The 72,089-nt window shown below is 43.5% G+C and overlaps 1 long non-coding RNA gene across 2 annotated transcripts; it reads left to right on the top strand.

The window, feature by feature from the left end:
- The first annotated feature begins 37,867 nt into the window (after nt 1–37,867).
- Nucleotides 37,868–48,594, top strand: LOC143267177 (uncharacterized). 2 transcript variants are annotated; one of them, XR_013042084.1, is made up of 4 exons: nt 37,868–37,988; nt 44,096–44,185; nt 47,734–47,916; nt 48,306–48,594. It is a non-coding gene; the product is annotated as an uncharacterized LOC143267177 (long non-coding RNA). The 2 variants fall into 2 exon arrangements; XR_013042085.1 differs by lacking the exon at nt 44,096–44,185 and having other exon boundaries at nt 48,306–48,591.
- Nucleotides 48,595–72,089: the final 23,495 nt, after the last annotated feature.

Genomic DNA, 72,089 nt, shown 5'->3' with positions numbered 1-72,089 from the left:
CTCATGCCTGTAGAGCATGCACTTTGCCAAATGAGTTAGCTCCCCAGTCCCACAAATGGATGCTCCCCAGCCCCACAAATGGGTGCTCCCCAGCCCCACAAGTGGGTGCTCCCCAGCTCCACAAATGAGTGCTCTTGAAGGAGCAAGCAAGAGTCAGAGCATCAGCTGGAGATTAATTCTAGTGGCTGCCACCGAGTCAAGACCCTAATGGCACTGTCTCCACTAGACAGTCCTACCCTTTCAGCCCAACCAGCGTTGCTGTCCTGCTCTCTGTGGTCAGTCTCTCCCACCATATTGCCTTTCCACTAAGGTTTCAGATTCAACGTTAGGTGTTTGTAAAGCCAAAGAATTGCAGTCTGCTCTGATGGTGCTCATGACTTCATGGCTGCCTATGAAGCTTCTTTGGGTGATACTGAAAGAGTCTTGACATGTTTGTGCTTGGCCAAGACACACCAAGCTTCCTTTCTAACTTTCCAAAGGAGCAAAACCGATAGTCATCCTCCAAACATCACAGAACCCATCTGTGTGGCGTACAAAGCTCTCCTTCAGTGAAAGCTGTTTGGCAAAAGATTTTTCTTCTTTCTTTTCTTTTCTTTTTTTGTTTTTAACCATTTCCAGAACATTGCCAATCTTAGTCATTTCAAAAGGAGCTCACAAAATAAGAGTTTTTACTCTGATGGCATTAGCATGTAAATTGTGGCTTTTAAGAAAAGTAGATGGTTACATAAGGAGTTGTCTGCATTTCAACCACTTGCACATTGAAAGGAACTCAAGAGGCTGTCAACTGTTTGATGACTTGCTTCAGAATGTCACATACAATCTTGACTATTCCAGAACATGTCATTAGATGGAAACTAGCTTCTAGGTGTTCCTTAATTGTATGCCACAAACCAGCTCAACTCTTTGTAACACGTGGCTCTGCTTAAGTCTCCTCAATAGGATGACATTTGTAGTGTTCAGCAACTTTGAAGGATGTGTCTGTCAAGGATGCCAAGAAATTCAACGTCTGGGAAGATTCAAACTCTTTGGAGCTGAGATGGGCCCACTCTACCATCTCTCCACCTCAAACATCTTGTTTAGAAGCATTTTGAGCATGGGTAAATGGAAAGTGCTCTGTCAGCTTGTTCTAGCCATGCTTCAGTGGAAGAGACTTTCTGTTTGGGAAAATGTGGCTTTTGTGTTCTTTCATCCTGTCACGTTAACAGCGCAAGTTCAAGGCTCAGGTACCATCCCTGAAAAGGGGGCAGAAGGAATGTAAGAGCTGGAGAGGGGAGCTGTATAATGCTGTCTTCTGGACACAACATGGCCATTGCACTCAGCTTACACTCACTACAGCTATAGTTATCTGCATAAGATCTGTACAAAGCCAAGCCAACAAGATCAGTTAATGTTCAACATGTCGGCAATCAGTATGAATTAGACTCAGGCAATATGAATTGGACTCAGGGGAGTTCCCCCATGGAAAGGGAAGCCAGATATGTTGGGTTGTCTTTTGGGAGGTGAAGGGGTAATTTGAGGCGAACAGAGTGAAGACACACTATATACATGTATAAAACTCTCAAGGAATAGATAAAAGATATTCTAAAAAGACAATATAAATGTAAACATATCTACAGGATTCATTAGCCTTTGTTTTTGATGTTTCAACTTAAATTAGATCTGTATATATAAATAATAAACTAAAATAAGTCAAAATAATTCAATTATCAGTTTGAAAGTTTGAAGTTTAAAATTGCTTAATATGCACAGAAGCAAATATTGATGTATGGGTTGATAATGTATATAACAATGGTCCTTTATGGTATAGTGGAACTGAAAATCCCCCATCAGCTTGAGATGTTTGAGTCACATCTTGAGTTGACGGGGACTGAGTGATGTTCTCTGTGACATAGAACATCACTCATGTTTGTGGTGATGGCAGCATGAATAAGCTCACTGTGCTGTCCATCATATCTAACATAAAGCAGTGTGGTTAGAGGAAGCATGGCACTAGACAATCCTCTTACTGGTTTATATCTTGGCTGTGTCGCACATCCTACAGTTAGTGTGAGCACTTTCTACTTATTAAAGCGTTTACTGTGAAAGGGTGTCTCTGTGGCAGCAGTAACTGTGTGTGTCTCCTGTTTGCTAGGTCTCTTGGCTGCATCCAAAGGCCATATACTGGGTTTGCAGTAGGTTCTCGAAGCTTCTATGATCCTCTGTGATCATCCTATGACAAAATTGCTTGACAATGCATTTCTCACACCATGTTCCCATTGTTCGATGATAATATGACCATAAATTTTACATTAGTTAGATGTAGGCTATTAAAGACATAACCTGCAGATAAATCACAGAAGACTTTTAAGTAGATCCAAAATTGTTAATGAGTACACGTTCAGATTGCAAGAAGAGTTGAGAGACCAAGTCATTGCTAAAATTCTGCTGCTGTCACACAGACAGTTGCTTGGCTGTATTTTGGGTAGCTTTCATGGTTTTCTCTAAAAGATAATTTAAAGGTTTTAATTTAAAAGATTATGTGTATGTTTGCATGTGTGTTTGCTTATCTGAATGTGCACCGGATATGTGCAGGTTCCTACAAGAGGCCAGAAAACAGTGTCGGGTCCCAAGAATTTGAATGACAGGTGGTTGTGAATCACCTAATGTGGGGTGCTGGGAAATGATCCCAGTTCTCTGCAAGAGCAAGTGTTTTTTACCATCAAGTCATCTCTCCAGCCCTCCTTTAAAAAGCTACTTTTAAATGCATGGTGCTTTCACAGAATAACGACATACGGATTATACCATTTTTGCTATCTATCACACATTCCCATCACTGCTTGGTAGCCCAGAGAGCACACGAGAAAGGCAGGCAAGGAGAATGCAAATGTGAAATCACTCTTCGTTTCTCTTGCACTGCAGTGCAGTGCACTGGGCCTGCTCTGTCCTCCTGGAGCAATCTGCCAGCAATCATACATTAACTTACAGAAGAGCCCTTGAGCAGTTATCTCAGCCATGAGATAGTTAACTTTGTTTGGTCTGTACTTTTGTGGACTTAGTGACACATCTGTCAACAAGTAATTATAATTAGGAAAAAGTCAAAGTCAGCGTAAGTGGCTGAGTCTCCTGTAAGGAAGGACGTCAGGCACCTTCTTATTTCTTGGCCAGATGGGTGATAGATAGAAAGTCTCTAGGGAGCTGGCCAACTGGTCACATAGGCATGCCTGGAGAGGTGGGACCACGTATTCAATCAGCAAGTGTGGTTGCTCATGTAATTTTTGGAACAGTGATGGGCATAACTGTTTGAGAATACATGCTACAGCTGTAGTGCCAGATGAAAGTAGTTATGATCCCTGTGAGCAGAAATGTTTGCTAGTCTACAGGAACGAGTCTCAGAGGATATGAATCAACTGTTGTGTTTGTGAAAGCAAAGCAATCATATTCCCCAAGCACTGTGAAATAAGGGGTTCTGACTGTACGTTAGCTCACCTGGGAGAGAGACCGAAGTGTATATGTGAGCTTAGTTTTTTTTTGTTTTTTTTTTTTACCCAGGGCTCTAAAAACGCCCTGATGGACACATCTGGGGAAAAGACACACTTTCTTGGTTAACAGCCAATAGGAAAGAAGAGAGTAGAGTGTCCACACATACTGTCCAATATGGAAGTAGAAGCATTTCCAATTTGGAATAGAAATGGAAGCTTCTCCATCAACATATTTTTGAGTAGAGAAATAGCAAATGTGAGCAAACACTTCAGCGCCTCTCAAAGCTCCACCCCCATCTTGATGACACCAACTTAATCATAGATCTACATTATTTTCTTCCTGATATAAGCATTTTTCTAATTATTTTATTTTATGGGTATGGACATTTTGTCTGCATGATGTCTGTGCACTGTGTGTGTGCAGTGCCCACAGAAGTCAGAAGAAGGTGCCGGATGCCTTGAAACAGGAATTCTGGACGGGTGTGGGCCATCATGTGGGTGCTGAGAACTGAACCTGGGTCCTCCACAAGAGCATCAAGTGCTCTCAGCTGATGGGCCATTTCTCCAGCCCCTGCTGTTTCTGCTTTTGAATACACCAACCTTGTTGATCTGAGGACAAAAGCCGTCTCCTCTAATGGCAGTGGCGACAGCTCCAACCTCTTACAAGGATCCTCTCTTTGCCTCACCACACAGCAAGTCTTGCATTTTCCTCTGCAACAAGAATTCTTCAAAAATTGGGGTTTTCTTTTTTCTGTTTTTCACTGTTTAAGAATTTTGCCGGGCGGTGGTAGCATACTCCTTTGATCCCAGCACTCAGGAGGCAGAGCCAGGAGGATCTCTGTGAGTTTGTGGCCAGCCTGGGCTACAGTGAGTTCCAGGAGAGGCACCAAAGCTACACAGAGAAACCCTGTCTCGAAAAACCAAAAAAAAAAAAATTTATAAGTGCATATAATCTGTTTTGATCAAATCTGCTCCACTCGCACCCCTCCAATTCTTCCCCTACTCTGCTCCCGCCTCTTTTCCCTCCCAAATTCATGGAATCTCTCTTTTTATTTTTTATCCACTGAGTACTTCATGAGGTGCATGGGTATGAGACCATCTGCAGGGGCATGGGCAGCCTCTCAAGGGCCACATCCCTAAAGAAAACTGACTCTCCTCAGCTAGGTGGTACTTCATACAATTGGGATTTTAAGCACATAACTAATAAGGTCAAACAAGTGAACAAGCCAAAGTTGAACAAGGCCAAAGAGTGCAGAACATCAATTGGACACTCTGCTTTCTTAACAAAGGTAGTGTGACAGTGACTTTCTTTCCCAAACTTAGCAATGAAGCCTTCATTCGAATGAAACTTTTAAAAGGTAAAAATAACTTTAATTGGTCTCTATTTCAAATGTATTTTTGCTTTAATGCATTAGTAAGGAGTACATATCACCATAATATACATTCATGTTTAATATTTTAATAACCATTTTCATATACTTAGTTTCCTGTATAATCCTTGTGTTTATTTTTACTCATTTAAAAGTCATTCTGAACCTCAGAAATTTAGCATAAAATTGCTACATGATTCAGACATTCCACTGATGAAAATAATACAATAAAATATCCAAAATAAATGAAAGCAGTTTCTCAAGTAGATATCTGTGCACATCTGTTCATGGTAACATTGTTCACACTTCCCAAAAGGTGAAGATAAACCAAAATTACCATAAGGTGAGCAGATAAATAAAATATATTGTGTACATGCACTGGACTACTATTCACCCTAAGATAGAAATGAATCTTGACTTATGTTACAATGTGAGTAACCCTTGAGAACGTTGTTGAAATCGTTTGATTCCACGGACATCATCAAAATCATAAAAGTGTCATAGCTTAAAATTAGTATTTGTCAGCTAAAAATAAAATTATATTAAGAATTTTAAGTAGAAATAGTGACTTTTTCTGGAACAGTGGTTCTCGACCTTCCTAATGCTGCAACCCTTTAATGCCGTTAAAATACTGTGGTGACCTCAACTGTAATTTTTTCATTGCTATGTAATTTAAAAATTTTTAAAACTGTAATTTTTGCTACTATTATGAATTGTAATATAAATATCTGATATACGGGATATCTGATATATGACCTAGTAAAAGAGTCATTTGACCCCAAAGAGGTCACGACCCACAGCTTGAGAACTAATGTTCTTGGACAAGAGTCATTGAGGAGAAGGGCACAGGGTGCTTACTGCTTATGGACTTCTAGTTCAAATGGTTAAAAGAACCTCATGAATGCCTGGAGGGGATGGGTGTGCAAGGTCTGGAGGGGGTGGGTGTGCAATGTCTGTTGGGATGTGTATGCAATACCTGTAGGGGGTGGATGTGCAATACCTGGAGGGGGTGGGTGTCCAATGCCTGTAGGGGGTTCGTGTGCAATACCTGGAGGGGTGTGTGTGTGCAATGCCTGGAGGATGGATGTGCAATACCTGGAGGGGATGAGTGTGCAATGCTTGGAGGGGGTGAATGTGCAATGCCTGGAGGGGGTGGGTATGCAATGCCTGGAGAGGATGAATGTGTAATACCTGTAGGGGGTGGGTATGCAATGCTTGGAGGGGGTGGGCATATAGTCAAGTGAGTGGAACGGCACTGTAAGTGTGATCATTTCAAGTGAAAACACTCTAAATTTAATTTTTTTATTATTTCAGAATTGTATGTGTGAGTAATGTATTTATATCATTTCTATCTTTCCCCTCTCCCTCCAACTCCTCCCTTGTCTTATCCCACTTCCTCTCAAATCATAACCTCTTCTAAAAATTATTATTGTTTTACAAACACACACAAACATATATATATATATATATATATATATATATACACACATATATATATATATACATAAATACACACACACATGTGTGTGTGTGTGTATGTATTCCCAATGAGTCCATTTAATGTTGCTCCTATGCATATGCATTTAGGGCTGACCACTTGGTATTGAATAATCTATCAGGGAGCTCATCCCTGGACAAAATGATTCTCCCTTTCTAAGCAGTCGCTAGTTGCCTATAGCTATCTCTTCATTGTGGAGTATGTATGACCTTGTGAGAGTCCCACCATCCACCTTGGTACGTCAGCTAACGCTTTCATTGTGCAGGTCTCATATAGGCAGCCATATTGTTGGGATTTCATGAGTGTGGCATCCATGCTTACTACTTTCATACCTACAAACTTCTTTTTTCCCCATATAAGTTAGGGAGTCTCCAGATACTTCTTTATCAGAGCTGCTCTACTCCTGCTCTGTCCACGTGTGATCCAGAAGTTTGGGCAGAGGGAGTTTGCCTGGCATTCAATGGACTCCTCTACCATCTCCAGCCCTCAGTTTCGTGGTTTCTCGTGCTTGGTTCGCGAGACACAAAGAACATAGTTTCAGAAGGAGTCTTTGCTGTGCACATGCGCAGACTGGGCTTAGTCTTGGGCTAGGAGCCCCAGGGAAGGAGACTTACTCAGGGTGCTCTCTTCTCCTTCCGCTGTTTTCTCGTTGGGGCATTCTCTCCATTTCTGTTTACTCTCCAGAAACTTCAGGAAAGCAGCTCAAGTCTTAATTCGTTCTGAGCTTGTAATTCACTTACTTTTTCAAATGGGCACACGGCGTTCAGGACACTTGTCAAATGCTTGCCTGCCGCCTTCCGGGCACACTGCAATGGGGGACTTCCAGTCTTTTCCTTTACAAACACGGGGAGTTTCTAAAGCATCCCAGCACTGACAACGGTTTACTCCTCATCAACAATCTGTGTATGAGTTAAGCTAAACAACTTGGCTCTTCAGACATAGTCACTGAGAAGACAGGATCCACACTGATCTAGTCGTCCGGGCTCAGGCACGGTACATGGCGCAGATGGAATCTTGCTTGTCTTGTATGCATCACCACAGTGAAGGGACTGGGAAGACAAACCTGCTTTGAGTTTTATTTCCTGGGGTCAGTTTGACTTGCTGAGCCCAAACGTGTTAGTGCATCCCGTTGTGGGACAAGCAAAGGCACACTTCAAGCTCTGCTGGGCATTTCTTCATTAGCCGAGATGCTCTATCCTCTGCACAGTCCACGTGAGAATTTCAGGAAAGAATGGGATAAAACAGATTCAGTCAAGGCCACTGGGGACCTGTCTTCTTTCACCTGATCCTAGGGTTTTCACAGTTACATAGACGAGAGGGGATTTTCAGGAACCTTTCACTGTTATTTTCTTTTTAGGTATTTTACTATCTCTTAAATGTGTGAGCAGCAAGTGGAATTGGCACCCAAGGCCCACTTGTAGTGTAGAGACGGTGATGATGGGAGTCCAAGAAGACTTGGGGGGGAGGGGGCTTTGCTGAAGCCGCTGCATTGGATGGAAACAGCACTGGATGGAAACTGCAAGACGCGGGTAGATCAGAAGAGGGGTGCTGTCCATGGTTCGGATTCCTCAGACCTCCGGAGGACTGGCACATAAAGCTTTCATATCTTCCTGTTTTTCTCCTCATTCCCACGCCAACAATCCTGCTTGTGAGTTAGCCACAGGTAAAATCCAGCTCTTCTGTGTGTTCAGCTGATTCTGAATCCCGGCAAGCCTCTGGCTGAAACCTTAACTTTGGCTGTCGGCTACCTCAGCTGTGTGCCTGCAGTAAAAAGATAAATGGCTTTCACGACAGCCACAGAAGTCAGAGAAAGTCTTGTTTTCTGAATATATCCCTGGCTGACAAATTTAAACATTGGGCTTGTATTTATAACACTCTACATGTCAGGAGCAGCCAGTGTACCCCATAATCCTCATATACGATTGCACTGAAGGCACGTTGACTGTAGACAATCCCAGAATCTTTATTCCATCCACTGGCACTCCCCAAGCCACAGATAATAGAATGTGCCCTAGCTACATCAAGGAGGATGGTAAGTTACTCAATGGTACCAGAGGCTCCTGGGAGCTGAAGATGCATCAGAGAGCAGTTTGAATGTTGTTACAGATGAACCTCTCCACTAGCGATCTAAAAGAGCCACCATGGGGCACAGCACCTCAGCCTTCATATTGATGTTAGGCGAAGGGTGCTCCCACCAGGTCCTGTTTCCTGCTGTTTCTTAACCAAGACGTGCCACATTTTCAGGAATGCTCATCTTTGAGCCTTAAGTGAGAATAAGGAGACGAAAAGAGTAAAGAGGAAAAGAAAAAACGGTGGGGAAGGAGGAAGAGGGGGCCCTCTAGTTCCTACTACTTACAGCCTTCTTTCCTACATCAGGGTTCTCAGGAACTGTACATCAATGCTTATGCTTTCCAGCTTTAGACCGGGTGTTGTCTCCTTAACTGGATCCTGCCTGTTGACTTTCAAACACTACCATTCATGGCACGGGGGTCCTGACTCCACTCCTGGATCCCACACCAGGAAGCTGGTGAGAAACTTCAGGATGAATTCCAGCAGGAGAGGAGGGCTGGGCAGGAGGAGGAATGGAGGGGGTGGACAGGCAGTCGAGGGAGGGAACAGCTACTTGGTTCTGACAAGATTATTCATGTAATCACACCCTGTAGAGAATCAGAACTTGGGCAAAGTATTTTTAAGTGCATTAACTATTCCCCACTTGAGGGGAGGGACGCGAACAGTAATCTGAAGATGGGCACATCTGACTTGTAACCTCAGTCATTGAACCTGAAACTTTTTGTTATTTTGGTTTTGGTAAACAACCAGTAATTAGAGATTCTTAGTGGAGGATACACTTACTTTGAAAAAGGCAGAACCAAATCATTGTTAGGCCTTATATTTGTAAGTTTTGTTGAGGTTGGTTTTGCAAAGACATTGACGCTCCTCACTTGGCTTCGCTCATCACCTCTGGGTGTTGGTCCATGTCATAGACTAGCCTGACCAGGTCTTCAGTGAGCTTTGTGCTCACCTAATTTTCTCTCACTGTTCATGTAAAAGCAGACAGCATCAGCCAGAAGTGCTCAGGAGACTTGGAGACATTACAGCCTTCTTCATTTGCAGCGGATGTCTTGCTGTCCACCTCAAGTCCTTGGCAGGCTGAACGTCTTCCTTCTTGTATAGGCTCCACCCTTCCTTCAGATATCTGGGATCTACAAAACACTGACTTCTCTAGTGAGGTTGTCTAAAGGACTCAGCCCTGGGTTTACTACAGATTATTATTATTTTTAATAGCACTATTAATTAGTTACTATTACTATGCTCCCCTGGTTCCCAGCACACTGCAATAATCTCTGTAGACTTCTTACATACAAAAGAATAGAAAGAGGGTGTGAGTAAAGGTCTAGTCTGTGATTTTCAGTGTCTCAATCAGACAAGACTGCAGTATCAAAATATCACAGGCATGTGCTTTCTCATACTTCAGGGGTTTAGAATTATAAGTCAAAGTATTGCCAAGTTCAGTTCTGTGGTGAGCTCTTTTCTGGGGTTCCACACTCTTACTGTGTCCTCACTGAGGAAGCGTATTTTCTTGCACCTGTTCTTGTGAGGGCATCCTCGTGAGCTGGCTGCTTCCCAAGCACCCCTCTAATGCAATCACACTAGAGATTTGGGCTTTAAATTGAAATTGGGAGAGGTACAAACATTTAGCTTATAGCATTCAGTAAAGACACCCATGCTATCAAGAACTATGTGGAAAATTTGTAGTTTTGATTGTCATGGAGATTAGGATAACACTGTTGTTTAGTAGAGATGTTAAACATTCTGTAATACACAACTCAATGACATTTCCTCCAATGTGTGCTCTCTCTCTCTCTCTCTCTCTCTCTCTCTCTCTCTCTCTTTCTCTCTCTCTGTGTGTGTGTGTGTGTGTGTGTGTGTGTGTGTGTGTGTGTGTGTGTGTCTATGTAAGTTAGCTTTCCATGCTGTAACTAAATATCTGAGATATTTACATTATAAAGAGAAAATGTTGCCGGGCGTGGTGGTGCACGCCTTTAATCCCAGCACTTGGGAGGCAGAGGCAGGTGGATCTCTGTGAGTTCGAGGCCAGCCTGGACTACCAAGTGAGCTCCAGGAAAGGCGCAAAGCTACGCAGAGAAACCCTGTCTCGAAAAAAACCAAAAAAAAAAAAAAAAAAAAAAAAGAGAAAATGTTAGCTTTGGCACCCATGTTCAGAGGCTTCAGTCTAATATTGGGCTACCCCATCGCTTTGGACCTCAGGTAGACATGGCAGATGGCAATGAGAGAGGGAGCCAAACCAGTTACACTGTGAGCCAGCAAGAAAACCAAGAGACAAGTCAATGGCCCATCCCTGGTGTCCTGAGACCTCACATCTAAAAGGTCTCAGGAAACCAAGTCTTGAACACATGGGTTCCGGATGAATGGCCAAGACCCAAGGATAACACTCAGAGCTCTGTGCAGCTTTTCCAAATGTGCCATTGAATAGTCACAAGGCTATGCATAATCATCCAAGCCTACGACAAGATTCAGCTGTGCTTAGAAAGGAAAAATGCATCTTATGTATGAATTTTTCACATTATGGAAATGGAGACATGCTTTTTTCATAGCTTATTGAATTTAACATGTTGTTCCATTTGCATTTCTGCCTATTACATTCATAGAGTTTCTATGGGCCTGTGAGTCACATTATCTAGAGTGCTTGGTCTCAACAACTACACTTTAAAATACATGTTTTATAATTAATTATACATTTTACTATTTTGTTTTAGAGTTGAGATACTTTATTTCTATCTTCAAATGATGTTCTGATCCCAGTTATCTTATTTATGAATTTCACGATTAGTAGTTATTACAAAATATATGTTAATAAAGTGTTTTGATTCATGGATGGTCCATTGTTTATTTGATCTGTATTGACAAGTCTCTGATTGATGAATACTGGATTAATTTCAGTATTTTACTGTTATAAATAATGCCAAGATGAATGACTTTATGTATATCATCTCATATCTTCACAGTGCTTGTATTTTTAAGAATTATATTAAAACTCGGGGAATTTTTCATGTAAAAATTTATCTTCTAACAAAATGGAATACCTAGTGATCTTGATTCACACTCCAGTTGATAACAGCCTGGGTTCAGAAGTAGTTGTCCACTCTGGACCATGCACATGACATTTCTAGGCATGCTCATTCTAGGGATGCTCATAGAAGGTTTAGACAACACAATTATCCTAATCAAGAGGCTGAAAGTCCAAGCGTCAACGCAGATTTCATCTGAAGCCTTTTCTCTTCTTAGCTTGTAAGTACCACACATTCTCTATGTTCTCAAGACCTCAGAGCTGTGGTGCCGGTGCCAGGGGTGGGGAGCAAGTGTGAGGATGAGAGCAGGTTCCCTCAAGTCTCATCATACACAGTCACTAATGCTGTTATATGTATATGTCAGAGCTCTACCCTTATGGATCCATTGAACCTTAATTGCCTCCTAAAAGCCCTGTCTCCAAATACAATCACATCTGGGGATAGGGCTTTGGTATATGGGTCTCAGGATAGACACAATTCACTTCACAGCAAAGGTGTGTCTTTTAAGGTGGGCTGGGGTCATCATCATACATTGGCTGCTTAACACTGACCAGTGTCCTTTGTCATTTGTTAGCACTTAGGACTGCTACTTTAAAAAAAATTAAATGATTTGTTTTTATTATGAGTGTATTGGTGTTTTGCCTGCATGTCTGTGTTTTGCCTGCATGTATGTCTGTGTGAGGATGCCAAATTCCCTGGAACTGGAGATGCAAACAGTTGTTTGTTGTCATGTGGGTGCTGGGAATTGAACTGGGGTTCTCTGGAAGAGCAGCTAGTGCTCTTAACCATCTCTCCAATCCTGGCTGCTATATTTCTTATACCAAAAATAAAAGGAGGCTGAGAGTGTAGCTCAGGCAGTAGAGTGATTGCCTAGCATGCATGAGCCCCTTGGTTCAATTCCCAGGACCCATAAACTCAGCACAGTAGAAACACAGCTGTAATTTTAGCACTCAGAAAGGTCAGAAAGTTCAAGGTCATCCACGGCTGCGTAGGGAATTAGAAACCAGTCTGAAATACAGGAAACCTTGTCTCAAAAATAAATAAGCAAAGGAAATTTAATTGTTATTATTTTCATGTGCTAGTTTGGATCTAGAATGTTCCCTGAAGGCTTCTGTGTTTGCGGCCTTGTCTTCAGCATCACACTACTGGGAGATGATAAAACCTTTGAGAAGCGGAGCCCAGTGAGAAAGGTGTGGTTATGGGAGGTGGCCTTAGAAGGGATGTGGGACCTCAGTTTTCCTTTCCTCTTTGTTTCCAGGTGTGAGGTGACAGGGTTTGCTCCATCACACTGTCCCAGCCATGAAAGCATTGAGGCCCAGTGGACTAACACCCCTGAAACCATAAGCCAAAGTGACCCTTTTTTCTTCATAACGTGGCTGCCATAGGTGTTAGCTATAGTAATGGAAAGGTGACTCATGCATTCTTCTCTCTCTCTTTAAAGATTTGTTTGTTGTTATTTACAAGAATGTGTAGAATGTATGTGTGTGTCTATGTCTATAAACACATGTGTGCATGTGCTTACCGAGGTCAAAAGAGGGTATCAGGTCACCTGGAGTGACAGGCACCTAACGAAGATGCTGGGAAGTAAGAGCAGCCAGTGTTCTGAACTGCTGAGTCATCTCTCTCCATCCCATAGTCCATTATCTCTATAAAATGGGAAAACAAAATTGGGAGACACTGGTGGGGGGCATGAGTTTCCAGCACAGTGGGAGGTCATGCACACTTTTATGAAAGCAGAGAATACTCTTAGGTGTTTATATACCAACAGAATGTCACCTTGCTGAAGAATGGAACTGGAAATCCATGACCAAACAAACGATGACAATTGTCCCCAGTGTGAATTACATAACTGAGTCACCCACTTGGCCCTGCATATCCTCAGGTCTGGGTCCCTCCTCTCTTGCTTTGGCTCCTGGGGTGTCTGCCTTGACTGAGGTACACTGCCTTTCCTTGCATGTCTCCTATATACGAAAATACGGGGAGGAAACCTGCAGACCCCACCAGTTTCAGGGTGTGCTCTAGTTTTTTTTTTTTCTCCTGCTCCTAGGAATGTCTTCAGGGCTGTGGAGCCGCTACTCCTTGGGAAATTGATTGCTACACTCTCTTTCCTTGTGCATTGCAGGCACTGCTTGCTCTGTTTTCCAGTCAACTGCAGTGGGAGGGATGGAGGCCAAGTCCCAGAGCTGCTGAGAACTGAACCCAGCAGGCTCAACTGGCCACCCTGTCCAGCTCTTCGGCTCAGAAGGGAGCCAGGATGTTTATGTGTGCCTGTTTTCTTTCCTAAGCTCCAGCACGCTGCTCATAGAGTAACAGGCGATGGATTAGAAAGGAAATCAAGCAGTTCTGGGGGGCTCCTGTCTTGATCAGCAGCCTTGGGTTCCAGAAAGACACTAGATAGATAGAGGAAGAGAGCAACATGCAGCAATCAGCTTCCTGTGGAACTTCCAGGTCTTTCTGTGTCTAATAGAGTTGGAAATTTCTGGTGACCGTCACCCCTTTTTCCAAGAGAAATAAAAAGGATGCAGCCTGTGCACCATGGTCAGTGACAGGTTCATGAACGTGAGCAAAACCTGTTTTCCAAGTCCTAAATTTCTTTCTTTATGCTTGACACACAGCACATAACAAACACCCTTTCTTGGTTTGGACTGATTAATAGTGAATGTGGAATTCCCTGGGTCAGTCTTTGTTCTAAGGGAGACATTTTCCTTTGCTGGTGTCATTTAGCTTCGACAACTGTCTCCAGACCACACCCCTCGAATGCGAGAATATTTGCCACAACCCTAACATTGAAAAGTACCGGACACTGACAGAGTGGTCACACTCGGATGCAGGGCAGAGAACCTGCTTTCTCCCACTGTTTGGAAAGCTTCTGGGCTATATGACCATCTCCTCGGGTTGAAGCACTAATAGTGTACTTAGTGGAGTACTCAACCTCATTTTTCCAATCCAATGAAAATGGAAGCTGCAGGAGCCAAGAAATGATGCCGTGATCGCAGAACTGCACGCGGCAAGAAGAGGGCTTCACTGCAGTGTGTTTTCGCTTCATTCATTATTACGTTTAATGGCCGCTGAGGAGATAATGGCTAGCTGCCACCCAAAACCTGTGCTCTGGCATTCCGTCCCTTCAAAGACTACGTTAGAGAGCTGAATTATGTCAAATGGCATTTTACTCTGCCACAGCTGGTGTCACCGGAGGGAGGACTAGTGGAGTCACTCAGGCAAAGGTCAGCCACTGTGAAGCAATCTCGATAGGTCAGGCAGGGAAACCCTTTACCCCAGACCTTTAGCCCATTTGCTGAGAAGAGAAGATATGTTGAAGATACACAGATCGTGTATAAATTCTTCCTTTGCATTCTTATTCTTTCTTTTTGTTAGTGTATGTGAATCCTGTAACAAATCGGTTTTACGATGACATTTTCATATCTGTGCATAAGCTCTTTCGATCTTATTTATCACCTCATTCCTTCCATCTGTTTCCCTCCCCCCTCTTCCCAACCCCTTATTTCCTACTAATATCCTTCCTGCTTTCATGTCTTTAAAGAATTACTTTAGATTCTCATAAAATAAAAAATACGATTTACTTGTCTAGATCTGGCTTCAGGTCCTCTCATTTTCCTGCAACTGACATTTTTTTTTCTTTTTAATGGCTGAATAAAACTTGGGTGGAGAGTGGGGAAGGCACTATGTCTCTATGTCCTAGTCAGCTTCAATTGTCAGTTGACACAGCCTATTGTCGCCTGAGAGGAAAACCTCAATTGAGGGACTGCCTAGATCAGATTTGCCTGTGGCCATGTCTATGGAGATCATCCCGATTATTGATGCAGGAGGGCACTGGCTGCTGTGGGCAGCACCAGCCCTAGGTAAGCGGCCCTGGGCTCTGTAGGATAGCTAGCTAAGGAAGAGCAGAGGAGCATGCCAGTGAGCCTCATCCCTCTGTGGTTTCTGCTCCATGTTCCTGCTCAGAAATCCCCCAGTGGTGGACTGGGACCAAGAAGTATAAGTAAGACAAACCCTTTACCCCTGCAAGCTGCCTTTAGTCAGACTGCTGTCACAGAAATAGAAAGAAAACTAGGCAGGCGTGTGTGTGTGTGTGTGTGTGTGTGTGTGTGTGTGTGTGTGTGTGTGTGTGTGTGTGTGTGCTTGTGCATGCGTGCGTGCGTGTGTGTGTGTGTGTGTGTGTGTGTGTGTGTGTGTGTGTGTGTGTTTCCTTTATCTATGTATCTCTTAACAAGCACCTAGACTGGTTACATAATGCTTCCACGGATGTTGGCTCTTTTGGCTCCATACCTAGGAAGTGTGCCGGAATGCTATGGTAATTATATATTTAGCTTTTAGAAACCCATATTCTAATTTCTATCGTGGAAATACAATACCCCCACATCCCCCAAAAAACAGAAGAAAATAATTTTAACGAACTTCATGCAAGAGGACAGGTCTCCTGTGTTCTGTAGAGGCCAATGGTGTGGGCAGTAGGGAAAGACCTCACCGGTGCTTACCAGCTCTTCTCTCTGTGGCCACCTCACTTCACTCTACCTGGGGAGAGCAGTCTCTGTGCTGCTGGCTTTCGTCTTTCCTCTGTGATGCTGGCCTGGCAGCCAGGGGGTGCAGCTTATGGGCAGAGCCAGCTGTAAATATTCTGGGCTGCCCTGCTCATCAGGACTGAGTCTCTGTCTGGTGTATTCAAATATATGACCTCGGGATGAAGGATGTGCTGAGGGCACATAATAATGCAATGATCCTCACTGAGGTATAACAGCAGAATGCATCTGTTTCCACTCCATAACTTGCCAAAACTTACTTCTCATACATAACCACGATCATCCCCTGTTCCTTTGGAGTTTTCTTATCTTGCTTCTCTAATAGATGGCCCCCCATCACTCTCTCTGTCTTGGGCCCCTTTCTCCAGCATGAGATGTCTAGCTCCCTGATGCAGTCTTTCATTTGAAATTGTCCTGCCTCTCCAGGCTGTACTCCTTGGACCATTCTTGACATTCCTAGCAGTTCCTGGAGATGGGACAATGTAGAGGACTCTTAATGCTGCAGACACGGACAGGGGTCTCTCAGAATGGTCTCCTGACACTACACTGCAACCAAAGGATGAAGGGATAACTTTCCCTGAGCCCATATGGGGGTTCTAGAAGTCCTGCTGAGGCTGCAAATATGACTCCTTCTGTTCTCTAAAGTCTATCATCTCTATATCTATCTATCTCTATGTATGTATCTATCATCAATCATCTATCTATTTATATCTATTGATCTTTTCATCTATGTCTATCATCTGTTTTCATCTCTATTATATATACCTATCATCTATATATCATCTATTTATGTCTTTTATCTATCATCAATCTATCTCTTTCATCTAATCTCTATACCAATCATCTCTATCTGTCCAAATCCGTATCTATAATTTTTGCCTATTATATCTATACCTATCATCTATATCTATTATTTATATTACCATCTCTATCTATATACCATCTATTTATATGTCATCAAGCTCTGTCATATCTACATCCATATATCTATCTATCTACATATTTGTCTGTCTGTCTATCTATCTTTGTTCTGTATTCACTACGGTACTTCAGAGCGTTCCCACAGTCACTCCCCTCAAAGAGTAGCTGCTCTCCAGCTGTTTTGGTTCTGACCCTTGGAGATACTAGTGATTGGCAGCTGTCACTACTTTATAGTCTTCTCTCTCATTCACACTTATGTTTTATACAAACTATTGAACTATGCCCTCTTGTTCTGTGCAGTCACGTGATCCATTATGCAGCTCATCAGAGCAAGAGCAGGACTAGTAAGAAGATGTGAGATGGCTCTGGATTCCACATGGGTTATAAATGGATCTTGTTTTAGATCAACTTTAGTTTTCTCTTGGCAGTCTTCCCACTCAGCAGGGGGAAAAAAAACAAAGAGAAATCCAGCACAAGACAAACAGTGGGTGAAAAAGTTGTGGTTCTTACATAATAATAATAACCAAAATTGTTTTTCAAACTAATAAAATTGAGCTTACATTGGCCTCAAGCCTATTTACCTTTTTAAGCAACAAGACTATTGAGAGACTTGGAGTATAGTGAAATCTTTCTTTATTCTTAGGCTGCAATCTTAATATTACATGGACACAGATATTTATTTTTCTTGGTGAATAACTTTGATTGCTTACTTCAAGAAAGTCAAGTTAAAATGTAATCATCTGCAATAATAAGTGAGAGCAGGTCATCTCATAGGAGAAACGCTGTCTGATGAGATCATATCAAGTGGCAACCATGCTTTACCCTGACAACAGCTGCGCAGGGCATGGAGCATCCAAAGTCTACTTACATTGCTAAGTGGTGAGAAATGGGTAAAAGAACAGTCACTTTTCTATTGGGATGAAACAGTACTTTAGATTCTACCATCAGGGGTGTGTGTCCCTGAGGATACTTCTGAAAGCATTCTTTTTTTTTTAATTTTCTAGCAAGTTTTATATTTAAATGTTCATTTAATTCCATGGCCACATTGTGTTTCAGGCAACATCATCAATGGCAAGTCCAAATTCTGAATTGTGCTTATTAATTTCATCCATCTCTCTCTCTCTCTCTCTCTCTCTCTCTCTCTCTCTCTCTCTCTCTCTCTCTGTGTGTGTGTGTGTGTGTGTGTGTGTGTGTGTGTGTGTGTGTGTGTACAGGTGCACACATCTATCCATGCATGTCGAAAGACCAGAGGACACCAGGGCACAGGTGTCCTTCTCTATCACTTTCCACCTTACTCCCTTGAGACAGGGTCTCTTACTGAACCTAGAACTGTGCTGGCCATAGTTCTTATGTCATCAAGGGCCAGATTCCCCCATCTCAGTCCTTCACAGCACACACAGCCATGCCCAGCCTCATGCTTGGGTGCTAGGGATCTATATTTCTGTCCCCTCGCTTGCACAGCCAGTGTTCTTACCCAAAGAGCCATCTCTTCAGCACCCCCCCCATCTTGATTGTCAAGAAAAGCAGTCCACAGTCATCACTGACATTATTATGCATTGAGAAGGAGGAGAAGGCAAACAGAATCTCTGATAGCAAAATGGCTCATCCCACCATGCCACATTTGGAAGAGGAGCAAGTGGTAGAGAGAAAATCAAAATGAGATGAGAAGATGAAACATTTTGAAAATAGAGTATAAATGGACATTTCCTGTCCCAATCACCCTGTCCCAAATAACCAACTCAGAGGCTGAATATGAATTATAAATGCTTGGCCAATAGCTCTGGCTTATTACTAGCTAACACTCACATTTAAATTAACCCTTTCCTATTATTCTATGTATCGCCATGTGGCTCATGGCTTTACCTGTCCTCTAGCATGTCTTGCCTCCTAGGTGGCTGGCTGATATCTCTCTGACTCTGCCCTCCTTCTTCCCATCATTCTGTTTGGCTTTCCCACCTAACTTCCTGCCCAGCTACTGGCCTGTCATCTTTTTATTAACTAATGAGAGTAATACATATTCGCAGTGTAGAAAAGGATTGTTCCACAGCAATAGAAGAGAACACAAAGATGAATTCCATCTCGTAATAGCAACTGCAATGTTCCTGATGCTGTTTCCTTGCCTCTGGGTGTTTTTGCTTTTGCTTTAAGGAATCCTTTGTTTTTTTAATAGATTTCCATGAAATTACTTTTGTGTTGTGATTATTTCAAAAGCAATAGGTAAGTCGTGGGGTGGGGTGGGGGGGGAAACACTGTAATGAAAACAATCTGTTTTCCAAACACACAAATATATACCCATGTTTAACATTTGAAAATTTATATTGATTTTCCGTCCAATGTATTAAGTGACATTTGGAGTAAAAAGAAAATGAAGCTCAGAAAGTTCAGACTGGGAAATAAGCACAGCCGATGTATGAGATTAGGGAAATGATTCTTCTTCTCAACTCTCAATGCTTGGCACCGGACATTTTTATGATGACATTTGCGATGCTCCTTACATGTAGGGAGTGTCAGGCCCCACAATTAATGGCTTGATCACACAACACTATCGCTAACCTTAGATGTCAATTGCAAGTAGTAAGTTACCCACAGTAGGTCTGACTTGGCTGTACATGGGAGGCAACGATGACCTTCCCCCTCAGGTTCAATTCATTTCCTAAGGCAGCTCACAAAACTCAGGGGAGCACTTTGCTACAATTTTATCAGCCTACTGGATTAACAAGCGTTGTTATAGAGAACACAGGTAAATAAACAGCTACATGAAAAAGTCCAGGGAGTAAGGTCCAGAAGGCTCCCAAGTGCAGGAGTTCCTATACTATGGAATTGGGGTACACAATCCTCCTATTGTGTGGGTGTGACAGCCACCCAAAAGCTCTACAAACCTTACTCTTCAGAGATTGTTACAGAGGGTTCTTCATGACTGATTCAGTCTCCAGACCTCTCCTTCCCAAAGAGTAGCAAGTGGATTTGAAGTTTCCAAGCTTCTAATATGTGGTCTTTTCGTGGTTGTCCCTTGTCCAGGAACCCTCAGGAATCACACATTAGAACAAAGTCATTTCTAGAACTGTAGCTTAGGAAGTGACAGGGTTTCAGGCATCCATCAGGAAGCACATGTGTATTGCATGCTACAGTATCATGGTTGTCTATAGGACAAGCCTTGTTCTTTCCTGGCAACTTGGTGAATCTTTCAACACTTTAAAAAAGATTTAGTTTTCATTTTATATGTATGAGTATTTTACCTGTGTGTGTGTGTGTGTGTGTGTGTGTGTGTGTGCGCGTGCGCGCGCGCGTACCATGTGAGTGCAGTGCCCACAGAGGTCATAAGAGGCACCAGAAGCCTTGAGACTGGAGTTACAGATGGCCATGAACTGCCATGTGGCTACCGGGAATCAAACCTGGAGTTTTTCCAAGAGCAACAAGTGCTCCTAACTGCAGAGCCATCTTTCCAGCCCCTAAACTCTTTTTAAATCATGGAAATTACGTTATCTAAAGAAGCAAAATTGTTTTTTATTGTTACTATTTGTGACTTCTGTTTTAATTTAAAATGACATGATGACTAGTTTGTGTTATTAAACATTCTCTTAAAAATTAATTTTTGCCGGGCAGCGGTGGCGCACACCTTTAATCCCAGCACTCGGGAGGCAGAGCCAGGCCGATCTCTGTGAGTCTGAGGCCAGCCTGGTCTACAGAGCAAGATTCAGGAAAGGCACCAAAACTACACAGAGAAACCATGTCTCGAAAAAATAAAAAAAATAATTTTTGATGGCTTCTTTGATCTATTTAGTGATTCCCTGTCACAAGGCATTAAATTGGCTTTGTTTGTGTCCAGAGAATAATCTTTGTAGTAAAAGATTACATGTGGTAATTTTCATCTCTAGCTTACAGATCTGTAAGTCACAGAGATGAAGTGTTGGCAGAAAAGTCTGGATTATACCCTCTAACCTACCTGTGTGTAGGATTGCGGTGGTTTGAAAGAAAGTGGCCCCCAATGGTTGTACACTCTTAGGAGGTCTGGCTTTGGTGGAGTAGGTGTGGTCTTGTTGGAGGAAGTGTGCCACTCTGCGGATGGGCTTTGAGGTCTCCTTTGCTCACGAGATGCTCAATGTGGTACACAGTTCACTTCCTGTTGCCTACAGACTGAGATGTGGAACTCTCAGCTCCTTCTCCAGCACCGTGTCTGCCCGCACGCTGCCATGTGCCCCATGACGATAATGGACTGAACCTCTGAACTGTAAGCAGCCCCAGCTAAGTGTTTTCCTTCCTAAGAGTTGCTGTGGTCATGGTGTCTGTTCACAGTGATAAAACCCTAACTAAGACAGGGATTATTTTACAGCTGGTGAGAACGCCAAGGCTGGAGATACAGCTCAGAGGTAGAGCTCTGGAGTACCCAGTCAAAGGCCTTAGGTTAGATGCCCCAAACCACAGAAAATACATGAAACAAAACAAACACCAAACCAAAAAAGCAAACCAAAACAAAGGTAAGGCGACTAAAAGACTTAATTTGTGGTTGGCAGATTTGCTGCCCTTAACACACAGTATGTGAGAGAAATTCTTCTCATACCTTTATGTGTGCCTTGGTCTACTAATGAGTTCATACTTGAGTTCATACTGGGTTGTATTGATTTTTACATATAGCGTGTGTGTGTGTGTGTGTGTGTGTGTGTGTGTGTGTGTGTGTGTGTGTGTTCATGCCTCTGTTTGCACGTGGAGTCAGAGAACAACTTGTTGAAGTCAATTCTTTCCTTTCACCATGTGGGTTCCAAAGACCAAACTCAAGCTGCCAGGCTTGGCAGCAAGTGCCTTCTCCCTGAGCTGTCTCTCCGGCCCTGCAGCTAGCCTTGCATGAGGCCGACCCTATTTGGATGCATTAGGAAGGAGCGAGCTCCTGTCAGCTGCTTCTACTCACGTGAATTTCGCCTAAGAAGCATGACGATTGCTTCAGTATTCTTTCCACCCAGAGCTTCCCGGTCCCGATGCAGAAGCATTTCTGCTGGGGTAATTTCCATGGTCACATCAAACCAGGAAATCAGAGTGGCAAGGTTTTGTTGTTGTTTGTTTTTTAGGTATCTAAATGTTCAGTGTACTTAAAGACCACTTTCATTCCCAAATTAGTTCTTTATGATGGCCGACATTTTCCCAAAAACAGCAAAAATAATGGGCTGTTTGTGTTATTGAGTTCCCTGTGTTTGGGATCATCAGTGTTTATAGGAAAGAGTTCTCTGGACTGATGGAAATATAGGCAGAAAAGTGCTGGGGTTTTTCCCTATTTTTTAATAGTTTTCATTTAATACTACTATGTACTCTGCTTATGGTTTATTATCTTGAAAGGGCTTTTCAGCTAGAATCACATCTTGCTTTGATATGTTACCATAACAGTGATAGCTAGCTGCAATTAAACCTTTAGAATTAATCTACCCTCTCTGAGAAAAAATGAGTGAGAAGGGTCAGGATCCACACTGTGAATATGTATGAAAATATGTAATTGAAAATATGTATGAATATGAATATAAAATATGAATATGAAAATATGTAATTCAGAAATGAGGGGTTGGGTAGCTCAGTTGGTAAAGCCTTTGCCTTCCATGTGCCTGTTACCCCATTACTGGGGTGACAGAGAGAAGAGGTTCCTGGGAGCTTGTCGGCCAGGGATCCTAACTGAATTCATAAGCTCTGAGTTCAGGAAGAGATTGTGTCTCAAAAATTAAGGAGGAAAGATACTGAAGAAGACACCCAACATTGACCTCTGGCCTCCATATACATACAGACATATGTGTGCACGCACGCGCATGCGTGCACGCACACACACACACACACACACACACACACACACACACACACACACACACACAGATCCCAGACACAGCCTTGTTATGGTTTCTGTTTGTTTAATCTCTTGTTTTAATTCTGAGTCCATATGTTATTGAATACAATCTCTTCCAAACCTTGAAATTATATTCCATGGATGGAAATAAGATTTATGTAACATGTATAATATAGAAAATCTGCTTCTAGCTTTGGTGTCAAATCCTTTCTCATGCTGGCTCCAGACAGTCTCACAACACAAAATGCACTTGTACAGACTAAAGAAAAAGGCAAAACCCCTTCTATGGACTGCCAGTCATTGCAATATATGTGGTGGTGCTCAGGTGCAATCCAAGCCTGGGGCTACATAGCAAGATCCTGTCTCCAGACAAACTATTTTAAGGAAACTATTTAATGACATAGGAAAGTTATAATGACGTATGTGGGAAACAGAACAGATTAAGAAAGTATGGCCCAGATAGCAGCGAATCTGCCAAAGGTGTTTAGGGGCAGCCAGACAGGGATGGTGGATTCCCTAGGGGAACCTGCCAAAGAGGAGCAGGTTGGTGTCTGAAAACTAAGTGATAGAACTGTAAGAACCTTTCTCTTCCTCCTTCAGCTTACCTGTATTTTGTGTATCATGTATGTAATACCTCACAAGGTAAAAAGTTAGCATATAGTATAAACTTTCTTGGAGAAGGAATAAATTGACCAGACTAACCTAAAAAAAGAAAAGAAAAGAAACCAAAAGAAAAGAAAAGAAAAGAAAAGAAAAGAAAATAAGCTTCTAGCCTTTCATTCTGCTGTGTTTAGTTGTGGAATTGAAATTAGTCAATATCTGTGACTGTCAGCTACATTCAGATTGAACCAACTCTCATGCCAGTGTCTGGCACCATGTTCTCATCCCTTCATTTTAATCTTGACAGCAATGTTACTAGATGAATATTTCTACAGCCATTTGAAGTTAAGGACGTTGGGCTTTCTAAAGGTTTGTCAAACAGTCAGACTGAATTATATCAATCGGCCCAAAGCTGCAAATCTAGCTCAGGTCTTCCAGATGAAGAGCTTTTCCTTGGTCTCCCTCGGCTTGATAACATTTGAATAATTGAGAGCATCGTGGATGTTAGATACGGCACTGGCGATGAATCTCAAAGACAGAGACTAAGCAAGCCAGGCACAATAGCGCTCACTCTGTCAGGGTCCATGCATATGAAATCCAAACGCTGCAGGCAAAAGTAGTCCATGAGGAAGGGAAGCAGGCTGTGGCTGACAGCTGTAAGAAGGCATGTTTGACAGCACAGGAAATTTCTGGAAGGCCCATGAGAGGATTTTCCATGGAGGGTAGAGATGCTCTACATCTTGTTTCATGGTTGTACTCAACTCACAAAACTCCTAGTACTGAAAGCGTAAAGTGTTCTCTTTATCATGTGTTGACACGTCTCAATTTAAAGACAGGAGAGTATTATATTTAAATGTCTTGAAGTGTGGTTTCCACCAGCTGCTTTCCTGGAGTGCTGTAAAATGAATCCGTGGGGGGATTTTTTACTCTGGAATAGAAAGCAGAAACTGGCATGTTCAGTGCCAACAGTGTCTTCAAATACACCTTGGCCTCTGGTTTAGGGATTAGTTCTGTTCTTCTACAGGTGCTTGGCTAACACAGATTGCACTATCCAAGTCATAGAGATGTCAGATGGCACATCCCAGATCCAGGGCTACGTGTTGGGGTGGAAACAAGAACCAGTTGTAAACTGTGCACTGCAGAATATTGACAAGTGAAAGAGAAATTGAAGGGACACAAGACAGCCACATGGACACAGCAACAACTCTTGCTTCTTTCTAGTTTTGCATTTTCAGGTTTCTGTCTTGAACATGACTTGCTTTTAAGGAGAAAAATGTTTAAAATGTCAGCTAACAAAATATAAGTTTAGGTTGAATGTCAACATATTCTGGAAGTGAAAATATCTGGACTAGATAATATCAATATTCTACCTCAGTTTGTGTATCAGGAGTACACTTTGTGTTTCTGTGTGGCCCCAGAAAATTCACTATAAATATGCAACATAAAATGCGCTAAGTTTTGGCATCCCTGTCCTGTAAATGTGGAGGTGGTGATGAAGTCATATTTGGAGGCACACATCTGTTTAGCTTTTTCCATTTGCTACAAGCCTGATGCTCTGTGTTTGAAACTTTAATACATATAACTAATAGCGGTGTCACAGTTTCATCTCTGTGGCTGTGAGAAAACACTATTACCAAAAGCAACTCGGGGAGGAAAATTTATTTCAATTTACACCTTCAGGTCACAATCCATCACTGAGGGAAGTTAGGGCAGTAATTCAAGCTAGGAACCTGCAGGAGTGTTTAATATTTCTACTCACTACTACCTTCAACAAAGGAACTCAATCACAGCTAAGGGAGTACAGCATGCTGCTTGTTAGTTGGCTTGCTCACTGGCTTGTGCTCAGCTAGCTTTCTTATAGAGCCCCAGACCACCTTCCTAGGGAATGGTGCTGCCCACCATGCACTGGGCTCTCCTACATCAGTTAACAATCAAGACAATCCCACACAGTCTTGCTCACAGGCCATTATGATTTAAGCAATTCTCTAATCAAGGCCCCTTCTCAGGTGACTCTGGACTGTGTCATGTTGACAGCTAAAGCCAACTAGGAAAGCAACAAATCTGAATAGCAAACACGGTGACATCTCACACTGTTCTCTGAGGATGAGGCTTAAGAAGGATATGGGAAGATCTTTAGGGACAGACCTTTAGTTTATTCTAACGGTTAACATTAAATATAGTGACAGTTCTTTTAACATGTGCTATGCTCAGAATTTAGACATGAAAAAAAAAAACCCAGTCAGATATCCTCAGTAGATACAAATTCTAAAGATAGCGATCCTTACACAGTTTGTGATGTTATGAGGTTTTTTCCCGAGATTTGAAAACTTATGAGCTGTGTTAGTTAGCTTTGGGCTACTGTAACAGAGTGTCTGAGACCATGAACTTAAAAGGAGGAAAAAATTCTTTTGGCTCACAGTTTCAGGGGCATCAGCCCACACCCTGTTGCTTTGGGTCTATGGCAACCATGGGAGAGTGCAGAATGGAGGAGCCTTCTTTATCTTATGGCAAATGGGAAAGAAAGATATAGTAAGGACCTAAGATTTCAATGGATCCTTCAATGATCTAACATCTTCCCATAAAGCCCCACCTCTAAAAGGACCCACCACCTTCCAAATACCCTGCATATTAACAACTAAGATTTTAACACATGAGCCTTAGGGGACACTTATCTAAACCAAAAATGTTACAGATTTTAAAACTGAATCACAACCATCTTCTGGGTGTTGTAGAATATTATTTTAAGGTGTGTTGCTTTTGTTTACGTTGCATTTGTTTAACTCTGTGAAGCTGTGTTACTGTGCCTGTCTAAAACACCGGATGGTCTAGTAAAGAACTGAACGGCCAATGGCAAGGCAGGAGAAAGGATAGGCATGGCTAGCAGGCAGAGAGAATATTTAGAAAAAGAAATCCAGGAGGAAGAAGAGGTAGCCAGAAAAGGAGGAGGACTCTAGGGGGTAGCTACCCAGCTACACAGCAAGCCAGAGAGTAAGAGTAAGATTTACAGAAGTAAGAGAATGGGAAAAGCCCAGAGGCCAAAGACAGATGGGATAACTTAAAGTTCAGTAAAGCTGGCAAGAAACAAGCCAAGCTAAGGCTGAGCATTTATAAGTAAGAAAAACCTCCATGTGTCATTTATTTGGGAGCTGGGTAGCAGGTTCCCCAAGAGAGTAAAAAACAAACAACAACATCCTGATCACCAAACAAAACCTCAGTGTTTGGTGATCAGGAGCCTACCTAGTTCCATGTCAGAAAGTATAAGTTTAAAATCTATAAATCCAATATTTCTGAGTCCCATCAGTCTAGGTATATTTACTCCTCATCTAAATTACCCCACTTTGCTCTTTCCTGGCTTTTTAACTGGTTCATCTGGAAACCCACAGTCTTCAGTTATTTATTCACCTATGTGGCTGTGTGCAGCATGTGTTTTCTGCACAGTCTGTTCATAAAAACACTCTTCCAAGAGCACTGCCAACGAGAGTCTGTAAGGTTCCTCCACTGAGGCAGCTGCATGCTCAAGCATGGTGTCGTTACCCTTGACAAAAGCCTAGCTTCCTCGTCTACAAAAGCATTATAAGCTGAAATTAGAAGAAAGGGAGGAGGAAGAAGAAAGAAAAAAGTCCAGTCTCAGCCAAACATCACTGCCATAATGTCTAGCAGAAATTTGTCAGTTTGGTGTTATCTTTTTGTCTTCAGAATTTTTTTTTTTTTGCTTTGGTGTCTTTAAATTTCCTTGTTGTTTAGAAAAGTATGCATTTTCTTACCTTTCTGTTGATATTTTCTAAGCTCCTTCAACATGTAGTTTATCTTCTTTCTCTAATCATTGGAAATTTACAATTAATATTTCTTTAATTTCTATTCTCCATTTATTGTGTTTTCTTCTAAAGCTTCCTCTATCCTTCCTTTGCCCTAATGTTTCTTTGGTGTTTTGATTTTTTTAATGTAGATTTGATATAATTTTTGGAGACTTCTTTAAGGGTTTTCCAATTTTTCAACTCACCTTTGGTTGTATCTGTTCTGCTGTTCTACTGAATTTCTCGTTCTAGTGATAATTTGTAATTGCTGCTTCTTTACAAGTCTGTGTTCCTGCTCTCAATTACCAGCAGTTCCCTTTAAACTAATTAGTATTGACTTAGTAACAGCGAAGACAACTTTCCTCTGTGTTGGGTCTCTAGCTAAGTTTCAGACATCTATCATGTTTCTGTTTTGCTGTCTGGTCCCCCAAGGTCTGAGCCCTTTCAGGGTGCTTCTATTACACTCTGCTCTCTATCACCTGCTGGTTCCACTCAGGTGCCTCCAGCTCCAGCACTGAGCTGGCCATTCTGGTTCTCTTCCCCCAAAGAATGATGAGACTTCTCTGGTTGGTGGATTTAGGAAGAAATAAGGTCATAACTAAGAATTTTGCCTCTCCCCATCGCCCCTGATGTGGCTCCTGGACTTCATCTGACCTCAGATTCCCACACCTCTACCCTTTCCCAGTGTCCCCAGAAGTTTCTGACCATCCATCTGAAGCCATTTAACTTCCACTTCTGGAAATTTCCAAGTAGGAATTGGGGAGGGAGTTCCCCCCATGTTTGTTTGTTACTTGGCTAATCTTAATTTTTTCTACAGTATTAGAATAATAGAGTTTTAAAAGATAAATTAAAACTGACAAACCACTCATTCTTTCCTTCTTTTAAAAATGTTAATTTATTTTATGTGTATGTATCTGTCTGCATAGCACATGCATGCAGGAGCCCACAGCGATCAAGGAAGAAACAGATCTCCAGGAACCAGAGTTACAGACAGTTGTGAGCTGCAGTGTGGGTGCTGAGAATTGAACCCAGGTCCTCTGAAAGAGCAACCAGTGCTCTTAACCACTGAGCCATTTCTCCAGCTGGCCTCATTCCTTTCCAGGTCACCTCCACTATGTTGAAACTGGTGCAGGATTTCTAGCTACCTTTTTGGCAGTCACCCTTATCTTATATGCATATGTCTAGAAGTATTATTTATTTGTATTTAAATTTTTCATTTACAGTATTATACCATATAGCTATAAAAAGGTATTTTGTAAATTTATTAAATTTAAATCCTTTCTTAAACAAGACAGAAAAGTGAGATTTTTTTTAATCAAAAGAAACATTTAATAAAAAAATTACAGAATAAAACTTAAAGAAAATAGAGAATGCAGACAGGTTAGAACAAAGGTTCTCATGTAGTGAATTAATCATTGTGATGGCTACAAGGTCATCAAGCCTGTTTATTTTTGGAAAAAGATCAGAGTCTTCGGAGGAATAACACTTGACTCCTGGGTCACTAGAGGCATTATCTACTTAGATGCACAGGAAACCAATTGCCTGTCCTTGTGCTCCAGTTGGCATGAGGAACTGGCTTTCATTTTGACCAAAGGGTTTTATAATATGCAAGCATGTGGGCCAGGGCCTTTTAATGCTTGAAATAGGAGCCATGGGCAAAGCAACAGAAAAGATATGCAGGGACTGATCTAATATGCTTTGTTTTGGTGATTAGATTAAGGCACCCCACGTTGTGATAGTCATACATCGGCAGCGAAACTTGGCCGTCCACACACCGTGAAATGATTTTAAAAGGTGCAGACATGATTTTAACTAGGAGGAGGCAAGGCTTGCCCATGGATTGGGCAAAGCAGCTGGTGTTTAGGCTGACCTGAATACTTAAATGACTAGTGGAATAATTGTTAATACTTGGAGGACCTCAAAAGAAGCCCCATGTCTGGTTGAGAATAATGAATAAGTAAGATCAGCTACAGGGACACATTGCTTCCCAGACATGGCTACAACTATGCTATCTTTTTATCACCTGGAGAACTCTATGTGCAGGTAATTCTCTGGCCCCAGGGATTCCACATCATCGAATTCAGTCAACCTCAGGTGGAAAATGTTTTTAACGGCAAATGTAGTAAATATATATTCAGACATTTTAATAACAGATGTATTTATTTTGTTTTCTGTATATAGGTGCTTTGCCTGCATGGATGTATGTGCTCCACGTGCATGCCTGGTGTCCTCAGAGACCAGAAAGAACATCAGATCACTTGGAACTGCAACTACTGACGGTTGTGAGCCGCCACGTGAGAACTGAACCCAGGTCCTCTCCAAGATCAGCAAGAGGCATCTTCCAGCCCTAGTACAGACATTTTTCTTGTCATTAGTCCTGAAACAGCACCACCTATTACACAGCATTTAAATGGCACATGATCAGAGTTGTCCCGAAATGACTTTTTACATCTCCAGATGTGTGTGCATAGCTAGATATAGAACCATGCAATTTGGTACAAGGGAGTTTTGAGTCTGGTCTTCAGGAGGTGCTGCAATCAGTGTCCTGTGGATACCAAAGGATGATACTACTCATAGGGACGTTGCTTCTTAAAATATCCTTTACATTTTGCTTTATCCTTTACATCCTTTGCTGCAGAAAGAAATGTGCTGAAGGAAAATTTGACCTCAATTACAGTGAGAAACATTTAAAATCATCGAAATCATTTTCCCGTTTAGGAAAAAGCCTCCATTGTCCTTAACATTCACATCATGGGTAAATTCAGAATGAATGGGATTTTTTTTTTTTTTTTGCTTTTGTTTTCAGAATGAGCAGTTTTGTTCTTCTAGCTCCAGATTCTCAGGCATAATTGGGAACTTGAGGGAGATTGGCTGGACAAGTCCTGGAGCACATGGTGTTTATAGTTGAGCGGTAAGCAACCACACAGGGAATCAATGTCCATTTTTAGTTCAGTTTTATATATTAGAAGTACAAGATGCCAAGCATCCCAGAGCTGATGGTTGGAGACCTACTGTACAGAGGAAGGGGAAGTCAGGAAGGGAGGGCAGACAACGTGTATTTAAAGTGAACTGTACACATAGGTGGTCTCTGAGGTGGGCAGTAAATCGGAATACTTGAGAGCTAAGGCCAACCAATCAATCAACATTAAACAAATACAAAAACCCAAAACGGTTGAGGCTTAGAAAACAAGAAAGAAATATGAGTCCCGTGAGGCTCTGGAAGCTGAAGAAAAAGACTAGCACACACAGTACTTGTGGGTCACAGAACGACCTTTGAATCCTACGCTAAGGGGTGCGGGTGAGTGATGTCATCAGATTCGGAAACCCTGCCAGCCACGGACTAGGCAGGACAGCTGGAGGAGACATCAGTAACGGGCAGCGAGGCTCCTGCAAAGGAAAGTGAAAGTGGGTGGCTTTAGCTGTGAGAGCAAAACACAGAGCTGGTGCTGTCTGGTGCGCCAATGGGGCCTCCTCTAACACGGGTATAGCTGTGAACACCTGCCCGAGAGACAGCTGTTAGGAGTGGCACAGACAATAAGAAGGGTGGGTAGCAGAGATTTGGGAAAGGACAGCCAAGCGCAGGAAGTGGGCAGCGGGCCTGACTGGAATTCGGCTCCGGCCGGAAATGGAACCAAGAGTGGTTGGAGCTAACTTTCTCTTTGATTGTGATCATCTGGTGTGGACAATACCAGCACACATCAAACACCATCCACTGGGCCCCTCTCAGGATGGCAGGGACAGGGAACTGGTCTGACCTGGATGTGGAACCAGTGACTGGCCCAGTCGCAGGGCCTCTGCTTGGATGTCTTGGGAATGGGCCAACAGCTGGGGCTTCTCTCTCCCAGCATGGACCTCACATGGCCTATTGGTCATCATGGACACGCCTAAAACGGGCATCTCTGTGTCGAGAGTGTGAAGGCTGGTCTCTCAGGCCATGTGTCTAGAAAGTAGACAGACTGTCCAGAAAGATTGAAAAAAAACAACAAAGATTTGAGGAAAGATTGAAATCTTGGGAGGAGACTGCCATAGAACCTTCTCCACACCCAGGAGCTACATTTCAGTCACTTAAGGATAAAATGTAGCTCTCTGTTCCCTGACAACAACAACAACTACCCAAATCCTTGGCGTCAGTTTCTACTCCCGGGTGGCAGACCGTGGTGGCCCGTGCCACCTCTCTGTCCCTCTGTCACTGCTTCATCCACAGGCCTTCTAGCACATTCTTGACACGGGACCTTCACCCTGGCACTCCTTTGTCCCTCACACTCACACCAACACCCTCTCCGCCTTTGGGTCTCTGCCTACCCACCTTCCCTTGCAGGAGACCTTTGTCCACTTTCGACGACAAGCATGCTGTCCCTCTCTGAAAACTCCGACTCCTCCCTCTGCTTTCCTTCTCATAGCAGCCGCAGGTACCTCAGACAACGGTTTTTACTATTCAATTCTTTGTCTTCTTCCACCGAAACACTAACTCTAAAAAGGCATGGGTTTTAGTTTTCCACACTGCCCACTCTTAGAACAGGACCATTCACAAAGTGAGCCCTGAACAAACCCTACAATGAATGAGTGAATGTTTTGTTTTGTTTTGTTTGTTTGCTTGTATTTTTAAGGCACAATAGATGAACACACCAAACCTGGCTGGTGCTGAAGTAATGTCGTGCATGAGAACCCACCCCCAAGTCCACACAAGCCTGGAATCTGTGCGGAATTGAGAAACACAAACTCAACATCAATGGATACTATTTGTGGGTGACTGGAGGAGACACACCTTGCTCTCGAGCATGCGAAACCCCCAACCATGCACAAGAAAAGGTGTAAATATGGGGTGTCTCTTCAACGCCTTGAGTATTTCCATTATTTAAAAGGACCAGGGGGCGATGAAGATCTTCCAGAGGAGTGATGGTTCAAACCATTTCTCTCTCCTCATCACAGCAAAGTCTGTTGTACACACACCACAACACACACACACACACACACACACACACACACACACACGTACACACACACGTACACACACACGTACACACACGCATGCACGCACATCCTTGTAAAATTTGTGTTACTGAAACAAAATGCCTGACACCGGGTCACGGGTAAAGAGAGGAGATTGGTTTAGTTCGAAATTCCGGAATGCCGAGAAGTGGCACTGGACCAGCTTGTGGTGATGAGCTCCTGGTGAGGAGCATCACAAAGCTGACTTGAGTGCTAAGGAGCTGAGTGTGTGAGAGAGCAATAGCCAGGCGGGGAGCAGGCGAGAGGGGAGGAGCTAAGCATGCAGGTCTGTCTTTTACAACAACTTGCTGTCATCAACCTCTTCCCAGGGAGGCGCCTCCATAATGAGGTCATCTTTTAAAGACTCCACAACCTCAGTACCAATACATTGGGGACCAACTCTTCGCTATAAGAACCTTTAATAGAGCTGGTGGTGGTGATATATGCCTTTAATCTCAGCACTCAGGAGGCAGAGGCAAGTGGATTTCAGTGAGTTCAAGGCCCACCTGGTCTACCAAGTGAGTTCCAGGACAACCAGACCTGTTATTACACAGAGAAACTCTGTTTCAAACCTCCTCCTCACCTCCCAAAAAAAGAACCACTGATAGGCGTGAACCATGTCAGAATCATTGTACATACCTGTGAATGTGTGTAAAAGTGTGTTAGCCAATATATATCACACTGACTTGTCAAATCTAGTTTTTTGGGTATTGCTATTAAAATGGGATTGCCTCTCCAACATATTTCTGGTATGTTGCCTGCTGCATGCACTGCATCCCACGAAGACACTTACTCTTGTCTTTGAGGGATGAACAGAGGGGCGTCTCCAGGTGACTGTTACTGGTGGGTCTTCTGCTTGAACCTCAATTTTGCTCTCTTGTTCTATTGAACCAGACAGGTCAGCATAAAAACCTCAGTTAACACTCTCTTGAGACAAAGGAAGGTCAAGAAAAGTGTCTGGGCTCTGTCTGCTCTCTGCTAATTTTCCACCAGAGATGGTGGCACCTGGAGGGCGGGGGAGAGGAACAAAACAGCAAAAAGAGCCCTTGAACAGAGCATGTGAGGGATAGTCCTCAAAAGATGGCACTTGGTGAAGGTTAATCTCAATTTTCAACTTCTCTTTCTCCAAGAGAGCTAGGACCTAGGAGACTACCCTAGGTTAAGGTTAGCCTCTGAGAATGTCTGTGAGAACTTATTTTAATGGGGTTTGTTGATGTGGGCATGTGCACCTTAATTGTGGGTGGGAGCATGCACTTGCCTGGGACCCTAGGCTGTATATTCAAGGTAAGCACTAGAATTCATCTCTCTTATTCACTTCAGGACCCAGCCTAGAGAATGGTGCTGCCCACAGTGGGTTGGGTCTTCCTACCTTAATTAGCAATTAAGACAATCACAATATGCCCACAAACCAATCTAATATAGACAATTCCTCATTAAGAATCTCTTTCTGGGTGATTCAGGTATTTATGTCACATTGACAATTAAAACTAACTAGCACAGATGGTTAATATTGATTGTCAACTGACATGATCTATGATTCACTAGCAGACAAATCTCTGGGCATGTCTTGGAGGGAGCTTCTAAATTAGGTCAATTGAGGTAAGAAGACCCACCTTAAATTTGAGTGGCACTATTCCATGGGCAGGGTGTGGTGGTTTGAATAGCTATGACCCCTGTGAACTCATATGTTTGAATGCCTGGGCAATAAGAAGCGGCACTATTAGAAGCTGTGGCCTTGTTGGAGGAAGTGTCAGTGTGGGGATAGCCATGAGATCTCCTATATTCAAGCTATGCCCAGGGTCACAGTTCACTTCCTGTTGCCTGTGGATCAAGATATAGAACTCTCAGCTCCTTCTCCAGCACCATGTTGGCCTGCACGCTGCCATATCCTGCCATGATGATAATGGACTAAACTGTATACCAGCACTAATTAAATGTTTTCCTTTATAGAAGTTGCTGTGGTCCTGGTGTCCCTTCACAGCAACAGAAACCCTAACTAAGATGTGGTGATACTGTGTTTATGCTCTAACAAATAAAGCTTGCCTGAAGATCAGATAAAGCTTGCCTGAAGATCAGAGAGCAGAGCTAGCCACTAGTTAGCCATAGAGGCCAGGCAGTGGTGGCACACACCTTTAATCCTAGCACTTGGGAGGAGGAAACAGGAAAATCAGGAGTTCAAGACTACCCTGGATGATACCAGATTGATCCAGTCTAAAAGAGAAAAAGAGCCAGGCAATGGAGGGTCAGGCCTTTAATTCCAGCACTTGGGATCTTATGCCATTGATCCCAGTACTTAGAAGGCACGCATTTTTAATCCCAGCACTAGGAAGATGGAGACACGAAGTGATATGGTTAGGCAGAGACAGGAATGGAAGATGGGAGGAAACAGGAGCTCACCCCTTTCAGGCTGAGGAGTTGGCGAGGTGAGAGGTGGCTGGGGTTTGCTCCTTTGTCTCTCTGATCTTTCAGCATTTACCCCTATATCTGACTCCAGGATTTTATTATTAAGACCAATTAGAATTCGCACTACACTAAGACCCAGGGGTTCCTGGAGAAAGAAAGGATAAAGGAAAAAGCAAGCTAAGCTTGGGCATTCATCTCCCTCTGCTTCCTGCTTGCAGTTACAATGTGACAAACTGCCCCAGGCTCCTGCTGTGCTTTGTGGTTGAAATGTTAGGGAAACAAACCCTCCTCCCTCTGAGTTGTTGCTGGGGAGGGAGGTGGAAGTGGAGGTAGGGGTGCAGATAGAAATGGGGGTGTAGCGGAGGTGGGATGGGGTGGAAGCAGAAGTAGGGGTGGAGGCGGGGGTGGGGGGGAGGGCAGATGGATAATCTGGGAAGAGGCTGGGAGTGGATGCTCTCCACAGTCTGAGAAAATCAGATCACGTCAGTCAAAAGGACTGGGCCAACAAGACTGAGCTGTCTTGACTTTTGTCCTTGCATTAGAGGGGGAAGGAAATCAAGCAAGCCTCGTGATTTTTAATTTGTTAGAAGGTCCCAAGGAGTAGGGTTGGTCCTGGTGACTGAATGGCCTGACATCCATCATGCCCTCAGCAGCTGGCCTTGCGCCTATCCACTAGGTGATAGTCTGTGAACAGCTGGCTGGAATGGATTAGAATAGGGAGGGAGACACACACTCATCAATGTCCTCAGAAAGCGCCCAGGGCCGTCTTGGTCGCACTGAGATCCTGCTGTGTGCGGAGGCATCTTTTATTTGAAGGCTGCTCACTCACATTCTAAAGGAGGCATTTGACCATCTGGAGACCCTTTCCCTCCATTACAGACCCCCAGCGCCTGACCAAGTGTCAGGTCCCCCAAGAAACCTGGGACAAAGGGCGAACGGAGGTGCCTGTTAGCAAACCAAAACCGGATGATGGCTGCCAGGTGCACTCAGTACCTGCGGCTCCTTTCTGCTCTTCTCAACCCCACCCCTTACCCTAAACCTCTCCAGCCCAGGGGTTTCGCTTTTCTGTTTTCTGTATAACCCAGCCATTTTGGCCACATGCTCTCTTGGTGTCCTCCCCCCCCCCCCAATTCCCTCTTTGCCCTCTTGTCCTCTCTTTGTGTCTCCTCTGCTCCCTGTCTTCCTCCCCACCCCCCACTCCATGGTCAGGTTCAGTCTGCCTCTGGCTCTGCTCTCCCTCATATCTACTAGAAAACGGCTCCTCATCCGTACCTTGGAGTGGTCATGCTCTCATTTTCACTCACAAAGCCCCTCACTCACTGTGGTGTTTGGGGGAGTTGGAGGTCTGTGCTCTCCTCATCATTTTACGTCAGAAAAGCAGTGATCGCGCACGCGCGTGCCTAGGTCCTGCCCAGCTTATCTGAGGCTGCCCAGTGTGCCCACCCTCTGGAAGGAGGGGCCTGGCCGATGAGTTAGACAAGACTATGAAGATGCCAATTCCCACAGCACCAGGGACTGTAGGTGAGGGGCCCACGGAAACAGGCCAGTCAGTTAGCCTCTCCTCAAGAGAGATAACGAAGGGACATGAGATGGAAATAGGCTAGAAAGGAGATCCATATGCATATCCACAAATATTATGGGGAGGTAATCGCTCTGCTCCTACACGAGTCTGCTGCTTTCTCCCCGTAGAGTTCACCAAAGTACAAACTGGACAGGCAAAAGCACCAGCCGCAGACACCCTGCTGACTGGGGTGTGGCTCGGAGGTGTGACACTTGCTTGGGCGTGCGCACCGCCCTAGCTTCCATCTCCAGCTTTGCCCACGAAGCTGTCCACACCAACACCCAAAGGAGCCACTGCTGGTGCGGGGCTGTGGAGAATCGCTTTGCCCAAACTACTGCAAGGATGCTGCTGCCTCAGGGTTTTTAGAGCTCACTGGCTCCTCCCTTCTAGCAGCATACACCCTGTGACTGGCTGGCTCATCCTTTGCTTCAGGGCCTCCCTCAAAGGAACAGAAGCATACAGTTTGCTTTATAGTGGGAAACTAGAAACACAACATGGTTAATCTATCAGCAAGAGAGTCTGCTGGATGACTTGCCCGCCCAGTCACCAATGACAGAAGTCTGGGCTTTCCGTGGCCCACTTTTAGGTACTTATCCTTGAGGTGGTCTGTGTGAGGTTGGAAATTCAGCTCTTTGTGCTGCTTCAGAGGACAAGGATCTCCTTCTGAGCCCAAGAGCTCATAAAAAAACAGCAAACAGCATAGCACTAAAACATCATGATTTGATTTTCTTTTAAAACAAATGAGTAAACTAGGAAAATGTTGCATAGAGATTTTCTCCGTATTGAAACATTCCCTCTAGGAAGGGAGGGGATTCGTGAGACTCAGAAATTAAACATATTCCACACGACGTCTAGGGAAGCTGAAACACACAAGGTTCATGAGAACCCCTCCACCCCCCATCATGGGTAAAGACTGAAAGGAAGGCTCTGACAAGCTGGGTTGTTGGGAGGAGACTCCCAGGCCTGTGGAGCTGTCTGCACTCGTCACAAAGAGAGCCCCAGGGTGGCAGTTTTGGGGAGTCACCCTCACCCGTGCTCATGTGAGCTTTTCAACGATACAGCTGCATCTGAGCCATCCCTGCCCTTCTAAGTAACCTCAATAATAAGTCATTGGTTCACCAAGTTGGACTTTGGTAGAACTGTGACTTTGGTCTGTTGTAGGGGTGAGTAGATGCACGTGTGTGTCATGTCTCCCACTACAGAGAGGAGATCCATATGCAAATCCACAAATGTTATGGGGAGGTAATCACTCTGCTCCTACACGAGTCTGCTGCTTTCTCCCCGTAGGATACTAATAACTTCTGGTTTCCTTTCCATAGATAAAAATTCAAATCACTGAAAACGCGACAAAACTGCTTCTCCTCCCTCCTCATTGGTGGAGCCCCACAAGCAGAAGGAAACAAAACGTACTAATCTTTTTCTCAACCTCTTTCCTTTCCCCCCAGAGGACTGTCTAATGCAATCTTTTTCCTTTTTTCCCCAATAAATCATCATCCTGGTTGTTCCTGATGCAGAGTAATTCTTGGCACCTCCTCTGCCTAGCCGCTGCCAAAGCCACAGCTGTGCTCTGTGTTCTCAACGCTCGCTGCACCTCCCTCCCGCCCTGAGATGCCAGGAGGAGTGATTTTGCTAAAAAACAAATCAAAATAGCATCACTCGCAGAAAGTTTTGAGTGGTTATTGTCAGCACTTGCATTTGGGTCTGCAGAATTCTGTCCAGCAGAATTCTCGGGCATCTTCGTACATCTTGGGTTCTGAACACTTTGAACGCGCACGCGCGCGCCCTCCTGTAGTTATCCCTAAAAACCAAATGTAAAATTTTACTTTACAGGCACAAAAAGCAACGCTCAGCTTCCATTTTTCTCAAGCCCACCCACGTGGTACCTTCATCTGCCTGTGGTACCTTCGTCTCCCTGTAGTAACCTACCTGCTGCAGCCATCTATCACAGGTGAAGTGGCTTAAACAATATGTACTGGTGGGAAGTTTGGGGTGAGAACGTTGGCAGAGTCAGGGTCTAGTGAGCCTCTCTTCCTGGCTTGACAGCAGTTACCTCCCTACTGTGTTCTCTCACACAGCAAAGAGCCAGCCCCCTGCTTCTTTATAAGGGCTCCAATCCCTTCATCAGATTCCAACCCTCATGAGCTTATCTAGTCATAATTACACCCTAAAGGCCACATTGTGGTGATATGGTGTACACCCCAATAGAACTTATCTGGGGATCAAAGGTCAGAGCCAGCCACTAGATTAGACATAGAGGCCAGACAATGATGGCACACACCTTTAATCCTATCACTCGGGAAACAGAGATCCTCGACTTCTGTGAGTTCAAGGCCACACTGGGAACTGGTGTGATACCTCAGTAAAAAAACCCCCACTCTATCCCCTACAGACAAAGAGAAGCTTAAACCAGGATTCCTAAGTGTAGATAAGAACTTAGACCCCTTTTCCCCAGGTGGCTGTATCTGCTACAGGGACTTTGGAAAACACTGAGTCAGGATATTCGACCAAAAGACTAAAAAAAGGGAGGGGGGTTAAAATAAATTATATGGTCTGTGCCTTTAAGAACTAGCCTCACAAAGAAAGGGGAGCGCTCCTTCCAACCTCCCAATGTGCCATATCCCCATCCGAGATCAATACCAATGATTTCACATATAACATATGTGAATTATATATAACATAGTAATATAAATGACTTCATAGAGGACACACAGGATCACACACACACACACACACACACACACACACACACACACACACCTTATGCTCTCCCTAGACCTGTTGGCCTCTGGCTAGTCTGGCACCAGTGGTGACTGGAGGGGGGAAGTGTCACCCCTGTTTTGAGAAGGAGAGACCCCTTTGTCTCCTGGAGTTCCCTTGCTAACTGTGCGAACGATTCCCAACTTTCACTGTCAATACGCTCCAGTGCCCACGTCTTCATATAGCGTTTGTCCTTCACATTGCCAATACTGAGTCCAACAGTTAAAGAGATCCAACTCTATTTTCTATGTCCCCAGTACATTTCCCACTAAGTATAAGGCTTTGGAAACTTACATTCACCATTTGTTTAAGTGAAGCTAAGTGTTGTGGTACATGCTGGTAATCCTCATACTTTAGAGGTTAAGGCACAGGATTACGAGTTTAAGGCCAGCCTGAACTGCATAGCAGCATCCAGGCCAGACTGAGCTTAGAAGGAAGGTCTTCTGCCTCAAAAAGACTGTTGTTCAAAATCCTGCTGTTTGGTGGGCCAACTCCTAAGTGCATTTCCGGGTAGGTACTAGAGACGGCCCACTCTCTACTGTGGAATACTAAACATTTAAGCAAAGCTCTGGAGTGATAAATATCTGCTTATTGGCATTCATAGATGCTTACTCTTCACAGGCCAGATCTGTTCAGATTTTTAATTAACTTAAATGCTTATTGCCTGGGGAGTGCTGATGTGAGCGAGTTAGTCTTCCAAATGCCTAGGGAGACTCTCAGAGTTAAAAAAAAAATTCAGAATAGAGATGAAGGAGGCTCAGAAATGGACCTGGAACCATGTTCTCTATTGGCACCGCCAGAAAACAAAACCAGGGACCAGTAAACACGGGATTAAATGTTCCCATTTATTTTGATAGATACCAGTTCGTGTTGTGCTGAGAGTTTTGTGGAGACATGAACTTTAAATCATGTGTCAGGTACATGTGGCCATTCCTCATCCTGACAAATCCCAGGAGTCAGCTCTTGGTACAGTCGGTCACCAGTCATGGGTATAGTCTGTAGATAAAGGGCTGACTCTCAGGTGAGAGCTGGTGCCAACCACTCACTCAGTAACAAGAAAAATTGATGGAATACTTGATATATTCCAGATACTGAGTTACTGGTGCTCTCCAAGGGGACATAAAGAATGCTGGTTTTGGAGGACAATACCCACACAGATGTTGAAGGAAAGTCTTTAATGTATGAAGGAGATTGACCAAGACACTCATGGAATCAATGAGAGGGGCATCCAGGAGGGCAAAGAGATATGGTAGGAGTCTCTAAGTGGGAGGGAGTTCAGAAGAGCCTGGGGGAGAGGGAAGCAGGCCACTCAATCCAGAGGCTCTGTTCATGTGCAGGTAGATTTTATAAATAAGAAGATTATGCTGTGCCAGGTGTGGTGGCGCACACCTTTGATCCCAGCACTCTGGAGGCAGAGGCAGGTTGATCCCTGTGAGTTCCAGGCTAGCCTGGTCTACAAAGCAAGCTCTGGGACAGCCAGGGCTGTTATACAGAAAAACCCTGTTTCAAACCCGCCCCCCACAAAAAGGAAAAGAAGAAGGAAGAGGAGGAGAAGGAGAAGGAGGAAGAGGAGGAGAAGGAGGAGGAAGAGGAGGAGAAGGAGGAGGAGGAGGAGAAGGAGAAGAAGAAGATGATGATGACTCTTTGAACTTCTTTATTTTGAGACAAGATCTCACTACACTGCCCAGGCTGGCCTTGACCTCACTCTGTAGCCCACACTGGCTTTGAATTCACAGACTTCTTACCTCCCTAGTAATTGCAGTCCGGTGCCACTGGACTCAGTCTCTGCACTCTGCCCAGTTCTGCATCTTTCTCTTGGCTGCTGCTCATGCAAAAGGAAGCTTCTCTCACCATGGCTGAGAACAGCCTAGGTCTATGAGTATAAACATAAATTTAGAAGGCAATTTGAAAGCTCAGCCATTTAGCAAAAATGAACAAACAAACAAACAAACAAACAAAAACCAACAGCCAGTTCTACCCTAGGGTCCATGACTTCCCAGGCACGGCTTTGGATCAGGATTACGATTACAGTACCAGGCATGTCCTAAAATCTAATCAGAAAGTGGTTAGCTACCCAATAACAGTTGTGCCATTGTTATATCAGTGGGTACATCGCATGGGCATACGGATAACATTAACTGGATTTCGTGGGTTCTCTAAGTCAAAAATCAGAACAACAAACCACATTGGGAGGGGCATATTGTGAAGGGCATGGGGAGGAGTCAGAGGGGAAAATAGAGGCTTTGATATGATCGTATTTCATTGCATATGTGGATGAAAGTCTCAACAAATAAGGAAAAATTTAAAACATTTTATGATACATTTGAATAGCCCAAAAAAAGTGGAGAAAAAATATCCTATCCATATTTGAAAACTGTTATTCAATTTGGCAAAGGAGTCACTCATGACATCCATAAATGTGAAGGGTCACCTCTTCACGTCTTTACTTTTTAATATAAATGACATTGTCAACCAACATTCATGTCAGGACTGCGCCTGAAGGGCATGTGTTAAGCGTTTTGTTTTTGTTTTTGTTTTTTCACTATTACTCAGATGTAATCAGAGAGCCTGTTATACAGGGCCCTCTAGGGTCAAGTAATGGCTTTTATATTTTAAATTCTCAAATAGAAAGCTATTAGAGGGTTTAAAATAGAAGATTTCTCTTCACAGGGGCCATTTTGGTAGCTGAGAATAGAGTATAAGAGAAGCAAAGTGTAAGCAGAACTGGGTTAGGAGAACAGACAGTGGTGTTCAGGAGGTTTCCTGGGGCACAGGTGAAAAGATACAGTCAGGCTTGAGGTCAATCACCAGAGTCAGGTCAGCAGGTGTGCTTCCGGTGGTTTAGGTGAGGCTTAGGAGAGAAGGGAGAAAAAATCTCGGACTCCAAGGTCCGAACAACTGAAAGAACAGTGGAGATATCCAATGAGATGTCGATCCATGTGTCTGCTTCAGACACATTAAGTCTGAGATGCCCACTGGACACAGAGAGAAATTCTTCCAGATGAACTTAAGGGATTGTGTTTTAGCAGAACAAAGAGATGTCAGAGGAACTATTCCTGGAGGAGCCATGGTGTGTGCGTCATTAGTGTGTGGTGGTGGTGGTGGTGGTGGTGGAGGATGTTTATCAGAAATGCAGAGAGCAGACATAACCCCAGCTGACCTGGGTGACTAACATCTTGGACAGTGTCATCTGAGGATGATGAGCAGTGAGCCACTGTCAGAAAGGCTACACTTTTGTTTTTGTCTTGTCACGGAATTTTTAAAGAAGGGGGAAATTTCAGCTTCTTTAGAAGATGTTGTCCAAGGTCTGGAATGATCATTCTGCTGAAGAAGCTTAATGAGGGTGGGCAGTATGGTGAAGGGAAGCCATCACCCTCAAGGCTTCGCTGGCCTACAGTAAACTCTCTAGACTCATCAGTGTGCAGTCCCTCTGTTAGTGACTTAGTCGCTGTGACTGGAGAGCTGACCAAGCAGCTGCATGGAGGAGGATTTATTTTGGTTCACAGTTTCAGAGATTGCAGTCCATAGTTGCTTGAGCCTGCCCTCTTGGGCAAGGTACTATGGTTGGGGGAGTGTGTGGCAAGCAGATACACACTTCATGATAGACAGAGAAGACTCTGGGACAAGACAAAGCCCCAAGAACCTGTCTCTGGCTGTCTGTTTCTTCCAGAGACCCCACTTTCTGCTTTTCATCATCTCCCAACAGGGCAGTTTTATGGCTACCAAAGGTTCATGAACCCATGGGTTAGTCAAGCCCTCACAATGAAACTGTCTTTAAAAGATCTTCAAAGACAGTCTCTGAAATACACTTTCCTTGGGTGCTAACTAGCACTAATGTCCTGGGCTCTTACCCATTCCTCTTTGTTCCCCTCCTGTGATTCCAGGATCCATTCTAGTGATAACAAACCCTGCTATGCTGATCCTAAAGCTCAAGACTGGCTTCTCTCTTGGGAAAACAGGATGACATGGGAAAAGGGGATAAGGTTGAAGAAAAGGAAGAAATGAATGGTAGTGTTTGTGAAGAAAGACGCAGGATACCCGTGGGGTGGAGACACACAATACCACAGAGAGGCCTAGAGAGAAGGGAACAAATGCTACACAAAGATGGGGTAGACTCAAAGAATCTCCCCAGCATGGCTCCTGACTTGCAGAGGAAGGCATCAGTACCATGGACATATCTTAACAACTAACTCAGTCCTGTGCCTTTCCAAAACTCATCCAAAACTCCTGCTTAATTCTCTTGATTCAATAGCTGCCTTGGAAATCACTCATATTGGCCATTATCTGCTCTTGTCTTCACCTGATCCTTTAGCTTCAGCTTGCCTCTGCTTCAGCTTACCAACCGGCCTCTGCCCTGTGGTAAAGTCTATGGAAGGTGCATGTGATGGCCATTTTTGGTTGTCAACTCGACTATGTCTGAAACTAAACTCTGAAAACAGAGGGCACAACTGTGAGGGGTTTTTTGCTTGGTTTAAAAGGGTAGATCCAGTTCTAGTTCGGACCTTTGAGGTAGGAAGACACAAGCCTTTGATCTGGATCTTGAGGTGGGAAGACACACCTTTAATCTTGGCCACATCTTCTGCTGGAAGCCTATATAGGGATAGGGAAGAGGAAACCTGCTCTTTGCCTGCTTGACCTTGCCTTGCAAGCACATCCATTCCATCACTGGCATAGGAGGCTACTTCTATGGGATTCCAGTTCATACTGAAGACCAGCTGAGACATCCAGCCTTGTGAACTGAGCAACTACTGGACTCTTGGACTTTCTGTTCACAGCCAGCCTTCACTGGATTAACTGGACTGCAGTCTATAAGTCATTCTTATAAATCCCCCTTTATCAATCAATCAATCTATCTGTCTGTCTATCTACATATATATGACTATATATATGTATATATATAGTCATCCTATAAGTTGTATTACTCTAGAGAACCCCGATTAATACAGCACATTTCTCCCCCCATCCCAACATAGGCAAAGGCACCTCCTGCCACAGTGAGGAATACACATTGCTGTGTTGGGCAGAGTGAGGTCTTGCAGGCAGTGAGTCTTCCAAGCAGTGGCTCAGGTTTATTTGTTCACCAGAAGATACGCAAATGTCAAACAAGTGGCGCACAAATGCGACTCCATTCTTTCTCTAAAACTGTCATTCATCCAGATCAGCGTCACCTGGTGATGGGACTGTACCTGAGAGCCTGCCCATTATCTTTTGGGGAAAAGAGAAGTTGCCCCAGTCATTGTTTTCCTTCCACTTTGTTCTTCCTCTGTTTATTCTCCTCTTTCATTCCACTTGTCACAGGGAGATCCAGTTTGCAGAATGTTTGGAAGAGAATGGGAGAGAGGCAAGTGGAAATGCAGCAGACGGTTTTGGAAAACGGAGCACTCAAGGGTCAGGCATTAAAGATTGGCTTTCAGTTTTCTTTGGTATTTTTAAATATCAAATGTATTTCAAGTTTTGAAATATTTCAAAAACTAAAGGTGATGCAGAGGAGACCTCTGGAGGTGATAGGCACGGTCATTGCCTAGACTGTGGTGATATGAGGGGTGTGTACATATGTCCAAACTCATCAAGGTGTGTACAAGTGCATGTGGGTCTTGTGTATATCAATTATATCTCAATAAAACTGTTTGTTGGTTTGTTTTGAAGGAAGCTGGCATCCTGGAGAGATGGCTCAGCAGTTAAGAGTGCTTACTGAACTTGCATAGGATTAGAGTTCAGTTCCTGGAGCTCAGCCTGGTGCTTGGCTGTGGATCTCTGCATCTGCTGCCATCAATTACTGGATGAAGGCTCTATGATGACAGTTAGGGTATTCACCAATCTGATAACAGGGGTAGGCCAGCTTAGGCACCCTGTCCACTATCTCTAGTAGTCTAAGCTGGGGTCATCCTTGTGGATTCCCAGGAACTTCCCTAGCACCGGGTTTCTTCCTATCCCCATGATATCTCCCTCTATCAAGATATCTCTTTCATTGCTCTCCCACTCTGTCCCTGTTCCAGTTCAACCATCCTGTTCGCTTATGTTCTCATTCCCCATCCTCTACCCTCTACTGCCCCCCATCACCCCCGGTTTATTCAGGAGCTCTCATCCATTTCCCCTTCCCAGGGTGATCCATGCATCCCTCTTGGGGTTCTCCTTGTTAGCTAGCTTCTCTGGAGCTGTGAATTGTAGTCTGGTTATCCTTTGCTTTACATTTGGTATCCACTTATGAGTGAATACATACCATGTTTGTCTTTCTGATGAGCTCTAGGTATCCAGGTGAAGAGAGAGAAGAGGGATTCTATGAGCAAGTGGCATTAAGATGATGATGGGGAAACCTGCAGAGACAATCGAACCAAGCTAGTGGGAACTCATGAACTTTAGACCAGCAGCTGTGGAGCCTCCATGGGACTGGACAGGGCCTCTGTATAAGTTAGACAGTTGTCTAGCTTGGTCTGTTTGAAGGGCCCCCGGCAGTAGGATCAGGATCTATCCCTGGTGCATGAGCTGGCCTTTTGGCGCCCACTACCTATGGTGGGACACCTTGCACAGCCTTGATGCAGCCGGAGGAGCTTGGACCTGCCTCAGCTGAATGTACCAGGCTCTGCTGACTCCCCATGGGAGGCCTTACCTTTTCAGAGGAGGGAATGGGGGATGAGGGAGGGGAAGACTGGAGTAGGGGAGCAGGAGGAGGGAAGAGAGGGGGATCTGTGGTTGATATGTAAAATGAATAAAATATTTCTTAATAAAGAAAAAATTAGAGAGAGAGAAAAAAGAGTTCAGTTCCTAAAATCCACATTGGGAAGCTAACAATTGGTGACTCAGCCCCAGGGGATCCAATGCCCTCTCCTGGCTTCTGTAGACACACACACACACACACACACACACACACACACACACACACACACACACACACACAGAGAGAGAGAGAGAGAGAGAGAGAGAGAGAGAGAGAGAGAGAGAGAGAGAGAGCATACATTCACATAGACACATACATCATCATAAATAAAAATCTTCATTTTTTTCTTTAAACAATGGGAGTTGGAAATGAGCTTTATTTTAAGCTGTATTCATTCTTTCATTGAATGCATGAAGCATCCACTGTGTGCCAGCCCTGTGCTGGACACTGGCATATAAGCGAGTTCTCATCTCTGATCCCTCACATTTCTCCCAGAACACACAAAAAGCACAGGAAGGCGTCAGTATGGAGCTGTGATAGCAACACTTATGATAGGGACACTGAGCGTCATGGAAACCACAGGAGGAGCTGGCCTGGCCTGGGGGTGGTCCGGGACTGTGACTCATACAGCTATCAGTGAGAAGCAGAACAGCCTCCCCCACAGACTTCAGCTGGAGGGGGAAAAATCAATTTTGCTTCCCATCACCATCTTATTCACACATGAGTATGCCCTCATTCCTATTCACCCGCTCCTGAAGGCTGCCTCTTTTCAGGGGCTCCAAGCACAGTGATTAAACAAAGGGGATTGGAGAAGGGCAGACAAAGCGCGCGAGAGTTTCATTCTCTGTAAATGCCAGATTTTCTGCATCAGTGAGGCTGCAGCTGTGACAAGCATCAGGCCCTTTCCTAAGGCGTGTATTTTCTAACGCACCATGGAAAGAAAATATTAATAATATCGGGGGGAGGCAAATGGGCTCAATTACTACAAAATCTTGTGAGTAGACAATTTTTCATAATAACAGGAATTCGGCATGTTGAGTAAACATAGAAAATTATATTGTTAAAATAAAGTATGGTCACATTTTCTGCTTTAATCTACAAGCATACAAAGAATAAGTCCTATTAAGAAATTTACCCTGCTGTTTCACACGAGTTTCTGAATAAAGTCGGAATAGCTGACACATAAAGACTGACACATTTCTATACAGCAGTCACTCTATTCGGATGAGATACTTCATAAAGTGTCATTTTACCTAACTGGTTATCTAATCTCAGGGGTCAGCCCAGAAATTATGTATATCCAGGTAACACTAAATGGACTGAGTAGGTTGTATTTATATATTTAAAGGACAAAGCGGGGGTGGGAGGGATGAAAGAGAAGGGGGAACATGCAATTATACATTAATTCTTTAAAAAATTAAAAATTAATTTAAAAATAAATGTAAGGAAATGTTATATTCTATGCATGGCAATTAAAAACTGAACCCCCAATCAATCTTCTTGGTGTATGGACTGTTGTGGGGGAGACTGCTCACACAAGCTGTTGCTAGAGCATGACATGCATATCTGATTCACACCAGACTTAATCAGCATGGGCTGGGGAATGTTTAGTCACAGACCAGACACAGATCAGTAAATTAATGCCAGGTTGGTAATTAAAAGTGTTTCCTGGGTATGGATGACACCTCTGAACGCAGCGTGAAATGGATCCCTTTGTATTCTACCCCATGCTCTTTCCCATCATGCTTTTGGCCTTTAGTCACAGAGGGATTGATGTCTGCTGCAAAGAGCCTGGAGTTAGAAGATCTATCTATATTCTGGTCTCGAGACTACTGGAAGTTATTTGACCTTAGGAAAAGGATAATAAAGTCCTAATGTTCAGTTTGATTTGCATAACTAAAATTAAGATGCTTAAGGCAGGTTTGGGAAAGGACCCAAACAAAGGCATGTGGGTAAGAGTGCATGTGAAATGTCCAATAGTCATGTGCAAGTACGATTGTATTTGCTAATAAAATCCATGTTGGAATTGAGTCAAAGGATACTGAAAACAGAATTTGCATTTATAAATGCATAAAAGCAAGCACAATTGAAAATGTGTGTCCATGTATATGTGTATAGGCAGTGAGTCTTCCTTACACAGGAGTATTCATTTACTAAAGAATTCTATATCCGATGCATACAAAGACCTTGGAGGAATATAGATCCATTCAAAAGAAGTAGTTGCTAACATATTTAGTTAACCTAGGTTGAATCATTTTTCTAAACAAATGCTTCGATGCAGAAGGCTGATAAATGGGATCCTTGTGTGAGGACTAGAAACACAGAATGATGGAGAAGCTTTGTTAATGAACCTGTATCCTGAAATAAATTACAGAAGCATTTATAATGAATTCTGGTTGGAGATCCCAGGCAGAACAAGAGGAGAAGCCAGTATAAGAAAACACCCTTGATTTGGAGCAATCAGGTAATTTTATTTATTTTTAATAATATCTAACTTATTTAGTCTCTGGAAGAGGGGCTGTATCCATGCCACAGAGCACATTTTGATGGCAAAAGAAAATCTGTGAGAGTCTGTTGGTTCCTTTTACCGTGTGAGTCCCTGGGAATGCACTCAAGTGGTCAGACTCAGCTGCTGCCACCTTGATCCACTGAGCCTGACCCTGGCCCTGAGGAAATGATTCTAACAATGCCTTAAGACTTTGTTTAAATTCTACACTTTGTTTTAAATATGCTGTCTTTAGAAGACAGACATGTGTATGTGTTAATATTTAGTATGGTTATTCTTGTATTATCAGAAGAGAAATCTCATAAATAATAATCACGGGGTAAAAAATGCTTTTTTTTTCTATCCAGTGCTCATGTTTTCTGCTCACATCAGCAGTGGCCACGAGTGCATTCTGTGTGCCTGAACCTGACAGAGGATTAATTATATCCCCACGCAACGTTCATTTCTCAGATTATTTGGGAGATATTTGATGTAATGAGACTCAGAAGCTAGCCTCTTCCATTTGGGAAGTGTTTTCAGAAATCAGTTTCCAGACTTTAGCAGAAACATCAATCAACTGCAGCGCTCATAAGAAGGTAAGGGGCGGGCTTTCCCTGTTCTCCCTCCCAAACACAGTCACAACACTGAGCAAAACCGAGAGACAACCAAGGACTCTCAGTGAGCAAGGAGGAGATCTGGTTTGGGGGGGGTCGCTGGACTGGAGACTCAATGCAGGGGTACTGACTCCCACCCCCAAGAAAGGAAAGCCGTCAGACCTGGCTCTTTATGTCGCCAGCTGAGTAACTGAACTCAGGCCAGTAGGCTCATTCCTTCTCTGTGTTGAGTAAATGATCCTCTGATGGTATCAGGTGAATTCAGTCTTCTGCAAGAAGGCTGGATGGAGTTGAGAAGGCGTGTTTTCTTCCCCCACTAGCCTCAGACATCTGCAGCAGTGAAAGACAGAATTGACCATAGACACCTATTCCTGAGTCATCTCAACCTAAGACCTTTGAGACTCTCCCATTTGGGAGGCCCAAGAGCTGGCAAATGGGTTAGTGAAAGGATTTGGCTATAGCTAATGGCCAGGTCCGCTGTCCGGAAGACAAGAGAGTGGGTAGGTAGATCAGTTAGATAGTAAACACAATAAATGGACAACCTAAGAAGACACTTGGACCCAATTCAATGCCCCAGGCTTAAAAGTTACTTGCCCTGCCCAGAATTAGGTGTCCAGTGAATCCTGGCAAGAGCCTAATGCATCATTCCTCCACACAGAAGTCTGACCTAGAACGGCCCTTCCTGTCTCACAGGTGGCAGCAGCTGAGATGCATAGATACCCCCAAAAGGACCTAAAGAGCCATAAACCCCAAAAATGCTCTGAAAAACGATGCAGTGGGTCTGGGGGATTTCCCTGCTGTAATTATGGGAAATGAACAGATTAAGGGCATGGACTTGGAAAGAAAAAATATCAATAATGTTGTTATTTGTAGATAATGTTGATTGTCCACATGGAAAAATGTTTAGAAGTCTACACACACAGACACACAGACACAAAGACTTTCTCTCTCTCTCTCTCTCTCTCTCTCTCTCTCTCTCTCTCTCTCTCTCTTTCTCTCTCCCTCTCTCTCACATACACACATACAAACAAATAAATAAATCAGAAACAGTGAGTTCAGCAAGATACACATGATTTTCTATGAACTGACTGAAGTCAATCATATCCCTCCTGCCTATAATGGACATACAGAAAATATTATGTATAACCACTTCAGATAATAAATACATACATTTATTAAACTTAACAACATGTCTTAGACTTATATGTGAAAATTTTAAAATATTAACAAAGGAGATTTTTTTAAAAAGAGCTAATTAGAATGACATTCTGAGTACAAGACTCAACACAGTCAAGTTGTTAAATTTGTCAAAATTATCTACATATTTAATGCAACTTGTATCAAAATTCCAGCATGTCTTTCCACTATTTATGTAAAAAGGTTTAGGTTCTAAAATAGTTAAAATTTAAAAACCATCACAAAGAATAAAATACAATCATCACTCTACTCGGCATGAAGATTTGCATCATGATAACCTAGGCCATCAGGGCACAGTGGTGTTCATGTAGGGAGAGACACATAGTTGGCTGTGATACAACACACTATCCAGTATCCATACCATGGCAACACAGCTACCTCATTTTGACACTGATCAAAATAGTTCAAAGGAGAAAAGAGAGATTCTTTTCAGCTAATGGTACTGGAGCTATCCAACATCTATAAGCACACAACAGAAACCTTAACCTCAACCTAGTGGATTAGTAACAAAATGTAAAACTATAAAATTCTTCAAAAACAGAAGAGAATTCTTGGGAGCTAAGCTAACCTAAAGGTCTTAGATTTGTCACTAAAGTTCAGTCCATGAGAGGAAAAATGTCATTAAAAGCAAATACTATTGTTACACAAAACCTATGTAAGAGTTTAAAAGGACTACATCTTAGGAGAAAATATTTGCAATTGGTGTGTGTGTGTGTGTGTGTGTGTGTGTGTGTGTGTGTGTTTGTGTGTGCGTGTGCGTGCAATAAAAAAGACTATAGGCTGAAGAGATTGCTCTGAGGTTAATAGTGTGGTTGCTTCTTTTGCAGAGGACCCAAGTTCAGTTCCCAGCACCCACATCAGGAGACTCACAACCACCTATATTCCAGCTCCAGAGGAGCCATTTTCTCTGGCTTCTTCAGGCAAGTGTAACACACACACACACACACACACACACACACACACACACACACAGAGAGAGAGAGAAAGAGAGAGAGAGACAGAGACAGAGACAGAGACAGAGACAGACAGAGAGAGACTATCTTTTAAAGGAAAAGGAATAGACTGGTATCTAGAATATATTTTCAAAAAGTGTTCAAAATCCGTGGTGAAAAAAAAAATCCCAACCAAAACATGGTCAAAACACAGACTCATCAAGACAATACAGAAGTGGCCAGTGAACACATAGTGTCCAGCATCATGGTCATCAAAGAAAAGAAACTGAAGAGTGTGGTGAGCAATCATTACCCACCACGGGAACGGTTAAAGCAAAGTGTGACACCCTGGAATGCTGGTAACTGGGACAAGCTCTATCACTCATCTGTTGCTGACAGGAATGTAAAATAATGTAGCCTCTCAGGAAGGCAGTTTGACAGTTTCCTGACAAGCTAAAAGTGCAGTTGCCATGTGACCCAGCAATGGCATTTCAGGGCGTTTGTCCCAGAGTTACAAAGTATGTTTTCATAAAACTTGTACCTTGGGGCTTATAGCAGTTCACTAACAGCAGCCCCACATTAGAATCAATCCATTCATCTACAGCAGTTGTGAGCCCGAGAGTATGGCATAGCCTGGCCATTAAACTCTGCTGAGCACTGAAAGAGAATGAACTGTGGGACTCAGTGTAGCAAAGCTCCAGGCAAGTGCAGCTGTACTGGTGTGGAGGGTAGAGGCCAGTCCAAACACTTACATACCACTGATGTAAAGTTTCTGAAATGACAACATCTGTAAAGCAGATACCATGCCACCTTTAACCCCAGCACTTTGGAGGCAGAGGCAGAAGGTAGATAGATCTCTCTGAGGCCCGAGACAGCCAGGCGACAGAGTGAGACCCCGTCTCAAAAGAAGAGACAGCTGAATAACTGTTTTGAGCATTTAAGAATGGAGCAGGGTGAGCTGTGGCGGGAGTGGGAGGGTATTGTTGGAAAAGAGAAACCCGAGGGATCCTCCGACGAAAGGTTATGGTTTTCGTGATGTGAAAACACAGCCTTAAACTCATGGCAAACATGTGCAGAACACACACCCAAGTGGGTACAAGGAAAACAAGGAGAAGGGATGCGAGCAGGGACCATCAGATACCTGGCTAGGACCTCGTGGTTCTGCAAAGATGTTAACAGAGTTGAAAGCTGAGGACCGTGAACCTGGGGTTTTGCTGTGATTCCTCACAACTTCCGGTGACCTTAAGGCATGATTCAACTTTACAGTCTGACCCTGGATCAGCACATCATTGTTTCCACACCTCCATCTCCTGCCAGCAAATGTCTGCTGTTTACCCTTCTGAAAAGTCCCCATAGACACAGTCATGGTGATCGTCTGTTTGTTCGATTTGAAGATTCTGTAGAACTGTGGGGGAGGGTTTATGAAAGCTCATTTCTGAAAACACTGTGGGCATTTTCCTCTGTCTGCATCCTTGCTTTTCCTGAGTATTACAGTAAGAAAAGGAATGGAGGCAGAAAGAGGAAAAATTTATCCATAATGCATGTGTGCAAGCATTTCTATGTCCAAATGTCACCTGGCTTTATAATGTTTAAAATGAAACCTCCTTTCAACTCGTGTTCGAAATTTGCCTGTTTCATGCAGCAACATAGCCTGGTGTTTCTTCACTTTCTTTAAACAATTTAAATATTTTCTCCTGTGTTGTTTCTAATAGCTGCTTAATCTGTTCATTTCTATTCTCCTGGTAGCATCAGCCAATCTTCTCGTTTAACGTTTAGTTTGTAGCTGTAAAGGGCATCTTTTAGCTAATTTTTGGTGCATGGATAGTGAATTTCTCTTTTTAAAATGTGTGTGTGTCTGTGTATGTGTCTGTGTTGTGTTGTGTGTGTTGTCTGTGCGTACTATGTGTATATGGGTGCCCATAGAGATCAGGAGAACATGTCAGATGCCCTGAAGCTAGAGTTCTGGATGGTTGTGAGTCATCTGGTATAGATGATTGGAATTGAACTTGAGGTCCTCTGGAAGAGCAGCAAGTATCATCAGCCGCTGAGCCATCCCTCCAGCCCCAGATGATTCATTTCCTGAGAGATGTTTTTTAAGATTTTAAATCACTTATTTTCTATTGTATTAAAAATAGTAAAAAGATACTATTTGTTCAAAGTTTTGCTAACTTTAGTGTGGTGATATATTGTGTACCCTAATAAACTTGCCTGAGGATCAGAAGACAGAGCCAGCCACTAGATTAGACATAGAGGTCAGGCAGTGGTGGCACACACCTTTAATCCCAGCATTTGAGATCTCACACCTTTGCTTGGGAAGCACACCCACCCTTAATCCCAGGAAGTAATATGGCAGGGCAGAGAAAGATACATGAGGCGTGAGGAAACAGGAGCTCACTCTTGAGGCTGAGGATTTTGTAGAGGTAAGAACTAGTTGGCTGGCTGTCCTGCTTCTCTGATGTTTCAACTCTCACCCTGATATCTGGCACTGGATTTTCTATTGAAAGACCATCTAAGATTCGAACAACACTTGGGAGTAACTGCTAAAGAAAAAAATCTTTGCTGATTTAAGAGGGGGGAGATTTCACACAATGGCTTTAATTTCCATTTCTTCCTTTACTAAGTTTTAAAACTATGCTTTTGGTTAATACAGCTTTTTCCTTTGTGGAGTGGCCCATGGTTCAAATGGAGTCTTCTACTTTTCCCTAGTACTTCATAGAAACTTTGTATCAAGGTCATTCATTTATTTATATTAAGAAAACTATTCTCCTTGTAGAAATTGCAGGTTTTTTCCCAAGTTTATCCTTTTATTTCTGATCATTATGAATCTTGACATAAAATTTTTAGATTTGTCATCAAATCATTGGCCCCAAAGGCCTGAGAGCTGGAGAGCTGTCCCTGACCCTTGACAACTGCAGTATTCTGGAGAGTGGGGCCCACACCTCATCTGGGCAACACAGTAGACCTCACCCTGGTGGCATGGGTGTGGGAGAGATGGACTCTCCCTTGCTGACTGCTGCATTTGGGTGAATTGGCCCCGCCCCTCATTGGGCAGCGCTGGAGAGCTGGCTCTGGTGGTGTGAGCTCAGTAGATCCAGTCCTGCCCCTTACCAGCTGCCACAGGCAGGAGAGCTGGCCCCGCCCCTCACTGGGGCAGTGATGGAGAGCTGGCCCCGCCCCTCACTGGGGCAGTGATGGAGAGCTGGCCCCGCCCCTCACTGGGGCAGCCCTGGAGAGCTGGCCCTGGTGGTGTGAGCTCAGTAGATCCAGTCCAGCCCCTTACCAGCTGCCACAGGCAGGAGAGCTGGCCCCACCCCTCACTGGGGCAGTGATGGAGAGCTGGCCCTGGCAGTGCAGGTGTGGGGAGCAGGCAGGCTGACCAACTCACCTACCACCCAAGCCCAGATCCAGGGCTTTGAGTTGGCCCATCACAACATCTACCCCTTCCATAAACTGCTGGAGTGTGTGAAGAGGTCAGTGCTGCAGAACCAAAGCTGCAGGGACTCCATGACACAGGGCAACAACAAGATGTCTGAGAGGAGCCCCAGCAAGGATCCTGTACTGATGGTGTAGCGGAAGTCAGAGGTCTCGAACTAGTCCAAAGACTCACTGCAATAAACATTTGCAGGTAAAGCTGTTTGGACAAAAGGGTATAATGTATGACACCATAACACACTGCAGCTTCCACGGTGAGATTTTGTGGTTTGTTTGTTTGTTTGTTTTCTTTTGAGGGATTATAAAGGTGAAGGGCAGGTATAGAAGGATGAGGAGATGAGTGGGATTAGGGTGCCTCATGCGAATTCACAAAGAACCAATGAAAAGTTTAAAAAGAGAAAAATCTTCATAGTTGACGGCTTCTGGCGTGGTGAGGGTGGGAAAGGACTCAGTTTTAATTTTTTCTTGGGGGGATCACAAGGGTGGAGGTGGACCTGGGAGGAATTGGAAGTGAATGTGATCAGGATGCATTATATAAAATTCCAAAATAATCAATAAAAAAATCTATGTTGAGAAAAAAATGATCATCAAATGTCACCGAAAGATATAATTGTTGGAATTGTGGGTAATTCCTTTTGTTTGCTTTCATTCTTCTTATGGGCCTGCGAAAGGCATGCTTTGTTCACATAGCTTGGGAAGGAGATTAATGATGCTACAAACATTATGATCCAAACCCTAAATGCTGTGGGGCCTGTGAGATAGCTTAGCTGATAAAGATGTCTGTCACCAAGTCTGAAGACCTGAGTTCAAGCCCTGGAATCCACAGGATGGAAGGAGAGAGAACCAATTCCTACAACTTGTCCTCTGACCTTGCAAGTCATACTCCCACATACCAAAATAAAACAAGACAAGACAAAAAAAATTAAAAGAAAACAATTCACTTAAATGCTGTAGGTAAGTTGTGCTCAGAATAAATTGGTAGCTTTTGCTGTTTTTGTTTTTGTTTTGATTAAACATTAAGTAATGAAGGCAAATACCTGGGCATTTGTCTCTAGAAATGCAAATGAAATGAGAACCTCACTAAGCAAGAGGGAGGACATACCACACTGAGGAAAAGTTTGATGGAGAAGAAGACAAATTATAAGCTGCTTCTTGAGCCTGCGATTCAAGGAAGAGACAAAACACAATCATGAACTTAATTAAGAGAAGAGATGCCGAAGATTTCCTGAGCTCTGAGACAACGCGGTCTCTTGAGTCAGCTCCATATTCCAGATATAAATGTTTGGCAATATCATTCAAGTGGGCCATTTTTCAGGGAATACCAACACCCAAAACTGATTACAAACTTGTTTTAAAAATTCCAGCCGGGCGGTGGTGGCGCACGCCTTTAATCCCAGCACTCAGGAGGCAGAGGCAGGCAGATCTCTGTGAGTTTGAGGCCAGCCTGGACTACCAAGTGAGTTCCAGGAAAGGCGCAAAGCTACACAGAGAAAACCTGTCTCGAAAAAAAAAAAGTTCCTGAATAAACATTCATAAGCTGGAAGGATTTTATTGAAGAGTGACCTCTCTGAAAGCATCAGAACCAAGCAGGTTTATAGATGTTTTTCAAATGTCAAAGGACAGATATATCATTGTCATGCTACTGAAATCACTTGAGGGTATAAAGGAAAATGACTTGTTTAGTTGTTTCAGTGTTTATTTTTACTGTGTGTGTGTGTGTGTGTGTGTGTGTGTGTGAGAGAGAGAGAGAGAGAGAGAGAGAGAGAGAGAGAGAGAGAGAGAGAGAGAGAGAATTAGGTGCCTCCAGAGGTTAGAATGGGATATCAGAATCTCTGGAGCTGGAATTACAGGTGATTGTGAGACATTCAATGTGGGTTCTAGGAACTGAACTTGGGTTCTCTGCAAGAGCAGCAAGCGCTCCCAACTGCCAAGCCATCTCTGTGACCCAAAGAAAAAATTGCTTTTACAAATAAAACTAAAGCCAATCTCTCACTTATGAAGACCAGTGCAAACAGAGTAACAAAGACATTCACAAGTTAAATTCTGAGAACACTAAATGAACACTTCTCCAGATAATTCAAGGGAAACCTTAACTCTAATTAATTCTATAAACACATGTGATTATTCCAGCATGACGACATAGGTCAACCAGTCATTCTAGGAGTGCAGAAACAGTACTGGGTAGAAGACGATAGTTCCTAGAGGAAGTCAAGAAAGAAGCACTTCAAGAAATCACAGGATGTAAAGGTCTGTCTAAAAGTAAATGTCAAATGGGTAGAATAGCAAATATGAAATTGACACCTTGAGAACAAGGGAAGGGTTTGATTGTATTTAGTGTGCTTGGGTTTGTATTTAATGTCACCCAAAAAGTAGCTAAAGCAACAACATTGAAATAAGTGCTTGTCACACACGCATGAGGACCTGAGTTCAATATGTAGCACCCACATAAAAGCCAGGGGTGGTGGTATGTGTGTGTAATCCAAGAGATGGGGAGGCAGAGACAGGGGCATCTCCAGGGTCTGCTGATCAGTTAGCCTGACCTAAAAACAGAGAATCCCAGGTCCCAATGAGAGACCTTGCCAGAAAGTAAAAGAAAGAATAATAAGGTGGAGCCAGGCACAGTGATGGACACTTTTAATCCCAGCATTCCAGAAGCAGAGGCAGGTGGATCTCTAAGTTCGAGGCCAGCCTGTTCTACATAGTGAATTCCAGGACAGCCCAAAGCTACTCAGTGATACCCTGTCTCAAAAAGAAAACAAAAACATTCAGTCCAAAGCCACAGAAATCAAGATGACAAAGAACCACGGCAGTCAAATTAACGCTAGAAGATAGAGCCCCAAACATCCCATGTACATAGAACTAACTGAAGTGCAATTACTTCAATGGAAAAAAAATGGAAAGAAAGAAAGAAGGAAGGAAGGCCCACAACCCATTTGGACAATATTTCAGAAACTTTACCAAAAGTAATTCAGAATGAAGAAAATCATAGATAAAAATGCAAGCTTAGAAACTTCTAGAAGACAATGCAGAAGACAAACTAGGTGATGGTAGGCTTGGCAATGAGTTTTGGCATCAACTCTGTGGGAACTGTTATCTCGAGCACCCGGGAGTTGATTAAGGAAGAGGCATGACCAGAAAAAGTTACATGCAGTAATCTTATTGGGAAGATCTTTAGGTGGAGTTGCCTGACGGGGGGAGACCCACTCAGCGAGAACTATTCCAAAGATGTTGTACCAAAGCCATCCTGCAGAATGGGAAGGAGGAAGGGACCCTAGAAGAGGGGGTAGAGATGTTTGAGAGAGGCCTCCTGGCTAGGAGAAGCCCATTAGCAGCAAAAGATGGAAGGTCACCGAGGCAGAGGGCGTTGAAAATGAGCAGAGGTCAGTGGTCTTTCACAGCTGGCTTGCTCTTGGTAATGATTAGTAGAGGTGGTGCGTGGCTTCACAGGGTACACAAAGCAAGTAAGTAAGCATTTACAAAATGCTCATTTGTACAGCAGGCAAAGCAACTTGATGTTTAAGAATTTGAGTTTAGTACCTATGGGCTTTGGGTACCAGTCCTAGCCTGATGTGAGGAACAACATGAAACATTTCCAATAAAGAGGCAAAGGCCATCATTAGTCTATTTACCAAAGAAGCATAAGCTGTGAAAGAAACACTTAATAATTGGAACTTAATAAAATGTCGGCTTCTCAGGAGACACTGTAAGGAGATGGAGGGGGAAAACCCATAGACTGCGAAAAAATGGATTATATGCAAAATACAAACAACAAAACAGTCTTAAAACTCTCTGTGCTATCTAATCAGTTAATTATACAAGTAATTATACAAATGCTCTGAAAAGGAAAGCCCATTAACTAAGAAAAATGTTCAGTGCAAACGGGAGTGGCCACAGGAAGAAAAATGATAGCCATGACGGGGGGGGGGGGGGGGGGGGGGGGGGGGGGGCTGGTAAGGGTGCAGCCACGAAAACCTGTGCTTCCAAGCCAGGGAATCTGCACCATGTTAGCAATTAATTAAGTAGAAAAGATACTGGCTGAGTCCCCAGGCAAAAGCCTGTGATTCCAGCTACTCAGCAGGCAAAAGGATCACAAATTCAATGCCCAACTGGGCTACAGAGTTCAAGCCAGCCAGTGTAACTTAGCAATAGCCTCTAAAAAGAGGACTGGGAATATAGCTCAGTGGTAGAGTGCCCACCCAGCACATCCTTGGTTCAATACTCAGTGCTGGAAGGAAGGAAAGGAGAGAGGGAAGAAGGAAGAAGGAAGAAGGGAGGGAGGGAGAGAGGGAGGGCAGGCCAGGAATGATAAACCTGGGCAAACATGTAAAACCAACTTTGGGGTTCAGTAAATTCTTGAGCATTTACTCTCCCTTATGACTTTTTTTTTTTTTTAAACAAAGACATCTGTCTCTTTAAGTGTCTTTCACTTAAGTGTCTATAACAGAACAGGGACAAGCATGCGAGATGGTGCCAGAACCGAAAGGGTAAGGAGGAATAAAGGCCAGGAGCAGGCAAAGCTAACAACAGGAGCTAGGTGGTGAGTCCTCTGAGCTATCTGCCATTCTCTACCTTCATCGTGACGTTTAGGAAACTAAAGACCTATCGAGGAAAGATCTTTGAACCAAGAGATGCCTGAGACAAAGTGACTGAGTCTAAACAGTGATAGTCTAGCCTAGCTGATAATGTTCAGAACCTCTGCCCTACTACATACTTTTCCTTCTATTGATGCAGACAGCCTGGCCACTACTCCTCTGCCTCATAAGAAATGTCAGACAAGTGAGCAGAGGTTAGGAAGAAATAATAAGGAGAAAAGAGGGAGTCTGTTGTGGGATATTTGTTCACACTGATACTCCAAGATTGATAATAAAGTTTACCTTGAACCAGAGGGCAGAGTCAGTGATTGGCTGGCCGGAATCAGCCATAGAGGTTTTGGAAGACCTGGATAGGGGAAACACAGAAAGATGTAGGGAGGGGCTTAAAGAGATTCACAGCCTTTTCAATCTTGACAGCATGGAGAGTTAAGGTCTGCTGATCATTCCTCTGCTGCTCTTTGGATCTATTGGGTTTTTACCCCAATATCTGACTCCTGAATTTTTATCAACAATAGAACAATATAAGTAAATGCTTCATCTGGCACCCAACGTGGAGTGATATCACATGGCAACTTTTAAAGTTACCACTTCTATGTGTGGCTGCAGTGGTCTCTCTACACTCCTAGGGCTGCCACTTCCCCTGGCCACAGTTGCAGCCACCTGCCACCAACTCTGCATCTGCTGGAGTCAGCTGCCCCATCCTGGCTCTGTCATTCAGGTGGCCCCGTGCCCTTACACACCAAGTCCTCATGCCCTGGCAGCATAAGCAGCTGCAGGTGCCCTAGGCCCAGTTAGTGAAGCACAGCCACTAGCCTGGCTGTTTGGACACCCCATTGTGGCCACTCACCTCACAGGCCCACCCTGCACAGCCCCACACCTCTCGGTGGCACAAGCCCCCGGGAGGAGCTGAGTTAGCCTGGCTTGGTCCCTCCTGCCACACCCCCCCCCACACACACACACACACTGCCGAGCACCACTGCTGTGGTTGGCTACAGCTCCACCACTGCTGGTGTTTTTTTTTTTTAAAAAAAAAAGAGCCAACAGATCTGGTAAGACACCTGGGAATTCTGAAGGGGGAAATAAGGTTTGTTTGTTTGTTTGTTTGTTTGTTTGTTTGTTTGTTTTTTAAATCTTTCCCACATTAAATATAGAAAATATTATGATACAGGAAGTGAGAACTCTACATGGTTCCACAATAGATAGCTTAAAATTGAAAAATAAATATATAAAGGAATAACTGAATAACTGACTTAGCTAGGATTGACATAATATCGATTATAATTATTATCAATTTGGTAATTCATAGTTTATCCTTAAAAAAGTGATTTGATATCTGTACCAAACATAAAAAAAAATTTTGACTGACAAGATGAAAGCCTTAGAAAGACCTACCAATAAAACTAAAAAAATATTATTCACACATGGGCAGAGGAATTTAGATCAGAAGCTACTGCACCACTGAATGATGAAGTGGAAGAGGAGTGGCCCAAGATTCTTAGAAAACCAACCTTAGTTTATCCAGTTACCATGGCCAGCAGATGATAGGCACTCCCAAGGCTATACAAAAATTAACGAAAATCCTGCAAAAATGTTAGATCTGAGAAGATTTAAGGAAACAGTCATTTCATATGGTATGCATTCACCCTAAATAAAGACGGTGTGAAATTCATGGACAACTCAGAACAGAATTATCCCCCAAGACTGGAAAGGTTTAGCTACAACAGTATTGGAAGCTGGTCCTCGGTTACAATGAAAAGCATGATGGAAAGAGAGAGCTAGGGTCAGAGAACAATGAAATAGGACTAGGGGTGCTGATATTTCCCAAGACCAGCTTCTCGGTAAAGGCCGGTGTGCTGGTTTACAGAGACGTTTTGGATGTGATGATCATACCCTGACCCTATGTCATATTGCAGCTTTGAATGCTTGGGACAAGGTTGAAGAATCAGGAAAGAAGACTGAGTCATTTACTAACATTATACAAAGCCCAAAAGAAGACACCACTAAAGATTGACATCAGTTGTAAATAAAATAATATCAGATGCAGAAGGTAAACAAATATTAATTAAATCTTTGGCTTTTGAAAATACTTAAAAGTTAGATATCTTAGAGATTAGAAATATGAGTGTCAATATTGACATAATCATGGTTCCTGAAGTAGAGAAAAAATACATTAAAAGAATGTCCCATAACTTAAGACAATAGATCTCAGTTTATGGAAGCAAAACAATAAAGAAAAAAATCTGCGTCTGGGCTATTGTGGTGATGTTTAAGAACAGAAGATATAGGGCTGAGAATGTAGCCCAGTGGGTAGGTCACTTGCCCCTGTGTTTGCTCTCCAGCAACAAAAGAAAACAAGAAGAACAGAAAAAGTAAAAAGAAAATGCTAAGGTCCTATAACCAGGAAGGCCAACCCTCCTGCTGCAGAAACAGTCAGACATAAGCCATCTTGTCCAAAACGTCTGAGTTCTCAGAAGGCTGGGAGCAATATTTTTTGTATCCAGATAAACCATTGTTTACATGTGCAGAAATCCTAAAGGCATCATGATTTTCTTTGAAAACCCTTGAGAAAACACTTCTGGAAAAAGTAACTAAATGCACTGTATATATGCATCTTTTATTAATGAGAAAATGTTACCAACAAGTGCTAAGTAGTGAAAACACCCAAGACCTAAAGTTTCTAGAGATCATAAGATAAAAAGAAAATAATCTATAATGAACATTTGGATATGAGGTCAAAATAGAAAGGTCAGTTTTCCCAAGTAAATTTATAAATACTGCCTCAGCCAAATTTGATTGTTTAGAAAACATCTAAAACTTATTTAGAAAAACTAAGCATTCATTAGTAAGCCAGGACATTCCCAGAAAATAAAATATATATATAGAAAGTATTTTTCTTTAGTATGACATTATAATTGCTGAAATAGTGTGGGAAAGGATGGCTTGTCCATGGATTGTGCTGGAATATCTAATTAACCATATGTAGAACAGAATAGCTGTGTTCCTATGGAAAAAAAAAAGTGTTTGTTGTATTTTGACAGGCAAATAAATACATGTCTTTTATTAAAACAACAAGCAGAAACACACAACTACTTCTATGAATGGGATGATGACTACCAGAGATGGAGTGGGCTTGTGACTAGGGAAAGGGGAGGCTGTGGTCAACAGATGCAGCATTAGAAAGAGAGAGGGGGATAAGGAAGGAGAGGTGTCCTCTTCACCCTTCTGTTGCTGGGAGAAAACTCTCTGATCCACAGCAATTTGGAGGAGGAAAGAGGTTTTCTCAGCTTCAACTCCACTGAGGGAGTTGAGAGCAGAAACCTGGAGGCAGGAGCTGAAGCAGAGACCTTGGAGAAACACTGCTTACTGGCTTACTCCCTGCTCATTTTTCATCTCAGGCCCACCTACCTAGGGATGGCACCACCCACAGTGTACTGGCTCCACCTACATCAACTAGCAATCAAGAAAATGCTCCCACAGTCATGGCCATAGAGCATCACGGAGGTGATGCCTCAGGTGAGGCGCCCTCTTCTCGGGAGTGTCAAGTTGATAATAAAAAATTAGCCAGGACAGAGGGTTTATTTTGGCTCATGGTCTGAAGGCACCATCTATCATGGCTATAAGCAGGAGCATGAGGCCGCTGAGCAACCTGTAATCATAGAAAATTGAATACTGGTCTCAACTCATGTTCTCCTTTTCACTCAGCCCAGGACCCAAGAGCATGGAATGGTGCCACCCACATTGAGAGTGGGTCTTCCCTCTCCAATTCATCTAATCGAGAAACTCCCAGGTGTACCCAGAAATTTGTCTCCTGGGTGTTTATTTATCCAGTCAAATTGGCAATATTAAATACCTCAACACAGCTAACAGCAGACTCTAACCACCCTCGCCATAGGAAAATGAAAGTATTTGCAATGATACATAGATCAACTGGTTGAACATAGATCAACCAGTCCACATCATATACATTTATTAAAATGCCACATTGTCATATTAAACATATTTAATTATTGACAACTAAAAATTTAAAATTTAACATTTTTTAAATTGTTAAGTTCTGTTACCATTCGCCATTGTGTATGTGGCCAAGAATATTTATATTACACAACCCACCAAAGTCCTTTTATTCCACGATGTTTTCCAGTGCCACCTAAGAGACCTACAATGTACAACCCTGAAGTTTAGCTGAGACCTTGATCTCTATATCCCAATGGCGGGGTGGTCCAGCTCCTCGGAGCTCAGGCCTGCACAGTAAGCTGTTTCCCATATTCAGATGCACGCCTGAGATTTCCAGTGAAAACATTTTAGGGGATTTCATTTGCTGATAGAATCAAGAATAGGAACTAACGTCGTTAGATGTCCGGCTTATACAGTTTTCTTGATGAGTGAGATTCTTCACCCTGGAGTGTGCTGTCAGGATGAGAAAGCTTATGGGACAGAAGCTTTGGAGTAAAGCAATGTATTCCCACTTTACTGAAATGGTGGCACACCTTGCACTGGATATGTATCAGGGGTGTAGTAGGAAGAGAAGGGACTTGGCTTCTTACAGATTAAAGAATAGGCTCTACTCTCCCCCAGTATTACTCATGAACTTCTCGACTCTGCCCTCCTCTCTGTTAAAGACAGCTATTTCTAGTACTTCAAAGGATAATCACAAGTTTTCAATACCCTTGGCCCTTTAGGAAGTCACCCCCACCTCACCATAGCACTCTTGCATCTAACCGTCTATATTCCAGCTGCCAGATGTGTTGATCTCCTCAGGGCAGCGACTCCTTCAGGGAATTCCCTCGGTTACCCACAGATCTCTGGGGCCCAGTGCACAATGTGGCACAACCCAGGCATGTGGTCTGTGCCAGCAGACATATCCCTTCATCACCTAAGGAAAATCCTATGAATGGCCGCCTCCATGAGAAAGCAAGGCTGTTCTTTTCCTCCTTCGGCTGAGTTACAGTACCCCAGCATTCTTGACTTCAGTGATTGAGTCTGCAGATGGCATATCTTGGAATACATGATTTTTTAAAAATCTCTTAATGGAAATTACAACCCATATTTCAGAGCCCTTTCCGCTGTGGAATTCAGTGTTAGAAAAAGCTGTTTGTGTCAGGACAGTTTTAACACACACAGTCGGCCAAATTTGAGGTCATATATAAGCCTGTGTTTCAAAGGCCAAGTCTCCCTCTCGGGATTTTTATGAAGCTGAATAAAGACACCTGCTACAGTCACACAGACCTAGGACCCTTTCCAGAGGCCTGCTTCGAATCACCGTGAAGGCTGAGAACAATTACCATGGAGCTCCTACTTCAGGAAACAATAACAAGACCCAACATTTGGGATACTGATCCAGAAGGTTAGAATGAGAGACACATTCTCCTGGCTTCCCAAGGCTTGGAGCCTCTGGCCCACAGAGTTGAGGACACAGGGTGTCTGCCCCTTGTGGATTTGGAATGCTGCCCAGGGCAGGTGTAGACACACAACCGATCACGTTACCCAATCTCTGAATACTTTCAAGGAGCCCTTCGAGTTGCCATGGGAACAGGAGGGCCCTGGGAAGTAGGATCTGGAAGCACGAGGATTACTGGGCTGCCATCCCCAGTCCCCAGCAGGTGTGATAGTTTCCCAGGGGTCCCTGAGAGTCCCAGGTGCTCTGTGGCCACAGGGCAGTCATAGGAGTCTTGAGCACAGGGCCCTTCCCATGTCCTGCTAGGGACTTGTTGACAAGTATTTGGCATTGGCTGGACCCTGTGGAGCCATGTGGTCTCCTGTTGGTTTCTTGGCTGCTGCTATTTTGGGCTTTCCACAGTGTATTTCCCTGCGGTTAAATGCACAGAGCAAAAGGGAGAGACCCAGAAAGAGACAGGGGAAAAAAAAAAGCCAACAAAGCAGTCTCTGGGAAGGAGTCCTGCGGCTAACATTTCTGAATCATTTTGGAATCACAGGACTGCAGCAGCAAAGAGACCTTAGACAACTCCGGCCAGCTTCATTTGTCCAACCAGAGTGGTCGGTCCACAGCTCAAAAAAAGACACACAGCCACTTGGCAGCTCCACTGAGCAGGGGCTGAGGGGCCATGGGTGTGTGGCTACAATGAAATACCCTTTCTATTCTCCCTGCAGGTTGCAAACTAAATGCTGCTTTCTATTTGACCAAAGCTAAAGAACATTCTAGAAATGTGTATCTATTTAAAAGTTGTTCTCTGACCTCAATATGTAAACCACCATATGTGAGTGTATATACACACACAATAATAATAATAATAATTATTATTATTATTATAACAACAAAAAATACATAATAAAATGCTTCTTTTTAAAAAGTTAAATTAGGTGGCCCAACAGCACAATGGGCAGCGCTTTAAAAACTTACATTGTGAGCCTAGCCTTTAACGGCCCCTCCTGTCTGGAAAAACAAAACAAAACAAAAAAACTTATGTTGTTCACCTAAACTTATCCATGGCTTGATCTTTTTCATATAGACATATGCATATCAACTATCCAGAAACTGAAAAACAAGTGAAAAATTATCCATTCATAGTATCTGCCTAGCAGTTCACATTTTTCTTTTTCAGGAAGAAACCCTGATTTTTTATTTAATGTATTAAATATTATGTGTAAAAACTATAAATACATTAAATACTAAAAATATCAAGATCAAAGTTGTATGTCAATATAAGTTAAAATGTAACGTACAATAAACTTATATATACTTTATGTAGTAAAGTATTATATTACTGTATTTAGGATGTATTCATGATTTTATTATATAACACAATGTGCATTTTTATAATTACTTTAAAAATGAAGCACCTGGGGCTGGAGAGGCAGCTCAACCTAAGAGAACACACCCACACCAGGTGACACACAGCTGCCTGCCTGTAAGTCCAGGTCTAGGGGCTCCAAGGCCCTCTTTGGGGTTCCATACGCACTGTGCATATGTGATGCACATACATACCAGTTAGCACATATACATATAAACTTTAAAAGTCTAAAATAAGAAGCAGCCCTTCTTGAAACAAATACATGACATTACATATATATGTATACACACACACACACACACACACACACACACACACACACACATATATATATATTTGGTAAATCTATAATCTATATGAACGCACACGTTAGTAAGACTGGGTTCAAACAGAACTCAATTATACAAATAATTTGGTATCATTCCTCAAGTTTACCAGAACAACTCTTAACAAAATAAATTCTTGGTGAGAATCTCCGGTAAGATTCAAGCATGGAAGTGAACAGAAGCCAGAGAGAATATATGAATAATTTCTGGTTCTTAGCATTTTCTGTCTTGTCTTTTTAAAGAAAACCAGATCTTTCCTAATGTTCACAAAGACAACCATTTCCAATCCTTAAATGATTTAATGGAATCAGGAATTTGACATCTTGTTCACACAACGACCCACAAATACCAAAGAGGTCTTGCAGTGCCAGAGGATGCATTTAATTTAAAATGAATTCTTCTCAAGAGATAAGCAGTAGCACACATTTTTAGGTCACAACCATAAAATGCATGCTAACTATGAAAGAATACAGAGATCAATTCCCAATAATATCCCGAGATGGAGAGAGAGAGAGAGAGAGAGAGAGAGAGAGAGAGAGAGAGAGAGAGAGAGAGAGAGAGAGAGAGAGAGATGGATGAAGTGTGATGCTGCACACTTCAATTTGTTTTTAAATGAAGAAGGAGCCATGATACTGGTTTACAGTTTATGTCTCTACAGCGTTCAGACCAGGAAAGAACTAATTGTGGCTGTGTGTTAATAACCACCATCAACAGAGTAAACTCCAGAAGGGTCATTGATTTGGATAGTCCAATGGCCCATCACTGTCCCGTGAGTGCAAATGATGACATTCTAACACCACGGTCCTGATGCCACAGGCCCTGAACCCTCATTGTTCAGGTAGTAGTTCTGCCAACCCAAGTGTCTCGTAGACACTCACTGGAGCTTCTAGAATATTCCCCTGGCTTCACTCTGCCTTATGGTTTCTTTCTTTCTTTTCTTTCTTTCTTTCTTTTTTTTTTTTTCGGAGCTGAGGACTGAACCCAGGGCCTTGCACTGGCTAGGCAAGCGCTCGACCACTGAGCTAAATCCCCAATCCCAACTGCCTTAGCACCTATCTATCTTTCACCACAGAGATTGCTTGAGAAGCAACATGTGATGCTGTTTGGAAAGAGACTTTGGGAAAGTCTCACAGCTGGGTCTGTTTGATGAGCTTGGAGTCACTGGAGCAGAAGGAAAGAGAGGCATTGTCAGGTCCAGTCAACACATGGGCGTCCCAGAACCTGGAGTGTCATGTCACCAACTCTGATGTGCAAACAGCCCTCCCTCACCACTGCCGAATTAGGTCGACTCCCTGCCTGCCATACCTTAGTCTCCATCTCAGGCCTGGGCTCTCCCCTTTGCATAGCAATATCCGATGTGGGATTCAGGAGTGCAGCGGTCCTCTTTGTGGGTTTTTACTTACCTGGTCTCACTTACCTATACCTCAAATGCATTATTTGTCTCCATTGCTTCAAGAGTGAGAAACTGCATTAGCATAACATTTCTTCAAGTGTTATGATTGTTCTATCTTACTGTAAGCTATTATTATTGATCTCTTTACAATCTGTATAGGCTCTGGTACTCTTGGAAACTGTAGATGCCCACTAGGCACTTGAAATATGCTTCTGGAGATAAAGAAGACCAGGGTAACTTTGATGTCATTTTCTGTCTTGAATAAGCCTCTTCCCCAATACTTTAGCACAATGCCAAGCACGAATTAGGACACGTAAATGTTTATGCAACTGATGGGCTGTTTCCTTAGAGACAAGTCCCTAAGCTCCACCCCAACTACACACTTTCTCCTAACAACAATATAATTAGTCAGACTTCTCTCTGGGAGCTGCCAAGTGGCCCCTACTACTGGAGGCATTTGCTTCTTTAGTCCCTACTAAAGTCTTGGAACAAAGGTACCTCCAGAACTGAGGATGGGAGAGGTCCAGCAGTTTGCCGGGGATCATTAAGCAAGTAAGAAGCAGACCTAGGTGCCTGAACACCAGCAGGTGCATTGTACTCCAAGACTAACCTACAGATGAGTTACAGTGAGACAGTAACAGTCACTAGCGAGAGAAAAATAGCGTGTAATAAACATGCTGTAATAAAGTTACAGAAACATCACCCTCCGAATATGTTACTGTACTATAGTGTGTTCATGGGCTGTGGGTAAATGAAATCATAGGAAGTGAAACTGGCTCAAAAATCTCTCCCCTTCCCTTCTCTTCCCCACCTCTCTTCTCTCCTTCCCTTCCCTCCCTTTCTCCTCCCCCTCCTTCCTTGTCCTCTTCCTTTCTCTTCCCTCCCCTTTCTCTCCCTCCCATCCCGTCCTTATTCCTTCTCCATTTCTTCCTTGTTTTGTGAAACTCTGTCAGTCACACCATCAGGTCGGTGCCAGGCCCCAGCACTAAAGGATAAGAATTTGTCCCTGCCACTAAATCAGAGTCCAGTGGGAAAAAGCAGAGAGCCCCATAGCATTAACCATTTAACCTAAATAAATAAGGCCCCGAGGGGGACATCTGGTAAACCTCAGTGCAGATAAATGCTGGATGAAAACCATGCCATGCCAGAGGCCTGGAGGATTGGGAAAAGAATGTTTAAGCCTAAGTCAAGATACACTCACAGCTCCCAAGGCTGCAGATAGGTGCTGAGGCTGCTGCAGCTCACAGGATGAAGAGTACGTATCTGCTCCTAAGGGATGGGTGAGGAAAAATTCTTGAAACTGCTAAGTTTCAAGAGAACCACATTAGGCTTCTCAGAGAGGACGGGGTGAAGAAGCAGATAACTGGAGGGCAGAGATGCAGCCACTGAGCAATGCCAGCCATCCTTCTTTCCTGTGGAATTCTTTAAGGGCAAATTAAAGATTCTATCATGGCCTGCCATGTGTTCTGTGCTAGGGGTTATATTTTAAGAAAGGCCATATGGTGTGTATAGAATGAGTCTGTCAGCAGAATTGGGGAAGCTGGGAGAGACCAACCCTAACCAGGGGTCACACTGAAGCCTGGGAAACCCTCATGCAAAAGAAAGTAGGGCACCCCCATTCTCATGGCCCATTATTATTATCATTATTATTATTATTATTATTTGCACTTTTGCTGGTTTTTTTATTGCTTTTTTTTTTTTGACTTTTTGAGACAGGGTTTCTCTGTGTAACTTTGTGCCTTTCCTGGGACTCACTTGGTAGTCCAGGCTGGCCTCGAACTCACAGAGATCCGCCTGACTCTGCCTCCCGAGTGCTGGGATTAAAGGCATGCGCCACCACCGCCCGGCCTTTTTATTGCTTTTTAATGGCAATGATTGCTTGCAGCACATCCTCTTGAGCATTTTATAATGTCCTTCCCTAACACCTTCCTTCCCTTCTCCCCACCCCCCATGTCATTCTATAGGCCTTAGAAATATGTCACTCCACAAACGCTGCAGTTGGACACTGATCTACTCTCCCTCCTCAAGAGGATGAACCGGTTTTCCTTGAATACTGTCCCATCGCTGTCCCAGCCACGCAGGCCTCAGAATGCATTTCTACTACCTGGCCTTCTGCCTTGCTCTTCAGCCAGTCTTCTGTTGATCGATTGACAGCTTCTTGGTCCTTCTGTCCCCACTGGTGTCTCTGCTGTGCTTTTCTGACCACGCCCTTCCTTCTTAGGGAGTGGCACTTGCATCGCCTGCCTCTGTGTTGCTATGGAAACAACTTAAGGATGGAAGAGTTTCATCTGGCTCACAGTTTCAGAGGATTCGGTCCATGGTTGCTTGGCTCCATGTGCTTGAACAGGACATCATGGTGGTGGGAGTGTATGACAGGAGGGTTATTCATGTCACGGCTAACCAAGAAGCAGAGAATGAAAAAAGAAGAAGCCAGGAATAATACGGCCCCAGGAATCTTCCTTAGTGACCTCATCTTCCATCTAGTCAGGTCCTACCTCCCACTGATTCCACAGCCTCCTAAAACAGCATCACCATCAGGGATGGGACAGCCAAGTATTCAAAACATGAGCCAGGAAGTGGGTCGGCATTTCAGGCCAAACACCAGTTAGAGCCACAACATCTACCTTCACAAGCTTGGGGACCATTGTGTTTAGACTCTACCATTTCCCATCTACCAGGACCCTGTTTTCCCATCTACCAGGACCCTGTACCTGCAGGCTGAGCTGTTGGCCCATTGTGTCCCTGTTCTTGGTTGTCTGCCTACAAGGTCAGAAGCCTACTCTGTCATGGTCCCTTCTTACTAGGAGTAGAATGTCACACTACAAGGTCTTTGAAGTCTGAAAGCTTAGAAGTGAACCCTGATGGATGGATTAACCTTGGGTGGCTTCTAAACCTCCTAAAAGCCTAACCTTTTTGTGTACATTGCACACTGTCATAGTACCCTTTATGCAGGTTGCTCTGGGTAACCACATGAGATATGCCTGGAAACATGCTCTTATTCCACAGCAGGACTAGCTCCCCTTCACGGTGGCAGTGGTGGTGGCGGCAGTGATGGCAGGGATGACGTGGTAGTGGTGCTGGTATTGGTGGTGCCAGCAGTGGTGGTGATGGCGAAGTTGGCAATAATGATGGTGGTGAAGGTAGTAGTGATGGTGATGGTGGTAGTGGTGATGCTGCTGCTGGTGGTGATGGTAGTGATGACGGTGGTGGTGGTGGTGGTAGTGCTGATGGTAGGGTATTGTGGAACAATATTTTTGTACACTGTGAAGATGTGTTGCTCTCATTGGTTTAATAAAGAGCTAAATGGCCAATAGCTAGGCAGGAAGAGGTTAGGCGGGAGAGCCAGACTGAGAGAATGCTGGGAAGAAGAAGGGCGGAGTCACCAGGAGACTCAGGAAAAAAAAACAAGATCAACATGCCCTGCTGGAGAAAAGTATCACCACATGGCAGCATGTAAATTAATAAATATGGGTTAATTTAAGTTGTCAGAGCTAGTTATTAAAGAGGCTAAGTTATTCGCTGAGCATCCATAATTAATAATAAGTCTCTGTGTGGTTATTTGGGAGTTAACTGACGGGGCAGAAAAGTCTTCCTACAGTAGGGCTGGTGGTATTTGTGATGGTGGTGGGGGGGGGGATGGTGGTGCTGGTGCTGTCAGTTGTGGTGGTGGTGATGTTACTGGTGGTGGTGGTGGTGGTGGTAGTGGTGCTGCCGGTGCTGCTGGCGGTGTCACTGGTGGTGGTGGTCATGCTGGTGGCAGTTGTGCAGGCTCATGTGTACAGAGGGGAAAGTGAATAGTTCTTCACTATTTTTTTTTACACTGTGGCCATCTTCATCTGTGTAAATAAGCATGGTAATTTGCTCTCGCTGACAAGATAATTAATGTCCCAGGATCTTTTAGATGCGAGTGCATTCCTGAATGCCACTGTCCATCAAAACTCCAGGCCATGCGTTTGTCTTTGGCAAGATTTGTGTGAGTCACTTACTAATATGTCAATTTAAAAGCTTTGGTGACAAGACCCAGTTCCTTCTCGTTAATAAAGTGAGCTATTACATGTATGTAGTTCTTTAAAATTACGTGTATATATGGGAAGAGGGGTGCACATGGGTGCAGTGCCCATGGAGTCCAGACAGAGGCTTTAGAGCCTCTACAACTAGAATTATAGGCCCTTGCGAGCCCCCCCCCCCATGTGGGTTCTGGGAACTGAACTCGGATACTCTGCAGAAGCAGCAAGGGCGGAGCCACGGAGATTGCCCCTAAGCATTAACATTTAAATCCTCACCAAGCCCACCGACCACTTCTGCTTGTGAAGGCAAAGTGTGCTTGCTGCTTTCTGTCTGGGAAATGTGTATGCAGCACTGGTAGAAATGCTATGTCTGAAACCTCTTGAATCCAAATGACCACAGCAGAAGGGAAATCTAGAAAGAAACCAACTTTTAGGAAGGGAACTGCAAACCGGGTAGAACTTGCAAAGACTTCCAGCCTTGTGCAAGGACTAGCGAGTTTCTCCGTGAGCACGTGCTATCAACATTCTCTTCCAGACCGACACCCACTCAGCATGACTTGGCATGGACTGAGTGTCCCATCACCATTTATCTGGGAGCTACATGATGCTTCCGACTTAAAAAATCTAGCAGAAAGCCTGTTTCTGCTCCATCATAAATCAAATCATCCCACCCATCTCAGTTAGGACTTGAGCCCAAATCCAAGAACTGCATACCAAAGAGAAAATGAATCACTCTGAAAACGGAAGCTATCTATTAAGACAGAGATGAGGGACACTGCACAGACCTCTTTCCAGAGGATGTGCAATCAGTTCCCAGAGGATAGGCGCAGTCTTTGTTAATGGTCAGAATCTTCCCGACCCCAACTCCTTCGAGGAGTTGGTCAGAATGTCTGCCTGCAGGGCTGGGTGA

Source organism: Peromyscus maniculatus, chromosome 9, assembly GCF_049852395.1.
Source record: "Peromyscus maniculatus bairdii isolate BWxNUB_F1_BW_parent chromosome 9, HU_Pman_BW_mat_3.1, whole genome shotgun sequence".
Classification (NCBI taxonomy): Eukaryota; Metazoa; Chordata; class Mammalia; order Rodentia; family Cricetidae; genus Peromyscus; species Peromyscus maniculatus.
This window is presented reverse-complemented; position numbering and strand designations above follow the sequence as displayed.